Source organism: Macaca fascicularis, chromosome 19 (genome assembly GCF_037993035.2).
Source record: "Macaca fascicularis isolate 582-1 chromosome 19, T2T-MFA8v1.1".
NCBI classification, from domain to species: domain Eukaryota; kingdom Metazoa; phylum Chordata; class Mammalia; order Primates; family Cercopithecidae; genus Macaca; species Macaca fascicularis.
In genome coordinates, this window is record NC_088393.1 from 38,770,066 (window position 1) to 38,841,291 (window position 71,226).

General features: G+C 46.2%; 1 long non-coding RNA gene across 1 annotated transcript; it reads left to right on the forward strand.

Moving 5' to 3' along the window:
* The first annotated feature begins 21,289 nt into the window (after positions 1-21,289).
* LOC135968600 (uncharacterized) lies at positions 21,290-56,795 on the forward strand. The gene is made up of 3 exons (XR_010583516.1): positions 21,290-21,427; positions 50,037-50,099; positions 56,582-56,795. It is a non-coding gene; the product is annotated as an uncharacterized lncRNA (long non-coding RNA).
* The last annotated feature ends 14,431 nt before the right edge of the window (positions 56,796-71,226 follow it).

A 71,226-nucleotide genomic window follows, 5' to 3' on the forward strand; every position in this document is an offset into this window, starting at 1 on the left:
CTGGAGACAAGCCCTGCCTGGATTACCAGCTCCATGTTTGGGTGAGACATTTCTCCCGTCTAGGCCAATCCAGAAAACAGGTTCAGTCGTCATAATGACAGTGACCTCCCAAATGAATCAGGAAAGTTAAAAGAAGTAATATAAACTGCGAAGTATTTTTATCCAAAAAGTCGAAGGAATTAGTTCATCTGGACAAAGACCCTGGGTTGGAGTAGCTATGTCAGGGTTTCAACCTCAGCTCACGTCCTGAAAAGCTGTGTGGCCCTGGGAAAACTCCACCTCTCTGGGCTGCAGCTTGCTCACTGATCCAAGGTAGGACCTGAATCACATCCCTATAGGCCCCTCCAGCCTAGAGATTCAAGCTGCACCTGAGCTAGGGCCAGAGGCGGTTCCCAGGGAAAGAGCAGGGGTGTGTGTGTGTGTGTGTGTGTGTGTGTGTGTGTGTGAGTGTGTGAGAGAGAGAGTAAGTGTGCATGTCTGGCTTGTGCACGTAGAAGTACACCTCTGAGTTCACATGCGCTTTTGAGCCTGTGTAAGCAGGTGCATATATGTGCATATGTGAGGCCATGCTTGTGTTTCTGAGCATGCATGTGTGTGTGTGTGTGTGTGTATATATATATATACACTTGTATGTATCTATGCATGTGTGCATATGTGTTTGGATGTGAAGAGAGTGTTATATCTCGAAAAAATGTTTTTGAGAATTAATAGATGTGCATCTTTCCCTTGAATTTCCTGGATTACACCCCAAGGCCCTTTCTTCCCACACAATAAGAAAGGTGTGGTTTGCTGTTCTCGGTACTGGGTGGTGGTGACAGAAGGTAGATAGTAGGGATGGGTGTCACGGAGGTGTCCAGATGGGTGTGCACTCTTGCTTCCTCGGGTTTTCAAGCCCTCCTCTCTCTGGAGATTCCCAGGTTGGGCTGGTGGAAGACGAAGGAACCAGGAGGACAGGACTAACAGGGCTGAGAACAGAAGTGCCTGAGCAGGGGGAGCCTGGCCTTCATGGCCTCTTCCTACGCTCTGATGAGCACCAGGGCCTAGCAGCAGCCCACGACAGACACTCACAGGTGTGTTGAGACTGTGTGTGCGGGGGGTGGGATCTCTGCTACTGGGGACAGGCTGTGTCCCCAGCCCTGTGTTTTCCTCTGAGATGAAGCAAGCAGTGCCGGGGTTGAGCAGGACTGACTTTGCTGCCTGGGAAAGGGTAGGGATGAGGAGCAGGGGCTGCCCCGGTCCAGCCAGATCCAGGCTCTGATGGACATAGCAGCCCTCACTCCTTCTCCTCCAGCCCCATGGGGCGCTGTGTTGGCCTCTTCCTGCTGCACCACTTCCATAGCCACCTGGGCCTGGCAGTTTGTCACCACTAAAAGCCTCATATCCTGGCTCCCCCTGCACTATTAATCTCAGAAAAACGCATTGTCAAACCTAATGAAAAAGGGGAAGCCACCAAGGAGAAGGTGTCCACACCTCGGGCTGACAGTTGTCAGGCAGGCGGGCAGCAGCATCCTGCTGGGGACAGAGCTGGATGAACAGAAACAGTGGGAAGTGCCTGGAGAGATAGGCACAGGGACTCAGGACCCCGCGCACGGGCTGAGCTTGTGCTTGACAACAGCAGGGGAGGGAGGACCAAGGACAGGAGGCCTGGCGCCTGGAGGGGACACTGTCACGGATATGGGGCAGCACTCCCAAAGAGAAGTGCCACCTGACCAGGACTCCCAAAAAGGGAAGCCCCTGGCAGCTGCCAGCTGTGTCCCCAGCCCTGTCCTTTCCTCTGAGAGCAAGCAAAGGGGGAAGGACTGAGCTCCAATCAGAGGCCATCAACGGAAGGGCCTCAGGCCTCACCTGGCCCATTAAAAGGTTTCACTTGGTCTGTTGAGTGTTGAAATTGTTTTCAATGATATAAAATTTTTAATTGGAATAGCCTATGTAAAGAGCGAGATTTGCAATTTCTCCTGAAAAATGAAAAAAAAAACAAAAAAACAAAAAAAACTGACCATTTTGGGTTTGGGGGTGTAATGAGCTGTAGCTGCAGGGTCTTGACTGGTAGGCATGGGCTTGCCGGCCGCCCTAGCCGCAGCACTCCTGGCAGCTGGCCACATCCCTTGCCACTCACTGGGGCAGCCGTGGAAGTCTTGGTTATTCATAGATGCCAAGAATCTTCAGTGTCCAGCAGCTGCGTATGAATTTCTCTTTCTGCTCTCCCTCAGCCATGTGTTGGTGCTGTGGGGCAAGCCAGGGTTTTGCTAGCATGAAAATCAAAGGCAGTATATTTTAGCTTTCCCATCACAGCCCCTCTCCTGTCCCCTTCTCATTCCGGGACTGGTTCTCTCTCTTCTTCAGCCAGCATCGCAGTCCACAGGCCTCCCTCCAAAGGCTCCTATGAGCCCAGAGATCATAAGTTAATCTCCCCCGGGACCCACCACACCCCTTGTAGATTGCCCAGGCTGAAGACTGAGAATTTGGAGCTCTTTCAGCAGGCAGTGCATTCTGTTGGCAAATGGGTTCTGTGCATCTCCTGCCATTGTGTGCCCAGATAGGGGAACAAGGGGAAAGAGAGCACCTGTCACATCACAGGTCCAAGGCTGCCAGAGAGTGACCAAACCCAGAGAGGTACCATGTATGTGACAAAGGAGTGTGAAGCAGGCCGGAGTCAATCAGGAGGGCTTCCTGCAGGAGGAGGAACTGGGCTGGTGAGTGAGTGGAACAGGGTGAAGAGCTTGCTTGCTGGAGCAGGCTAGGCCTGAGCTCCAGGATTTGATCTTTTGGGTATAGCTCTGTGCGTTGGGTGTGGCATTTAGGATCTGTAGACCTCAGCCTCAGTATCTGAAATGGAAATGGTTCTCGTGTCCACACCCTTTCCAGCCCCACCTACCGCAAGGCTCAGCCTATGTCTTTCTGGAGTGGTTTGGTCTTGTTTGCTGGAATGGCTATGGTGACTGGGGAAAAAGAACTAGAGAGTTCTACCAGTTTTTCTATCAGACAAGAGCCTGTGATAGCCTGAGGGAAGCTGGGCAGAAAATAAGCTAAGTGTCACAGTGGTCCCCAAGCTCAACGAGAATTGGCAAAGCTGCATTATAATTTCAAAAGTATGTGTATGGTATAAAATAACTGTTGGCCTCATTGTTAACCTGGAATCCTTGGCCTCTGGGAAGGATAGTGTCTTCTTATGCCCTCTCTTTCAACTCTCAGGATGAGAAACTACAATTCTGAATGGAAGGAAGGACATCCCTTATTTCATGGGGCCAGTGGGAGGCTTTCTTCTTGTGGGGCCTCTTTGGGTCTTCCAGATGATTGGAAGGGGCCCTTTATCCTTGCCGGAATAAGGGTGAGACCAAGGGAAAAGACACCATTAGTGCCTGGCTAGATTTTAGTATGGCACCCACTGCAGATCACCCTCTGATGATCCGGGGTACATACCACAGATCACCCTCTGGAGGTCCAGGACACCCACCGCAGATCACCCTCTGATGATCCGGGGTACACACCACAGATCACCCTCTGGAGGTCCAGGACACCTACCGCAGATCACCCTCTGATGATCCGGGGTACACACCACAGATCACCCTCTGGAGGTCCAGGACACCTACCGCAGATCACCCTCTGGAGGTCCAGGACACCCACCGCAGATCACCCTCTGGAGGTCCAGGACACCCACCGCAGATCACCCTCTGGAGGTCCAGGACACCCACCGCAGATCACCCTCTGATGATCCGGGGCAACCACCACAGATCACCCTCTGATGATCCGGGGTACACACCACAGATCACCCTCTGGAGGTCTGGGGTGCCCACCGCAGATCACCTCTGGAGGTCCAGGACACGTACCACAGATTACCCTCTGATGATCCGGGGTACACACCACAGATCACCTCTGGAGGTCCAGGACACCTACCACAGATTACCCTCTGGAGGTCCGGGGTGCCCACCACAGATCACCCTCTGCAGATCCGGGACGCCCACTGCAGATCACCCTCTGGAGGTCCAGGGCGCCCACCGCAGATCACCCTCTGGAGGTCCGGGACGCCCACCGCAGATCACCCTCTGGAGGTCCGGGGCGCCCACCGCAGATCACCCTCTGGAGGTCCGGGACGCCCACCGCAGATCACCCTCTGGAGGTCCGGGGCACCCACCGCAGATCACCCTCTGGAGGTCCGGGACGCCCACCGCAGATCACCCTCTGCAGATCCGGGACGCCCACCGCAGATCACCCTCTGGAGGTCCGGGGCACCCACCGCAGATCACCCTCTGGAGGTCCGGGACGCCCACCGCAGATCACCCTCTGGAGGTCCGGGGCGCCCACCGCAGATCACCCTCTGGAGGTCCGGGACGCCCACCGCAGATCACCCTCTGCAGATCCGGGACGCCCACTGCAGATCACCCTCTGGAGGTCCGGGGCACCCACCGCAGATCACCCTCTGGAGGTCTGGGGCGTTCACTGCAGATCACCCTTTGCACATCCGGGGCACCCACCGAAGATCACCTTCTACAGATCTGGGGCATTCACCCTAGATCACCCTCTGCAGGTCTGGGGCGTTCACAGACAATCACCCTCTGGCAGATCACCCTCTGGCCGATCACCCTCTGCAGGTCGGGGCGTTCACAGCAGCTCACCCTCTCCAGGTCCGGGGCACCCGCTGCAGATCACGCCCTGGAGGTCTGGGCAGTTCTTGAGCACAGGCACATGCATTTTCGTATCCTGAGGCGAATTCACTGATGTCATTTTCCCAGCTTCTCCGAGTCTGCCCTTTCCACGGATGCAGAGAAATTTTCCATTTCAGTGACCTTCTCCACCTATATTTCATGACTCACGTGCCACCCTCTTCTCGGAGCTTTGAGCTGAAGCCACATTTCTACCCCCGGCATCCCACTGTGCCTCCACTCCAAGCTCTTTGCACCTGCCAGGTGAGACAGGGCTGATCAGAAGATGCTGTGATGAGATAAATCACTTTCCCCTCATCGCCCTGAGGACTCTCATAGCCTCCTCTTCTGTGAGATGTCTTCTAGAAAGTGAATTTTGCCTGAGGCCCTGGGAGCAGGAGCACCCTGCCCCTTGGGGATCTCATTGGCCCCTCTAGGTGATTCCTACAAGGTGGCTTCCATGGTTGGTGCTGGTCCACACTGGAGGGCCAGGCCCTATCTCATCAGTATTTGTGACCCTCCGAGTTCAGAGCTGGCAGAGGGGCATTCAATGACCGTTTGCAAAGAAAATGGGTGAGTTACAGAGATTCCCTTAGACCTATGCTACAAGCCTGTTGAGAGAATGAGCATTTGCGGGAAATAACAGGTGGGAGAAGTTGAGACTGTGACCTGCAGAGAGCTCATCAGCACTTTGGCAACCTTGGATCTCCACATACGGCTCAGCCAGGCTGTGATTTACCTACTCACGTGTCTCAGTCACTCTACTAGGGCTGGGAGGCAGAGAGAGAAAAGGCAGGAGGGAAGAGAGGGAAGGAGGGGAGGAAGAAAGGGGGCAAGGAGGAAGGGGGAAATAAAAGACTTATTTTGCATAATAGAGATGGAGAGCGCTCGGGGTGGGGGTGCTGGGTATGAAACTCATACTTTTGTAAACACACAAAAAGAGAAAAGTAATAGGTGTACAGGTAGGTTTGCTGTTCCGTTATCACTGCCCCTCTAATGTTGACAGCCAGCCCTAAAGTCCAAATGCCCTATCTGGGGTAGCCTGCAGGAATCCATCCTGTGCTGCAATCCCTACAGGAGCCTGGGGACAGTGCACTGGTGAAAGTCATCAGGTGTGTCTTATTTTTAGCAGCAGGGGAATGTGGACACCTCTGGGTCAACCCTGGGATTCAAATCATGTAATCCAGGTCTCAGATTCGCTCTTGCTCTTCCCTTCACCTATGTGAGCTCTAAAGTTACAAATCCCTCCTGGACAGTGGAGGTGGAGTGTGGCCAGTTGTCATTTTGACAGGTCTTCCTTGCTGCTGTCCTAGACTGTTCAGGTGACCCCCAGACGCATGTGGCTGACTGTGTGTGGCCTTTGTAGACCTGGGCACTTTGGTGGTTTGCTTAGTAATCTGAGCATGATGGAAAGGCATGGTTTTCATGTGGGCCAGGTAGGGGACAGTCACTTCAACTCACCAGGTAAATGGCAGTGGGACAGGGCACTGACCGGGCACACTCAGGGAAACCTCACAGAGCACAGAAGAAGAGTGATGCATACACTGTCTCCAGACAGCCTGAGAGACCGCGTCACCCCGTGTCTGCAGCGACACAGACTGTTGGATCGTCAGTCAATTCAGAACACATCAACCCATCAGTCACTCATTTACCATCATTTCTTCTTTTGTCTTTTTTTTTTTTTTTTTTTTGAGACAGAGTCTCACTCTGTCACCCAGGCTGGAGTGCAGTGGCACCATCTCAGCTCACTGCATCCTCTGCCTTCCAGGTTCAAGCGATTCTCCTGCCTCAGCCTCCCGAGTAGCTGGGATTACAGGTGCACACCACCATGCCTGGCTAATTTTTGTATTTTCAGTAGAGACGGGGTTTCACCATGTTGGCCAGGCTGGTGTTGAACTCCTGACCTCAGGTGATTTGCCCACTCAGCCTCCCAAAGTGCTGGGATTACAGGCATGAGCCACTGTGCCTGGCGCATTTACCATCATTTAAACAACTCAAACTCATGCGCCTCCTTCTAACTCTAGCTCTGTTCAAGAGCAAAGGCCACTGGACATACGTTGGATCCCACTGTCTCTCTAGCACTGTGACTCCTACACCTCGGTATTCCTCGGCAGCAGCTGGAGGGCTGCGCCCCAGCTCCCCAGAGTTCCTGAGTGAGGAGGTCTGGGGTGAGGCCTAAGAATCTGCATGTTTACCAAGGTCCTAGGTGACACCGATGCTGCCGGTCTGGGGACAGCACTCACCGTAGTCAGAGAACCGTGGTCCACTGGAAAAGTGTGAATCCTGGGCCAGGCTGGATTTATCCAGGGTTTTACTTCTCCTCCTGCTCTTCTTCCTTTCCTAGAGTCAGGCTGGGAGTCCCGAAGGCAGATGGGACAGAGGTGTTTGGAGGTAACGCATTGCATATGTTCTCCTTGTTCTCCTGCCCTACTCTCCTCCACTCCCTTCCACGGCTGTAAGCTCGCTCGTCTGCTGTGGGCTTTCCTCTGTTCCTCAGTCACCGTCTGAATGAGGGCACCCTTTCAGATGATGATACAGACACTCCACAGACATCTGCTGGCTGCCCGGTCTCCAGATGCCCTGCAGAGATATGATTGGAAGAGTCTGGGGCAATTCCAAGGGAGTCAGTTGAGAGAATCATCCCAGTTGGTTGGAGGAGGGCAAAGAGGTAAGACTGAGAGGAGAGGCTCTGTAGGATGAGCACGCAGGAGCATGCCAGGGGCAGGGCAGGCACAGGAGTGGGGGACAGGGACGTGTGCTATCCTCCCAGGCAGGTAGAGCCCAAAGCCATGCACAAAGGGAAAATCACCAAGAGGCAAAATGACCACTGAATAGTCTCCCAGGATCTGCCAACTCAATGTTTTTGTTGTTGTTGTTTGACACAGGGTCTTGCTCTGTCACTCAAGCTAGAGTGCAGTAGTGCCATTATAGCTCAATGCAACCATCACCTTCCAGGCTCAAGCGATCCACTCATCTCAGCCTCCTGAGTAGTTGGGACTACAGCCACATGCCACCATGCTTGGCTAATTTTTTTTTTTTTTTTTTTGTAGTAACACAAGGTCTCACTTTGTTGCTCAGGCTGGTCTCAAACCCTTGGGCTCAAGTGATCCGCCCACCAGGTGTGAGCCAGTGTGCCCGGCCCCAAGTTGAGACTGAGGAAGCTTTTCAGTGACGCCTCCACCTCAGTCCCACTCTGAGACATAGATTCTGTCCACCCCAGTGGACCAGGGGGCAGAATCTGTGCTACTTCATTGTAATTGTTAGCTTTTGTTTTTTATTTGTAAACTTATTTTTTTTATATGAGTTATGTGGATGGTTGAATCCTCGTGATTTCTTCTTGCACAGGATACAGCATCCCCAAATTCACCTTTGGAGCAGTAATCATATAGTTTATTGCACAAATCAGGCATTTTTTTTTTCTTTTAACAAAGTGAAGATCACAAAATTTTGTATCTTGCTTTTTACATGTTATAGGATATAAATACTTTCCGTTTGACTGAAGTATCTACTTAATCAAAAAGGCTGATGCTTGTGTAATATTCCATTTTATGAGTGTATCATAGTTTATTTCATCATTTCCACATTGTTGAACATTCAGTCTTTTATTCTTCTACTTGTCATTGCCATTTTTGTATAAGGAGGACATCTTTGTGTGCACATCTTTGTGGTCATTATGGATTGTTTCCTTAAAAGAGATTCCTGGAAAAGCATTATTAGGTGAACAAAATGATTGTCTTTTAATCCCAAATAGGGTCATGGTACTTCCTTCCTCAACTTACTAAAGGAGAAAAAATCAAGAAGTCGTGAAACTGGGTCCTGTCAATGTCTTACTCCAGGAACCTCTAGCAAGGGCACCGCCATGCTCCCCAGGGAGAGGTGGAAGGCCCTGCTTCCTCTCCATCCACACGGTCTTCTCCCTGGGAGTTAGATAGAAAATGCTGATGTAACTGGCGTTCAAGCCTCCAAAACGAAATTAAAAGACTGGCCAGAAAAAAAAGAAAAAAGAAAAAATATTTTGTGCCTTCAGACACCAAGGCAGCCTGCAAAAGCCTTCTGAGCACAGACGTTGAGAGGTCAGAGAACGGGAAACCCAGGGTCCTCCCATGCCAATGCTGGTGGCCAGTCTTGGAAGACGTGGGTCTCCCGCCAGCTTCCCTCCCCACCTGTCCCAGAGTCAGAAGGTGAACATCTTTAAGCCTAATGGGGCGAATGCTTACTATACTAGGAGCTCATTTGTAACATACGGAACCTACTACAATCCCACTCCTCATGCAAAATTGCCAATTTATGGCAATATTCCTTGTTTAGAAAACAAGGCTATCCAAACACTATAATTACAACGTGCACCAGAAGCCGAGAGTTCCCTACATTAATGCACAGGCTCCAGATACATTCGTCAAATGGAGTTTTTTTTTTTTTTTTTTTTTTCTCTTTGCCTTCTTCTCTGGGTACTTTTAAGTTCAGGGACAGAGAACATGTCTTCATTAGAAACATTAACATTCACAGGCTGTAGTAAATTTTGACAGTGAAAAGGTCTCCGTAACCTTTAGTTGTGCAGAAATTTACTTCCCAAGAAAATTACATCTGGCACTGTCTTAATTAATGCTAGCTTTCTTTTCTGAAAATTGTGGGCTTGTCAGTAAAAAAGGCAGAAAAACCTGAATTTAAAAGGCTGGACACAAAAGACGCCGAGAAATAAAGCTCTGTGAGATTTCATAATATTGCTCTGTTTTTGTTCTACAGTAAGAAGATGAAAAGATCTCATTTGATTTTGCCAAATGCAGCAACATACATGTAATGTAGAATTGATTTGCATTTTCTCTCTTTTGTCTCTGAGTTTTATCATGTAAAGTGTGCCTGGGAAGGTATTCTATTTTAAAAGCAATAGGTCAAATAAAATCCATACCTATGAGGGGAAAAAAAAATAATGTATGACTTCATTTTTTTAGCCTTTCTCTAACTGCTAGTATTAATCGCAGCTAACAGGAAGAACCGTGGCTGTTTTCGCATGTGAATTTTGATTATCTGACATTCTCTCTCCTGGTTTAAAATGGGTTCTAAGTATGATGGGAGAGCTTGGTTTCGCGTCCGGATATTTCTATTTTGCATGGCTCGGACTTCTATTTTGAAAATAAGATGCTTTGGCTTTCTTTAGGGTTTAGAGATTCCCCTAGGTTTATTTTTTTTCTTCTCTATTCAGCTTTGCATTTTGATGATCTAGCATTACCTTTCTCCAGTTTGAGAAAGGAGCCTCAAATAACACGGTCCTAAGTCGTTCTTTCCAATGTATGCTTTGTGTCAGGGGGCATGAAACATGTTTTTGTTTGTTTGTTTGTTTTTTTAAGGTTAACTTCCAGGATACATGTGCAGAACGTGCAGGTATGTTACTTAGATATACATGTGCTATGGTGGTTTGCTCTACCTATCAACCCGACATCTAGGTTTTAAGCCCTGCATGCATTAGCTATTTGTCCTAATTCTCTCCCTCTCCTTGCCGCCCAGTCCCCAGACAGGCCCCCGTGTGTGGTGTTCCCCTCCCTGTGTCCATGTGTTCTCATCGTTCAACTCCTATTTATAAGTGAGAACATGCGGTGCTTGGTTTTCTGTTCCTGTATTAGTTTGCTGAGGATGATGGTTTCCAGCTTCATCCATGTCCCTACGAAGGACAGAATCTCATTCCTTTTTATGGCTGCATAGTATTCCATGGTCTATATGTACCACATTTTATTTATCCAGTCTATCATTGATGGGCATGTGGGTTGGTTCCATGCCTTTGTTATTGCGAAAGGTGCTGCAGGAAACATACATGTGCAAGTGTCTTTATAGTAGAGTGACTTATATTCCTTTGAGTGTATACCCAGTAAGATGCTTTTAAAAATGTCTTAGTTTTCATGTGTGTACAGGAGGCTGGAGAACTAGAAGGTGCGTGGTCTTGGAGAAGCTCTGTAGCCATCAGGACCACCCTGGAGCTGGGCAGGGTGGCTCATGCCCATAATCCCAGCACTTTGGGAGGCCGAGGCAGGTGAATTACCTGAGGTCAGGAATTCGAGACAGACAAGCCTGGTCAACATGGCGAAACCCCGTCTCTACTAAAAATAAAAAAACTAGCCAGGCTTGGCGGCAGGTGCATGTAATCCCAGTTACTCGGGAGCCTGAGGCAGGAGAATCTCTTGAACCTGGGAGGCGGAGGTTGCAGGTGAGATTGTGCCATTGCATTCCAGCCTGGGCGACACAGCGAGACTTTGTCTCAAAACAACAACAACAAAAACAAAACAACAACAACAGCAGCAACAAAAACCACCCTGGATTCTGATGATGGGAGACAGAAAGAGTGACTTGTCCAAAGTCATACTACAGAGCTGGACTCAGCTCCCAGCCTCCTGGGTCCTCTCCTCACCACTCCGCAATACCCTCTACAATAGCACACAGGAAGGAGGACTGTTATCTGTTCCACCTGCATTGTGAAGCCTAAGAGAACAGTGATGGGATCATTGATCTGGATTTGGGCCCAAAAATGTGGGGCAGTCCTGCCATGGAAACTCGAGGGGAGTTTAATGGTATCCAGCCAGCGTGGTGTCCAGCTAGGGCCTGCCTGGACACTTTCAGTCCCCCCGAGGTCAGGGAAGAAGACTGTCTTTGGCTCCGGCACAGCTTGAATGTCTCTGTGACACTGGCTGGCCACCCCTTTTAATAGAAAGAGAAGGACTCAGGCTTCATCAAGCCTTCATATTGAGCCGAAATTTAATTACATGGTTTGTTTCCATTATAAGTTCTTTTTAATGGTTATTTCATATTTATGGTAAGTGCTATTAGTTTTCTATACATAGTAATAATATAAAACTTCTTTTAAAAATTAAATCCATTTAAGTAAAAAAGAATGAATATAAATTCAATAAAAATATTAAGTAAAATAGAGTACCAGTGGTTCCCTGGGTGTGGTCAAGAATGATGAGGGTGCTAGAGGAAAGCTTAGGGTTCAAGTCGGGCAGAAGTTGCTTTAGAGGACAGAGAGGAGCAGGTGGAGGGGACGCTCTGTTCTGGACCCCCGGATGGGATATGTCTTCCACAACGTTCCGGGAGCTTTTTACACGAAGGAACCCATTATACATAATTTACGTGTGTTGATCAAATGATGAGTGGGCGCCTCTCGCTCATTTAATAACTCACCGTGGAGCCTGTTGGAGAGACGCCCCTTGTCTCCCCGCTTAACAGACTCTCCTGCTGCTCCATGACAGCTGGATAGGAGGCAATATTTTAAGATAAAGGGATTATTAAAATAGTGCATGTGCTGTGTTCACACTCCCGCGTGCTTTCTCTTTATCTGAGTTGTTGTCGAGTGCCATGTAATTTAATAAATTATAACATATTTATAAATAACACCTCAGGTTAATGCCATCACGCATTTTTCACAACTTAGCATTGTACACAGAACGAGTGGGCAAGTCGGGGGAGAAGGGGTCTAAAATGCAAAGAGAAAGGAGGGTGCTTACAGCGCCAGCTGGGAATGGGCTTCTCCCCTAAAGACAGCAGCTTATTCAGGGTCACCCATGTGCAGTGGGTGGCCTACGGGTCCACTGGAGGCTGAGGGACATGCTTGGGGTCTGTGGAAGAGCTTTGGAGGCTGCGGAAATATGGGCTCTGGAGTGAGTCTATGGGGAGTCCATGGGGACCGCTGGGGGTCCTTGGTGGTCAGTGCGGGTCCATATGGGGAGCGGTAGGAGGGATCAGAGTCCAGATCTAGACTCTGCCTGAACCTCCTACAAGCCTTTCACCCCCTCTCTCCCTTTCCAACCCAGGGTCTCAGTTTTCCCCCCAGACGCTTAGGCAAGAGGCTCCTGTCCTTATTCTAGGATTCTAGTTTCCCATAGAGGACAGAACCATTAGCAGGTGGCTGCGTTATGTTTAGATGTCTCAGACTTGTCGGGGGCAGTGGGAGTGTGTTCAGGGCTACGGGAGCCCATGGCTTTGGGAAGGGGCTCAGGGCAGACAACGTCTAGGCAGGCTGCCTGCAGCTGAACTGACTATCTACCTCTTCATATCCTACCTGCCTGGCTTGTAACTGCTCAGGAAATTAAACACTCCATTTGAAAAATGAGAGCTAAAACCAGAAGAGAGAAAATCAAAAGATCTGAGACGAGCCAACTCCTCCTCATGTGAGACTCGGCTCCAAGTGTCCTGGGAGTGAAGACAAAAGAGAAACTTGAGACCACCACTCCCCACACTCTAGCACACGTGCAGAGCACCCGGCAATCTTGTGGAAATGCGGATTGTGATTCAGGAGGCCTGGACAGGTGTGTGAGGGTGGAACCACACTTTGAGAAGTGACTTTGGACAGTCTGGTGCTCAGAGCCTGCAAAAGGAAGCCAGCAAAGCCACAGGCAGAGATGAGCTTTGCACTGGAGTTTAAGCAGCTCAAATCCATGCCCTGGACCATCAGGCACCCAGACCCAGAGGGCTGATTTTCACACAAGGTTGGGGCTTAGAGGGTGCAAAGCCAAATGGAAAGATGCCACCCAGGAGGGATCAGAGTCCAGGCCTAGAGTCTGTCTGAACCTCCTTTAAGCTTTTCATCCCCGCTCTCTCTCCCACCCAGGGCCTCGATTTTCCCACAAGGAGCTTAGGCAAGAGGCTCCTATCACTATTCTAGGATTCTAGTTTCCTGTAAGGGATAGAACCATTAGCAGGTGACTGTATTATGTTTAGATGTCTCAGACTTGGTGTGAGTTGGGACTCCTGTCCCAAATTACCTTCCTTGCCTCCAGCCAAGTTGCCCGAAATGCTATCATTAGTGCATCATTCCTTTGAGGACAAAGAGGCTTACTTACAAAATGTCACGGCACACAGGGAGGCGGCAAGCCCAGGCTTCTCTGAGTAGACCGTCTTCTCTCACAGTCGGGTAGGGGATGAGGGAGGCTGCCTGGGGAGAGAGGGCTCGCTTCAGAGGCACACAGTGACTTGTCCCCTAGGCTGTCTCCAGGAGCAGAGCACCCAGGAAGCCTTAGGTGAGCTCTGATCTGCAAAGACAAAGGTGTCCAGCTCCTTCATGGCCCAGAGACAGTGTTGCTTCTCTAGGCAAACCCGAATCCGAGAGATGCCGAGCCTTTGGAAGGTGGTCCCAGCTGCAGCATCCAGGAGTCCCAGAGACTGTGGGCATGCATTTTCCAAGCAATGTCCTCTTGTCCCTAGGCAGAGGTTGCTCCTTCTCTGTGGCTGCACCAAGAGTGCTGTCCTGGGGCTTCCTAACCACTTCAGACCCTCTGTCCAACCACCAGGTGCAGAGAGGGTACTGGGGACAGTAGACACCCACCTCGGACTCATGAGGGGCCTTGACTGGGTCCCTGGACTAGGAGAGCTCCCTTCCTTCCTGGGCATCCAGGGGGCTGTTGAGTCGATGTTCAACAAGGAGCAGAGAGCTCCAGAGATGCTCCCAGGAATTAGGGATCTCTGGAAGCCAGAGACTGGAAAGCCCTCTCTAGAACGCAAGGACCAAAGTTGTCTCTTTTTGTCTATTTTATTTTTTTATTTTATTTTTGACTTTTATTTTATTTTTGCCTTTTTTTTAAGTTCAGGGGTACATGTGCAGGTTTGCCACATAGGTGAGCTTGTGTAATGGGGGTTTGTTGTACAGATTATTTTGTCACCCAGATATTAAGCCTAGTATCCATTAGTTGTTTTCTCTGATCCTCTCCCTCCTCCCACATCCCACTCTTCAATAAGCCCAGGTGTGCGTTGTTCTCCTCTATGTGTCCACATGTTCTCATCATTTAGCTCTCACTTATAAGTGGAACATGTGGGGTTTGGTTTTCTCTTCCTGTGTTACTTTGCCATGGATAATGGCCTCCAGTTCCATTCATGTCCCTGCAAAGGACATCATCTCGTTCTTTTTATGACTGCATGGCTTTCCTGGTGTATATGTATCACATTTTCTTTATCCAGTCTACTGAAGATGGGCATTTAGGTTGATTCCATGTTGTGGCTATTGGACCAAAGGTTTCTAAGTGGGAAACCTGGGGCCTCAAAGGGCTGCTGGATGAACTAGAAGGGGGATTGTGAGCCCACAACAGTGACGTGAAATATGTGCACCTATGACAGAACCATTTTTGTTGACATTCTCGGAAAGGCTTTTGATGCTAAAGTATCAAAAAATAAATAAAACTGGACAAAACACCCTTCATTTGCAGACTTGCCTAGGGTTCATAGAGTAAGGCTCTTTGGAATGTTTTTCTCCAAACCAACTTTGCTCCTAAGCCTCTTTTCTGACATGTAATGTCTCAGAAGAGAAAAGGCAAATCAGTTTCTTCCTGGGAAACTCAGGCCTCCTGAGTACGAAATCAAATCCCTACATGCTGAGCTAGCCCTCGCATTCCGGCTGCTGGGCCCTGTGCAAACCCTGGTGAACAGGGGGCCCAGGACTATTTCCCACAGGGAAGGTCTGGTCCACCTTTCTAGGTGGCCACCCTGGCCTCGGAATACCTTCCTTTGCCGCTACTGCATCTATCCCGCGGTTCAACTGTTTCCTTGTGTTACAAGTCCTGGGGCAGCCCTCTGCCCCCCAGGCACCGTGCCGGCATGGTCTGGATGCTGGCACACACCGTGCACATCATTTCTGCCCTGTGCTGAGCTGTGCAGAGGGCCGGAGAGGAACAATATATTACCACGTTCTTTGCCTAACAATTGGTAACACATGACACTTGTATTTGCCCCAAGATAATGTACAAATATGTTTTACAGGGTTTCCTAATGATAATCATGATATTTCATTCTTCTTGCCCTTCTAATAATGATAACAGTCTAGCATTATTATTTTTTTTTAACTGTTCTCAGCGAGTGTGACATTCAGTTCAGAGAATCGAATGTCAGCAAGAAATCCATATGCACTCCCTGAAGCAGGGAGAAGCCCTTCCGTTTATTTTTAGGTTGCAGAAGAATGAAGCGATCTCACCTTATTCTTTTTTTTTCCCCCCCTTAGAAAGGTGTTTGGCATTCAGCGCTGCTCTGATGTTTATGAAGTCTGGTCTGAGGTGTAGGCATTCTAGGTCTTTTTGCAAGCTGTTTTAATGAGAAGGTAGGGGCTTGATCAACATTGGGCGGGGGCCATGGATTGAGGAATTCCTCCCTTAGAAGAAAGGTTTCTTTCAAAACAGGCTTTGTATGTTGAATGAGGAATGGCTTGGGCCCCTTAGCAAAAGACCCAGCTAATTAGTAGGTAAAGCAACCACTTTAAGCTCCTTGTAGACACTAGGTAGAAACACCTAATTTTTTTTCCCAAGTTACTTCACTGTTCTTCAGGGTGCATTTGACATGCCACTGTGTTTTTTTCATCCTTGTCCTCCACCATTAGGGAGGCTTATCTTCAGGGTTAAATACCAAACAAATAGCATATATGTGTGTGTGTGTGTATATATATACTATTATTATAATAATAGTGTGTGTGTGTATATATATGTGTATATATATACTATTATTAACCAGTAGCAGTTCTAGGCATGCTGAAAACTACATTTGAGCTGCTCACCAGAAACTATGCATAAGAAATGAAGATTGATCAAAACCTAGAAAAAGAAAATAGAGACCCAGAAATGAAAACATTAATATGATAGAGACTTAAGTTAGGATAGCATTTATTGCCTTTCTCCTGTAATTTCTTCGTTTTAAACTGATGCTTCATTGTTCAAATTACCTAAGCTATTTTGACTTATTTTTTTCCCTCTATTTCTTTTCTGTTTATTTTTTTTTTTTTGTAGTGGCCATTGACCAAAAGTGTCCTATTTTTGGCCACGAAGTGGTGAGATTCTAGCACACACTAAGCCCTTTATGGCTGGCTGGCTGGCTGACAGTGCAGGAAATGGTGGCAGCTCTAGGTAGGACACTACATTGAAGCCAGGCCTGGGATCAGATTATTTAGGGAGGCAAGTATTTTTGTTGATGAGCGAAATGAAATCCTCTGAGAGCAAAATCAATCTTCTGTAGAGACCCCAGAGCATTGATCCTGGTGCACATTGACAGGCTCAGGCTGTTTAGCTATTTGGAATGACCACAAAAAATGAGAAGTTGTTAAGAGTTTTAGAGTTTTGGTATTTATTGGCAACCGGTGCACTCATATGATTAATCACACATTCGAAATGTGTGTGCCGTGGAAATTGACTGCAACGCAGCAGAAACAAAGTTTTGAGTTATCCTCGTATAATAAATTGAAGCTATATCCCTAAGCAGAATTGTCTTCAAGATTCCAATTTGCCTTGTTAAAAGTGTTGTTTATACAGTAGTTAGCAAAAACACAAGTAATTACGTGCAGAATTCATTCTAAGCAATTCTTTATTTTCCCCCATTCTGTATTGGTTTTCCATCTTCATGACCCGGTATTTCGGTCCGTCTCAGCAGAAACCTGACTGGTGAGACGGGGGCCAGGACGGGTGGCCTTGGTGGCTTTGGCCATGCGCAGAGTGCATCTGGTCACAGGCATCAGTGTGTGGGACTCGAACAGGCGGGGCTCCAGGACTCCAGCTCCAGGGCCGTGTTGACAAGGACAAGACAGGAATGGCTTCGGCGCTATATTTCATTTCATAAAACAATATTTACCTCTGGAGAAGACGCCTCTTTATTTATTTATTTAGTTGGTTTTGAGCAGGAGCACGGTTTGGTATACACGTCGCGGAGAAGCCAGCCACATCTGTTTTGGTTGCGCAACCAGCAGGACTTCATTTCATAAATATCATCTGAGTCGAGAATACAGCTTTTGGAATGCAAATTATGTTTAAGTGAGTAAACATTGCAGAGACTGTGTGCCCCCGCAATCCCCCCTAGCACAGGAGGGGATAGGGCAGCAGGCAGTGGGTGCAGGCTGTTTGCAGAGACCCCCAGTCGGGGTCCCTGTGGACGGTGGGCAGCGTGGAAGGGTTCCCGCTGGGGAGGGGAGAGAATGAGCGCAGTGCCTAGAGGGGAAGCCCACTCCGCAAAGCCCTGCTTCCCAGAGGCTCCTGCTTGCTCTCCCCGGAACACAGACCTCATCCATATCTATCAGGAGAGGCCTAATTATAGAGCTCGGAGATTTTAATGGCACAGGGAAATTTAAATGCGGTGGAAAATATGAATATTCCTAAGCCAGCAGTCAAAATACGAAATGATTGGCTTCCGAATCAATGAATTATAATTTCACAGTGTATCCTCCAAGGTGGAGTCTCTCTCCCTTCCCAGGAAGAGTTTTGTGCAGGCAGACGTGGTTTAATGAACTGTACTTCGGTATTTTGTTCAGCAGAACCTTGCTTCCCTCCAACCCTGGATGCTGCAGCCTTCGTCAATGCTCGGTCCCCCCAAACAGATTGCAGGGGACAACAGAAACAATCACAGCGTCCTGGGGGTCCCCAGGGGCCAGTACCTGACGGGCACACTTGAGTCGCAGCCCTGGCTTCCTGGGTGCCTGCAGGAAGGGTATCGGGGTGTCAAAAGTAGGGGACCAGGCTGTTTGTCAAAAACAACCTGTCTCCCGCTCATGCACCCAAATCCCCCATCTCAAAGCTACCCTGCCTTTGTAACTGAAGCCTTTTCCAGCTGGAGCAGCCAGTGGGCCCCCCACGAGGGACATGCCCTTCTCAGCCTCAGGCTCTGAGGGACCCCTTTCCTCCGGCTCCTACATCTTTACCTGTGGAGGAGATAAGGATGGGCCCCAGCTGCTGTCCATGCAACCCTCAAACTGGAGAGTCATGCCATAAATCCTGTTTTATTTTATGGACAAATAAATGCTGAGGTAAAATATTCCAGGATCGTCGCTTGAATACTTGCCATAGCAGCGGTACTGTAATAACCACCGTGACATTAATTTACTGCATTGTGCCGTGGGAAGAAGGAAGAAGGAGGGAGAGGGGCATTAAAAGAGAAAAATGACTTTCCTTCGAATTTATTGGGATTGCCTCCCTCATTTTCAGCCATCATTAGTTGATTAGGCCCTGATGACAGGGTGGACAATCGTGCCGGAATAGTTGGCGGAGACACGCCCTAAAGGTACTCTGTTAATTGAGATGATGTTCATCTTGTAGTTACTGAACATAACTGCAGACCGTGGAATTGGTGGTTAGTGTGGTGGAACCAAGCGATGGGGGCCGGGCTGTGGCCAGAGGCCGTGCGTTGGGGTGGGAGGACCTGCTGCTCCCCCCTCCCCACCAGACCACGGCATTTGCCCAGAGCTCTGGTCACTCCATCTCTGTTCTGAGCACTGCCGAGGAACCTGTCAAGAGAGGATAAAGCAAGCTTCCCTTTTATCCCAGGAGCGCTCCTGAGCTGCTGCTGCACAGAGGCCACCAGGAAGATCCCTCCATAATCGCCGGCTTTGAGGACTGACTGCAGTCTGAAGGCTGTCATTCCGGGACCCGCAAGCCGGAGCTGAGAGCAGGCTCTCCTTTTTCCCAGGCCTCCGGGGCGTGGCAGCCTCGATGCTGTAGACAGTCCTTCCTAACAGGAATACAGACGGAACTTCCATCCGCATCAATGACTAGGGCTTGTCCACACGGAGATCCCAGCCGGGGCAGAGCGAGGGCCTCTCCACCCTGGGGTGGAGACCCAGTTTCACGTCCACAAACTCCATTGGCAGCGGCCTTGGCCGCGTCTCCCCAGCAAGGAGGGCAGCTCCCCTTCGTGATCTTTGCTGAAACATTTTCAGAGGTCCACACTCGCTGTCTATCCCCAGGGCTAGAGAATTGCTTGTTAAAGGTATTCAGGAAAGAAAATGGAATCTGACATGTTTGAGTGATTTAGTAAGGGCCACATACCTTCAGAGGTGCTTGACATCCATTATCCCACTTAATCTTTTCCTACCCTATTTATCGTCATTTAGAGTCGGGGAACCAAAGCTCAGAGAAACGAGCCGATCCAGTGCCCCATGGCCTGCAGGAGCCTGGAACAGGGAAGTGGGCAGGGGAGGTCTCTGCTTCCTGAGAGACAGCGGTTGCAGAAGCTGTAGGATCAGACTCCCTAAGCTGGAATCTGGCTGTGCTTCTCTCTTGCTCTGTGATCTTGGACATTGCTTCCTGTCTCTCAGCCTCTATTTAATCATTTCTAAAACAAAAATAAGTACACAAGACCATGATGTGGGCTCGGTATTTGTGAGTAGTTTTTATTGCTGTAGTCTTTGTGGTTAAGGGGCCATCAGCAGTTAGCTTTCTTGGAAACCTAGGAGGGGGAGCACAGGACTGCTTCAGCCTCAGTCATGTGAAAAGGGAGTGCCTCCCACTCTCTCCCTACAGCCCACCACGCCTGTCATGTCTAGACAACCAGACAGATGCTCAGGCCTGAAGGGTGACAAATCCACTCACAAGATACAGCTTGCTAAGTGGCAGTGGCCTTTTATTTTCTGACATCTTTCCAGACCCTTGAAGGGATTAGAACTGGATTAGTTTGAGATGAGCCTGGCTCTGCCGTTATCACCTGTTTATAGGATAATGACATTATCTAGTTTGGCCCGTAAGGGCCTCCATACATGTTCTCTTTGATCTCGAGGGTCCCAGACAACATATCTTTAAATCTAAACAAACCCACTGAAGCCTCAAGATAAGTGGTCAAAATACCCAGTGGAAAGAAAGGACACTCTCTTTTCCCTTCTTGACCAATGCAAACAGCAATTTTAAAACTGTGTGCACTCACACAATTTTAAAACCTAAAACCCATCCTGCCACTTTGGACCCTAGCTTCCTTGTGTCTCCTTTCATGCGTGCACAGAATTCTGAAGTTTGTAGAGCTTTTTCAACCTGTCTCAACTTATATGGTGAGCACAGCTGTCTGTGAGCAGAGCAGGGTGAACTCAATACACATGATACAAGCTGGGACACAAAACACAAGGCTCAGGGAAGACAAGGAGTTTGGCAACCCTCATGTCTTTTGTAAGAGAGGAGCTGTGGTTAAACCCAGCTCATCTGGAAAAACCCAGCACTCATTTCACTGCCTGAAGCCATGTATGACCCGACCTCTCTGCCCAGACAGCTTTCCTTAAAGAGGATCCTCATTACCCTTCACAGAAAACATCTGTTTAGACAGATGTTCCAGGAGGTCCTTGGCCCAAGTCCACTTTCTTGTCCCAAGGCTTCCCTAACACCCATCATCCATGTTTAAAACTTATTTTTATTGAAGTATAATTTACATTTACATGAAATATAGGCAATCTGTTTTAAGTGTACCAACCGTTTGTTAAGTTTTGGAAAATGTGTACCGTTGTGGAAATGATGCCGGGCAGGAAAGCCCCAAAACTGGGGCTTAGCCTGGGAAATTTCTTGGTTTTGCCCAGGAAAGAATTCAACGGGGAGCCAGTGGTGTTAGACAGCAGCTTCTATGGAAGTGGCCGTGCACAGCAGCAGAGGGACTGTTCCTTGCAAAGCAGGGCCACCCCACAGACCGTGTGCCTAGAGGTGCAACTCAGAGGCACCTCTGCAGACACATTTATACCCACTTTTAATTACATGCAAATTAAGTGGCAGATTATGCAGAAATTTCTAGGAAAAGAGTGGCAACTTCCAGGTCACTGGGTCATTGCCATGGAAAGGGGCAGGATGTTCCCATGGAGTGTTGCCATGACAATGGCAACCTGACATGGCACAATGGTAGGCACGTCTCAAGGAAAGCTGCTTCCACCCCTCCCCTGTTTCAGCTAGTTCTCAATTTGGTCCAGTGTTCAAGCCCCACCTTCGGAGTTGAGTCCTACCTCCTACCTCAGAACCACCACAATAATCAGGATTTAGAATGCATCACCCCAAAAAGTTTTTTCATGCCCCTGGCCCTTTGCTTTCAGTCTCCTACAGCTTCTAGTGAGTATTGATCACTCAGTTACTATAGTTTTTCTTTTTCTAGAATTTCGCCTAAGTGTAATTATATAATATGTACTAGCTTCTTTCTTATGTCTGGCTTCTTTTACTTGGCATGATGCTTTTAAGAGTTAGGCATTTTGTTGTGTGTTTGATCAGTTTGATTTTGTAGTGTGTTTGATTTGCTGTGTGTTTTTCTTTATATTGCAGAGTAGTATTCCACTGTAGGGATATACCATAAAATGGTTTGTCAATGCTCCAGTTGTAGACATGTGAGTAGTTTCCAACTTAAGGCCATTCTGAATAAAGCTGCTGTGAACATTTAGGTATAAGTTTTTGTGTTATCATGTTCTCACTTATCTTAGACAAATATCTAGGAGTGAGATTTTTGGCCCATATGATAAATAGATATTTACATTATAGGAAACTTTCTATTTTTTAAAGTGGCTGTATTCCTGCCAGTAATGTTTAACATTCCAATTGCTCCACATCCTCACCAACACTTGGTATTGTCAGTCTTTCTAATTTTACCATTCTTGTGTATGTATAGCAGTGTCTCATTGTGGTAGTATTTGCATTTCCTTAGAAACTAATGATGTTGTTCATGTCCCTAATTGACATCCATAATATTTTCTTTGGTGAAAGCCCAGTTCAAATCTTTTGCCCATTTATATCGATTATCTTCTTATATTTGAGTTGTGCCAGTTCCTTATACATTCTGGGTATATCTCCTTTTTCAAATATTTCTAGCAAATATATTCTCATAGTTTGTGGCTTCTCTTTTCATTTTCTTAGCTATGTCTTTCAAAGACTAAAAGTTCTAATTTTGATAAGTCATTTATTAGTTTTAATCTTTTATGGTTTGTGTTTTTTGGTGTCTTATGTAAGCAATTTTTACCTAGGCCAAGATCACAGGATTTTTTTAATCTATTTTCTTCTAGAAATGTTAAGTTTTATGTATAATGTGAGCTAAGAAATGAGGTTTATATTTTCCATGTGCATATATGGTTATTTCAGCATGCTATACGTCTCAATGTATGTAAGTTTTTTCTATTTTATCTCAGTAATAATTTGTAGTTTTCAGAATATGTCTTGCACATTGCTTATTTTATTCCTGTTTAATATTTTTGATACTATTACAAAAGGGATTTTAAAAATTTGCTTTATAAAAATTTGTCACACATTTTAATTTTTAATACTTTTTTAATTTTTAATTTTTGTGGGTACATAGTAGGTGTGGTTATTTATGGAGTACATGAGATATTTTGATACAGGTATGCAGTTCATAATCATCACATCACAGAAAATGGTGTATCCATTCCCTCAAGTATTTATCCTTTGTGTTACAAACAATCCACTTATATTTTTCAGTTATTTTTAAATGTACAATCAAAGTTTTGTTTACTGTAGTCACACTGTTGTGCTATCAAATACTAGGTCTTATTCATTGTTTCTGACTAATTTTTGTACCCATTAATGATCCCCACTCTCCCATGTTGTATATTTTTACGTCTAGACCATATATTCTGCTACATTGCTAAATCAACTTATTAATTCTATCTTATTTTATAGATTTCTTGGATTTCCTCCATAGATTATCACATAATCTGTGTGTCTTTTATTTGTTTTTCTTGACTTATTGTCCTATACAGGACCTCTACTGTAAATTTTAATCAAAGTGGTAAAAGCAGGCTTCCTTGCCTTTTTCCCAATCTTAGGGTAAGATTTAATCTTTCATCATTAAATATGAACTTAGCTGTAGGTTTTTCACAGATACTCTTAATCTAGTTGAAGAAATTCCCTATATTCTTAGTTTGCTAACAGTTTTTATTCACGAATTGCTGCTCAATTTTGTCCAGTGCTTTTTCAGTATCTACTATTGCAATTAGTTCCTGCTATACTATTTAAAATCTTGCAAGAAAAACCTCAGTGCCTATGGAAAAATTGGGGTGACAGGCACCACACTAAAAAACTTTATCAGTGACACACACAAAAAAAGAAAAGATGAGAACCTAATAAAAATGGTACTACTGTTTTCCACATATTACTATATAGCTGATTTCAGCTCAGTGCAGTTTTTTGCATTCATCTAGTTTTTCTTGATAGCAAAATTGTGCATGAGAAAACACAAAATTCAAATTGTTCTTAACATGTGAATTGCATTGAAATAAATTCACATTTCAAAACAAGTGTTACAGCAGAATTTATTGTAAATGTTTGTGGTTTTTAGTTTATTAATAAGGTAAATTGCACTGATTAACTTTTGAATGTTAAACTAGTCTGCCGTTCCTTAGATAAGCCCATTTAGTCATGATATATTATTTTATTTGTATTTTTCTGGATTTAATTTGTTAAAATGTGTTAGGGGTTTTTGGATGAATATTTATAAGAAGCGTTAATGTGTAGTTCTGTTTTATAGTAATGTCTTTGTGTTATTTTCATATCAGATTAAGGCTGGCTATGTAAAATGATTGAGGATATATTTCTTCTCCTGTAATTTCTAGAGTGTTTGTGTAGAACTGATACTGTTTATTTTATAAATAGACATTAGAATTCATCATTCAAGTAAACTAGGCCTGAGATTTTCTTTGTCAAAAGTTTTCAAATAATGAATTCAATTTCTTTAATAGATAAAAGGCTATTCTGGTTATTTACTCCTTAAGTGTGCTTTGATAATTTGTATCTCTCAAGAAATTTGACAATTTCTTACAAGTTATTGAATTTGCTGATGCAAAGTTATTTCTCATGTCTCATTATCTTTTCAGTGTCTGTGGGATATGTAGTGATGTCTGTTCTTTAACTCCTAATATTGGTAATTGCTGTGTTCCTTTTTCCCCTTCTTTTCTATTAATTAGTCTTTGTAAAAATTTCTTCATTTATTGATACTTTGAAGAACCAAATTTTGTTTTCATAGATTTACTCAGTTATCTCTTTTCTATTTTATTAACATCCAATCTTTATTATGTTCTTTCTTTCTGTTCACTTTGGGTTTCAGTGGCTCTTTGTTTTCTAATTTCTTCAAGTAAAAATTCAATCACTGAGTTTAGTTTTTTCTCCTTTCTAATGTAAGCTTTAAATATAGCAAACTTCCTTAATTATCACTTTATCTATAACCCACACGTTTTGATTTTTTAAAATTCAGTTCATACTATTTCCAGGTCATATGTTGTATTATTTTTCCTGTGATTTCTTTTTTCACTAATGCATTTTTAGAAGTATGTTTTTAATTTTCAAATGTTTGTGGTTTTTCCAGATACCTTTCTGTTATTGATTTCTGGGTTATTTCCATTATGGTCAGAGAATATACTTCTTATTTCTTAAAGTTTTAAAACTTTATTTAAACTTGTTTTGTGACCCAGAATATGAGCTACCTTAGTGAATGACCCATATAGACTTGAAAAAATGTGCATTCTACTATTTTAGGGTTTTCTCTAAATGTCCCTAAATGTCACTCAGTTTTGGTTAATGGACAGTGGTGTTCTGGTAAATGCTTAACTGAATATCTGGAAAGAAAAAGTCCTGATATATAATATTTGATACCTTCTGTGGTATATGCATTCTTATCATGGCTGATTTTAAGCTAACAATGTGCTGTCACCAAATGTGGAGTTGGGAAGAGAAGTATACAAATTGCTTTCACTAGCCAGTGCAAGCTAGTTCTAGCACACCACTGTGATTGTGGTATTCAGATCTTCCGTATCTTTGTTGCTTTTTGTCTGTATATTCTTTCAGTTACTGAGAGATGAATGTTGTAATCTCGAAAAATGATCGCTGATTTTTCCATTTCTCTTTTCAGTTCTTTCAGTTTTTGTTTTAATGTAATTTAAAGCTTTATGAAGTGTATATGCATTTAGCATTTAGGTGTGTTATAACTTCTTGATAAATTGATCCCTTTATCCTTATGAAATGTACTTCATTATCACTGGCAATTTTCTTTTCTTTGAAATATATTTCTCTGATACTAATATAGCTACCCCCAGCTTAGTTTTGATTAGTGTTTATATGGTGTAGATTTTTTCATCCTTTTACTTAAAATTTTTGAATAATTTTGGATTTACAGAAGACTGCAAAGATAGTACTGAGATTCCCTGCATAACTGTCACTCATCTCTCCCTAATGTTAACATCTTAAACAACTATGGTACATTTGTCAACATTAAGAAATTAACATTGGTGAATTATCATGAACTAAAGCACATTCTTTACTTGGATTTCCCCAGGTTTGCTACTAATTTCCTTTCATGTTCCAGGATTCTATCCAAGAGTCCACATGTGTATTTAGTTATCATGTCTCCTTAGTCTCCTCTGGTTCATGAAGATTTCTCGGTATTTTTATTGTTTGTCATTGCCTTTATGCATCTAAAAAGTACTAGCCAGGTATTTTGTAGACTGTTTCTCAATTTGGGTTTGTCGGACATATTCTCTTATACTGGGATTATAGAACATGAAGTGTCCTCATCACATCTTTTAGGGGTGGAAATGATAAAAATGACACTACAGATGTTAACTTTGATCGTTTTGTTAAGTCTGCCAGGTCTCTTCACTGTAAAGTTACTATGTTTTTTTCATACTGTATTCATTGAAAGTGAGTCACCAAGTTCCCAGAATTAAGGAATTAAGTTATACTTCCTGGAGGGGAGGGAGTATTTATATGTAAAGTTGTAGAGTTATAGGTGTGTGTATACACATACACCCACATACCTATAATTTTATATTTAAATATGCATATATAAATAGATATACCTGTATATACACATATATACAATGTTTATTGTATAAAATTATTTGAACATTTGTCCCTTTTCCCAACCCCTTGTTTATTTGTAATTTCTTTCTCTAACAGTGAGAAACTTGGCTTCCTTTTTTTTATAAATTACTAATTTTTATATGTACAGTAGTTTCATAATTGCTAAATTATATCCCTGTGAGAAACAAATTTACTGCCTAAGGTACTGTGTTTATATATAGTTTTTTGTTGTTGTTTTTACTCAGGTCAGCACCTTTTTTCTTCATCCCAGTGGTGACATTATGTCATATTTGTAACAGAGTTAGATTCATTTGTCAAGGTCTACATTCCATCCTGGGATCTTTCGATACCCTGGTTGACTTCCTAAAGAAATTTACATACTGTAGAGTTTTCTTTGTAGTGTACAGTTATGTGGATTTTGATATACAAAAACAGTACCATCTACCACCCAAGAATCATACAGAATGGTTTCATCCATTCTAAACATTTTCTTCTGTATCTCATTATAGTCAACCCCTCCCCACTCCCTAACTCCTGGCAATCCCTGATATGTTTTCTGTACCCATAATTTTGTCTTTTCTATAATATTATATAAATAGAATCAGAAAATAAGTAAACTTTGTGTCTGACTTCTTTCATTTAGCAAAATACACTTAAGATTTTTTCATTTTGTGTAAATCAATAGCCCATTTCTTTTTATTGCTGAGTAGGGTTATTCCATTGGATAGCTATACTGCAGTTTGTTTATTCACTTATCTGTTGAAGAACACGTCAGCATTCTTTTTCTTTTGTCTTCTCTGGGCCCTATATTTAAAATGCATTTCTTTTAGATAAGTCTTGTTTTTATATCCAAGCTGACATTTTTTAATCAAAATATTTAAACCATTTACATTTAGTGTAATTTTTAATATGATTAAATTTATCACCTTGCTGTTTGTTTTTCAATTTTCCCATTTGTTCTTTTTTTTCTGTCTTCTTTTGGATTAGTTATTTTTTTTAACTACCTTTTATTTCCACTACCATTTTGTATTTTAGTTTTCTAAAGTTTACATCATACCTTTTTTAACTTATCAATTTACTTTCAAATAATATCATGCCACTTAACATACTTTATAAGAATCTTAGAACAGTATACTTGCATTTCTTTCCTTGCTTTTTGCTATTGTTCTTATATATTTAATTACTTTTATTATTAACTTTTAATGTGAAGTTCCAAACTAAGAAAATGGGCTGGCCTCTAATCATAGAGAACAGGATCAAATCCTGGCTTTTTTACTTACTCACTATGTAATCTTAGGCAAATCACTTTACATATCTGTTCCTCAGTGTCATGGTAAAGTTGTCTGTAAAATAACAAGCTTGATATGAGGAATAAGTAAAATAAAGCATGATATACATGCCCCACCATAGCTGGCACACATGAAGCAAGGGGACACAGTCTCCCTTGTAGGCCGAACACCAGAAAAAGGTTGTCAGGAGTAGAGAGCTAAAAGTGAACAGTTTCCCAGCTCTGAGCAAACTCATTGCTTGCTACTCATAGTCTGGCCCTCTGTGACACCAGGAAACAATAGCAGATGTCAAAATGAACCACAGCAGCAAAACAAGGATGCCCATCTGTGTCAACACCAACAGACATAACTGATTCTTTTCCAAGAAGGAAATTAAACTAAAAATCAGTTGTACTTTATGTGAGCTCCTCAAATCACAAAGACTAGGTTACTAAGGAAATTTGTTTCTGCAAACTTCAAGTGTTGAACTTAAGTGGTGAGTGGTTTTTGTCTGCAGACACCATGTAGGATGCCTGCTGGAGATTGGGGGCTTCAGAGCTACCTTATTTTCTTACTTCCTGACCCAGCTGGCTGCCTCTTCTCCTGAGCTGCTAGCTTTCTTCTGGAGGGATGGATAGGCTACTGCACTTGTGAAGTAAGCTCTGGGTTCAGACACACCTGGGTGTAAATAATGGCCTGTAATACACTAATCATAACCCTGTGGAAGCCACTTAGCCCCACCAACCCTCGGTTTCCTAATCTATAAAATGGGAGTAAAAATGAAACTTAATGAGATAATGCATTATAGCTAAGAAGAGTAGTGGGATAATATTCTAAAATATTATCCAATCTTCCCTTTTCTTCCTCCTTTTCATGTATCCTTCAGTTCATTTTATTTCTATCTCATAGGCCCTGGGCAGAATATAGCAGCAGAAAGCAGGCAAAGAAAGGAGCCTTTTCTGACTGTAACTTTCCAGAAGCCGAGGCCCTACAGCAGGGGCAATTCTCAAAGGACAGATTCAGGAGAGAGAGAGACGACGAAGGGCCCAGGAGTGTGGGCTGCCAGACTGGAAAACAGTCTGAGTTAAAGCTGGGAGGAGTGAAGGAAGGGAAACCAGAAGGGTGAGGGCTCTGTTTCCAGGCCAAGTGCAAAGAGGCAGCACAGCCCCAGTAGGTTTTATGGGATCCACCAATGGCTGTAGAAGGAAAGGGAGAGGAGACAGGGTCTGATTGCCTGGGCCAGCCTCTGAGTTACACTGGCTGGGTGGTGTGTCCATGCACACAGGCTCCAGGTCAGAGGGAAACCCAGGATGAAGCAGGACCCACAGAGTGGCCCCTCCACACCCACAAGTTCAGAATGCCAAACTTGATGGAGCTTGTGGGCAGGACCAAAGCCTCCTTGGAGGTGACCTCCATGGACAAACCTCCAAGGACCGGATGAAGGGTGCACAATTTAGCAAAGAGATGTCATCAGAGAAGGGAGGGTGGGATGTGAAAATTTTTCTCTGCTCTTCTCCCTCTACAACTGCATTTTGCTGAATTCGTGCTGGTTAAATGAGTTTATTTCACAATGTGACTTGACAATAATAATAAGACGATCATGACACACAACCAAGGTCTCAGTTTTTGGCAGTGATTTAAGCTGTCCAGAGCTTTGTCGTCATCATGGGTGCATTTAACATGCTCGACAATCTGCCAGGCACCAGGGCCTGGCTATCAGGGAAGGAACTCCTGCAGCTCGGAGTCCCTCTCCTTCACTCAGCCTCCTCACAAGACATCGTGGAAGGAAGAAATCCTCTTTAAAAGCGGTAATATTCGTGCTTCAGCATTTGCTGAGCCCCTGCTGTATACTGGGACCAGGAAGAGACCCTGCCCTCATGAGGCTGTCAGTCCAGAGCAGTAGATGTACATTAATTAGGTAAAGGCAAAAGTACCCTTACAGTCACTAGTTTCTAATGAGCAAACAGAACTCGTGGAAGGCTGCCTTCCGCCCATGGCCTCTTATAAGTGTTTATAATCAATCAATCAATCAGTCAATTCATAGCTGTTCACTGAGTCCAGCCTGGTTGTCCAGGGCTCCCCTGGCCCAAATGGCCTCTGCAGAAGGTACAGACGCAGAGGTCCCCTTCAGATGCCATAATGGATGTGAGAGCATTTGGCAAACAAGAGACTTCAATCGGACATGATAATTTCTGTTATGATGCTTATTGTTATTACTGTAGTCGTTGTTGCTGTCACCATCATTAATACAAGCAGCCCTTGTTTGGAGGAGACGGCCTGATTGGAAAACAGGACCAGGCTTGCACTCAGGATCAGGGTGTCTGCAGGGAGCAATGAGTGCAGGATGGAGCCACAGCCTTCACTTGCTTTCTCGCTGTTCCTGGGTCTGTTTTTACCACATCCACCATATCTCTGGGCCCTCTACTCCCCACTAATTATATTTTCATTACGTCCACTTACCTCTTTTACAGAACCAAGTGTGGTATTTTTTGTTAGTGTTTTGTTCTGAGACAGGGTCTTAACTCTGTCGCCCAGGCTGGAGTCCAGTGGCGCCATCATAGCTCACTGCAGCCTCGAATTCCTGGGCTCAAGCAATCTTCCAGCCTCAGCCTCCCAAAGCGCTGGGATTACAGGCCTGAGGTACCATGCTGGACCTGTGTTGTTAAAAGAAACATTCTACAATGATCACCAATGGGAAGCCCCCATTATTAGACATAAATAGGAAACAACAGTTCAATAAATACAATGATTAAACATTATTTGTAAATTGTAGCTAAATTCAGTCCCATGCCCCAGCTCTGAGATAGGCATCACTGAACAGAGAGCCTCAGGATGGAATGAAAAATGTCGAGGGGTAATTTTCTCATCATGGAATCTACGTCATTTGCTACTTTGTGCCTCAGCTTTAAGTCTCTGGCCAGCCTTTTTCTCCTGTACTGTGCAAGTTGATCTAAATATCCCCACCCAGGCCCCAACCCACATTCCTGCTTCCTGCCCTCAGGACATCTGGTTGGGCTTCTCTTGAATCAGCCTTCTCTCCTTTCTGCTTTTTTTTTTTAAATTAAAATGGAATTTATTTATTTTTATTGATACATAATAATTGCACATATTTATGAGGTACATGTGATACTCTAATACAGGCATACAATGTGTAATGATCAAATCAGGGTAATTAGCACAGCCATCACCTTGCATCTTTATCATTTCTTTGTGTTAGGAACATTGCTAATCTTTTCTTCTAGCTATTTTGAAACACACAATATATTCTTGTTAATTATAGTCACCTTACTGCGCTATCAAATGCTGGAACTTATTTCTTCTGACTGTATGTTTGTACCCATTTACTGACCTCTCTTCATTGCCCTGCCCACAGCCCCCACACCCTTCCCAGCCTCTGGTGACTATCATTCTACCCTCTACTGCCATGCGATCAACTTTTTAGCTCCCATATATGAGTGAGAACATGTGATATTTGTCTTTCTGTACCTGGCTTATTTCACTTAACAGAATGACCTCCAGTTCCATCCACGTTGCAGCAAAGAACAGGATTTCATTATTGTTACTGGCTGAATACTATTCCTTTACCCATTCATTCATGAGTGGACACTTAGGTTAATTTCATATTTTTGCAATTGTGAATAGTGCCGCAGTGAATATGGGGATCCAGGTATTCCTTTGACATACAAATATTCTTTCCTTTGAATAAATACTGAGTAGAATGATTTTATCTCCTTTAGTGCCTTACCCCTGTTCCATAGAGCCATCTCCCAAGGGGGCCACCTCCACATACCCTGGGCTCCAGCTCTCCTTTCAGGAAAACGTAGGATAAATCATAGTATCTTTCTAGCCCCTAAAACTGCCTTGCGCACCCCAAATACATGAGTCCTGTAACACCAGCTCCATTACCTTTTAACTGTGAAACCTGGAACAAGCCAGTTAGCATTTCTGAGCCTGCTTGCTTGCATGAAATAGTGATAACTGTGTTTACCTTACAAATTAATAGGACGAAATGAGCCGATGGCATACAGCAACAGTTTTAGGAAAAGGTAGTGGTTAGGCTGGGCACGGTGGTTCATGCCTGTAATCCCAGCACTTTGGGAGGCTGAGGCGGGTGGATCACGTGAGGTCAGGAGTTCGAGACCAACCTGACCAACAGCGAAATCCCATCTCTACTAAAAATATGAAAATTAGTCGGTCGTGGTGGTGCATGTCTGAGATCCCAGTGACTCAGGAGACTGAGGCATGAGAATTGCTTGAACTCAGGAGGCAGAGGTTGCAGTGAGCCAAGATCACACCACTGCACTCCAGCCTGAAGGACAGTGCAAGACTCCATCTCAGAAAAAAAAAAAAAAAAAAAAAAGCAGTGGCACACTCAAGGAGCCCACCCAGGTGCCTGGAGACTGGCTTTTGGCCTGGAGGTGGTGGTGAGGTAGTGCAAGTGTGACAGCTGCTGACAATGAGATCCTACCTGCTTTTGCAGAACACACAGATCTATAGGCCAGGGTCAGCCGTGGGCCAGTACTCACCTGGCTTTTGTCGTGGTGCTGGCCCAGCTGTCTGCATTGTTGGGGATGTTAAAGTTTCCTGTTCTGGGTGGAAAGTCGAGGTCCAGGAGGTCTCTAGGTAGCTATCCTCTGTCTGATAAAGGATCCTTGGGGCTCTCTGCCTGGCCACTCTGGAAACCATGGGCCACTGTGGCTACTAGCTCAGTCCTGATGGGGAGCCTCGCAGATCGGGCTTGAGTCCTTCTGCTCACTCTTCTGTTTCTCTGCCTCATCTGTTACCACTCCCTCCTGGCCTTCTCTCCTACCCGCAGCCCCTCCTGTGCATCCATCTGCAGGTCTGGCCACACCAACAGCTGACTTGGTTCCCTAGACTTTCCAGGCCATGTCTTGGACATGCAGTTCCCATCCTCTGCTTCTCTGCAAATTCATCGTCTTCCTTCAAGAGCCTCTTGTCCCCCAGATATCCTGCAGAGACCTCATCTTGCCATCTGACAACTCTGGGATGCACCTCTCCCCTCAGCCTGTGGATTTCTAGAGGGCAGCACCTAGTCTCTGTCAACTGCCCCCTGAAGCCCAGATGCTGTGAACAGGGGTCAGCGTTGGCTGTGTCCCTGGCTGCCTCTCTGCTCCCTGCCCCCGACTACCTCATCCCATTCTGCCCTGAGGGTGACTTCAGATGAGCGAAGCTCAGCTCCGGACACATTGGATGGATTGCTGTTCCCCAATTGTGTCAGACTCATTGCTGCCCTAGGGCCTTTGCACATTCGTTAGCTCTACTAAAAATGCACTTCTTGCAGGGCCTCACACGCTTCTTGCCATTGAGGTCTCAATTCACATGTCACCTCTTTAGAGAACTTCCCTGACCGCCCACTGTAAGGTTCCACTCCCTCCGTCTGAAATGATCTGATGTGTTTTCTTAGTAATACACACTCTGCCTCCATTCTAGAGCATAAGGACAAAAATCCTGCTTATCCTGTTCGCCCTCTACCTCCAGGTTGCTGGCACAGGGCCTGGCCCATAGGAAGTATCTATATGTATTTATTGAATGAATGAATGGATGAATGTATAAACCAATCAATGAAAAACCAAACCAATCCTACCAAAAGCCTCAAGACAGACATGGGTGGGAGGACGGGGTAGGCATTACTGTCTCCAGTAACAGATGAGGCACTAGAGTGGGCTCACCAGTCAGAGTGACAGCCTGGAGCCAGCGACACTGCTGTTTTTCCCCTGGGCTCCTTCTCTGACCCACCTCTACCCACCAGTGAACCCTCCCCGCTGGACATCTGGAAAGGGCATCTTCTCCATCCCTGACATCACTTTGGTCAGGACTGTGCTGCCCTCACTTTCTGATTCATAATTCAGCACCCAGCAGCTGACTGCTCCAGTCAGGGGTGAAGCCTCCCATTCATTCGAGATGTTTCAGATCACCTGCTCCATCACCCCAGAGGCAGCACAGGGCTTGGTACAAAGGTGGATGCATCACAGGCCCTGCAATCCCTGGTGTGGATTTCTGTACGTATATCCCACCTATTAGAGTGCCAGAGTTTATCAGGCAGAGACCAGGTCATTATTTCAGAATTTCTTTCTACTTCCCCCTTTCCCTAAAATCTGAGGGTGAGGTGCTTCTGGAAAAACAATGGGGGATTATAGGTAGACATTTCTACAAAATAAACATGATGGTATGAAAATACCAAATGGGAGGCCGAGATGGGCGGATCACGAGGTCAGGAGATCGAGAGACGATCCCGGCTAACACGGTGAAACCCCGTCTCTACTAAAAAAATACAAAAAAATAGCCGGGCGAGGTGGCGGGCGCCTGTAGTCCCAGCTACTCGGGAGGCTGAGGCAGGAGAATGGCGTAAACCCGGGAGGCGGAGCTTGCAGTGAGCTGAGATCCGGCCACTGCACTCCAGCCTGGGTGACAGAGCGAGACTCCGTCTCAAAAAAAAAAAAAAAAAAAAAAAGAAAATACTAAATGAACCCAGATGACATCTTCAGAATGATTATTTTAAGAAAATAATTCATTCAAGAAGTGATAAATAGCCTTAGTGTGATAGTGTTTGGATTTTTTTGTTTGTTTTTTTTGGGGGGCAGTTATTATAAATTATCTTTTATTTTTAAAAAATAGTATCAACTATATTATAATTAGATAGCAATTTTTACAGTTTTATTGAAATATAATGAATACACAAAAAAAGTGCTTTAAAAAAAGTTTACTTTAAGTTCTGGGATACATGTGCAGAACATGCAGGTTTGTTACATAGGTATACATGTGCCATGGTGGTTTGCGGCACCCATCGACCCATCATCTAGGTTTCAAGCCCCACATGCATTAGGTATTTGTCCTAACGCTCTCCCTCTCTTTTCCCCCAACCTCCCAACAGACCGCAGTGTGTGATGTTCCCCTCCCTGTGCCCATGTTTTATGTGTACAATTTGATGAGTTTGAAATATGCAAACACCTGTGATATCATCCCCAAAATCAAGATAATAGGTGCACTTAACATCTCCTGGAGTTGCCATGATGCCTTTTTCTTTATGGTAAGAACTCTTTGCTTGTTTGTTTGTTCTGAGACAGGGTCTCGGTCTGTTGCCCAGGTTAGAGTGCAGAGCGTGATCTCAACTCACTGCAGACTCTGTCTCCTAGACTCAAGCCATCCTCCCACTCCAGCCTCCTGATTAGCTGGGACTACAGGCATGAGCCCCCATGCCCAGCTAATTTTTTTTTTGTAGTTTTTGTAGGGATGGGGTCTCTCCAAGTGGCCCAGCTGGTCTCAAACTCCTGGGGTCAAATGATTCACCCACCCTGGCCCCCACAGTGCTGGGATTACATCATGAGCTACTGTGCCTGACCTGTGATAAGAATCCTTAACATGAGATCCACCCTCTTAACAAATTTTGAGTGAACAATATTGCTAACCATAGGCGCTATGTTGTACAGCAAATCTCCATAATTTACTCATCTAGCATAACCAAACTTTTATACCCACTGATTTTTTTAAAATATGATGAATAGACAACTATTTTCTCCTTACTCCAAACCCAGAGCTTCTAAGTTGGGATTCCTAACCTCGGGATTGAACCTGACCTGCAATCTGTTCTGGGATCCACAAAAATGCTTTTTGTTTGTTTGTTTATTTGTTTTTATTTTTTTGTTTTGTTTTTGTTTTGAGACAGGGTCTCACTCTATGGCCCAGGCTGGAGTGCAGTGGCACGATCTCAGCTCACTGCAACCTCTGCCTCTCGAGTTCAAGTGATTCTCCTGCCTCAGCCTCCAGAACAGCTGGGATTCCAGGCATGCATCACCACTCCAGGCTAATTTTTGTATTTTTAGTAGAGACAGGGTTTCACCATGTTGGCCAGGCTGATCTCGAATTCCTGACCTCAAGTGATCCGCCTGCCTTGGCCTCCCAAAGTGCTGGGATTACAGGTGAGAGCCACCGTGCCCTGCCCGAGAAAATGCTCTTTCTATTGCTGCTGGGGGTAATAATACTGCTTTCCAAAGATCTTTACAGCTTGCAACAAGTCTGCTCCTGACTGTGGCATGAGAGGTACTTCCTGAGGAAGGGAGAATGCATGCGATGAGCGGATCACACTACAGGGTGCGACTTGCTCACGGATTCCAGCATTCAGTTTGGGCTAAACTGTGTTCTTTCCACTACCTTAGTTTAAAAATATAGGGTTTTTTTTTTTCATTTAAAAAAATCAGGATTTTATACATCACTGGAAAATTAGGAAGCGAGGCCACACTGGGCCTATAGTTCTCCAACCAGAGCTGAGCCATGCTCACCGCAGCAGATGGGCTCCTAGGTGGTGCCTGCTTGGGTCCTCACCTGGCCTGCTTTGCTCTTTAGGCCTCTTTGTTTGTGACCCTGGTTTACAAGAACTATGCTTCCCAACCTTCCCCCCTTAATACCCTAGAGCACAGATCACCCCTCCACAGTCAAGCCAGCTCTGGGAATAGTCAAGGATCCTGAATAAGCGCATTATTTTGAAGGCTTAGGTTTCATCTTGAAAAAATGTGTTTTCCATTTCATTATATAACAGGGCTATGTATATTTTAATTAACATTTATATATTTTTCTTCCCAATGTATGGACTAAAAGTGTCCCTCCAGGAAGATGTGCTGGGCTGTTCTGAGGCTTTGAGTGTTCCAAAGGTGTTAGCTCGGGATGCCTTCTCCCCAGTTTGAAAAATACAGGCTCTCCCAGTATTGTTGCTCATCATGTCTTTAGTTCCTTGTCGAAATCTTCCAACTTCTTAGCTTTTGTCACTTTTTATAATCAGAAAGTAAATGCCCTTAATGTGGGGGAGTTGATCTGACCCTCAGAGCTACAAGCCCCTTTGGGCTGGCCCCAGTGCTTGTGTGGGGAAGGGGCCAGGCCCCATGTCCACATGCGGCCTGGCTGGCTCGTGCCCGGAGCTCCTGGGCATCACACACTCAGCTTGCACAGTGCTGCCCTCGGAAACTTTTGCGGGTTATGGCTTATGAAGGGTTCCGGAGAGTTCAGACGCAAATCGATAGCACGCATTACAAGAGAGCGTGAGCTAACAAAGGTGCTGGTGGGCCATGCATCTTCAAACAGCTTCTTGGGGACTTTAATTGTCGGGATGTTCAGGAGAAGAATATGACCTTACGGGGCATTTTCCAGAATAGAAGAGTCTATATATTAAAAGGCAGCAAATGATTCATAACTGGTTAGCGGCGGGGCCTATGGGTCCATGTTTCCCATGTGAATTTTTTTTTCTGCATTGCAAACTCTTACATTAAATTGTGATAAATGAAGAGTGGGGGCTACTCATACAAATCAATGACTCTAGTGTGTGTGTCATTAGCCTGAGAGATGCAGGCAGCGGTCAGTCCCATAAATCATGTGATGATCTGCTGTCTGCAACACGATGCAAGCAAGCAGGCACATTAGGGAGGTTAAGGAATGAAATTAATCTGTGCATTCTCCTCTCCCCCTGCCTCCTTCACCATCACCTGGTCATACGGAAAGAATTAAAATCACATGATCCGAACTAAACCAGCTCCAGAACAGTAAATTGGTTAAGTTTGACTTCACCTTTCAACTCCAAGTTAATTATGTATTAGGGGATTAATTTATTCACAGGGACTGGGAAGGGAAATGGAGAATGGGAGAAACCTGCCAGGGCCTCTCATCCAGGTGCCAAAGTTATTAATTGCTCTGGCTATGCCACAGGCTACCTGGACAGACCCTGGGGTGGGGGGTGGGCTATGGGATCGGCCATGGATATGGCGGGGTCTGTCCTGCTCTGAGGATCAGCCAGCTTGGGTTGCAGAAGAGGCCCCAGTCTGTGCTCCACAGGGATGCTTGTGATGCTTGGTTGCCGGAGTATCTTGGAAGCCTACGCTAGAAGGAGCCTTTCCCCAGCGTGTGTGGCCAGATTACACTTCAGATGGTAACTGATACCTCTTCCGGGGCCACTCGCCTTGCCTGGAACTCCTCCAGTGAGAGGCAGCTCTCCATTTGCAAAACTGCCCACTTTATACATGCAACTCTGATTTGCGCAACTCAAGCGTCCTACTCCTCCCACTTGGGATCCTATGGAATACCAGAACTACGTCTCCCTCACACACAATGCCCTCTGTTCACCCGAGGACAGGGAGCATGTTCTCCTCAAACATCCTCCAGGGTGCCTCTCCGGTGGCAGCCTTTGCAGGCCTCTCGCCATTGTGGTCTTCTTGGGAGGTGGGAGGTCAGTGTTGATCTCTCTTCTGTGGTGCGGTCCCAGCCAGCTGAGAACAGCTGCAGGTGCAGCAGTACCAAGTGGGGCTCCTGGAGATGAGACTTGGAGCAAGATAAGGGAGCTCCTTTCTCAGTGCCGCTACCTGATGGTGATTGGGCACCAGATCCAGCAGGAAATCCCAGGAAACTCCCGCTTAATTAAGGGTCATGTCTGACCACACCAGAAACAACTTCTTAAAAGAGCCCAAATGCTAGCATCGTCTGCATGGAGCCACGCAAGAGAAATTGTTAGGCACATTTGACCATTTGTTGTTAAGACACAAGGATACTGAATGGATTTGACGCAGATCCTTTGCTTATAAAAACTCACAACACCCAACACGAATGGTGGCATTAATGCTCTGTGTGTGAACAGCACTTCACAATGTTCTGAACATGTTCCCATGTGTATGGGATATTGTTTAATCTTCCCAGCAGTCCATGAGTTAGGTCCAACGATTCCCATTTGACTCCCTAAGGAAACTGAGGCTCTGAGAGTTTGAAAGACTTGGCTGAGTTCACATGCGTGGGAAGTGGCTCAGCCACCATAAGATTTAGTTGCAGGAAGGGTGGGACCACCTAGGGGCTTTCTTCCTATCAAATCTACAGATGGAAAGTTCTCAGAGTCCAAGAACCCATGAGCATCTCTAGAGGCTCTATGCAGCCCCCAGATCTGTGTGCTGTGCTCCAAAAGGGTTACAAAAATAAGTTGAGCTAACATCTAAAAATTAAAAGCTTTCATAGAAGGAAGGGATTTGGGCTTCTCTTGAAAACTTGGAATCTGGCCATTGGGCTGACATTTCACTGTGGTGATACTGGGTGCATGATACTGGCTCCACTCAAAGGGGTCTGAGCTCTCACAGGCTCTAGAGACACGTTTTGGCCAGTACACACATTGAGACACTGACCCTCCAAATCCTCACTCTGCTCAATGACCCGGTGGCCCTCCTCTAACCCTCCCATAACCCAGTCTTACTGCTGCCCCCTCCTCCTGGGGCACCCATGCATCACCGTCCTGCCCATACGCTTTCTCTGTCTCTGTCCAAGCCTTTCTTGGCTTCGAGTCAAGCTCTGATCATTTCAGCAGCTCCTCTGCCTGACTTCTCCTTCCTAAGCTCCAAAAGGATTTTTCAGCTGGTTGATGCAGGTGAGCACACCAGAGCTAGATGCACCCTGGAGACATCTAAATCCAACCTTCTTGTCTGTAGTAATGAAATTAAGGTGAGACAGGGTGCCTAACCTTCTATGTCACTGACCCCATTCCCAGACCCTTTCCTGGCCCCAAGAAGTCACCCTGATCATATTGCTCTCTGAATGTTCACCTTGCTTGCTCTTTTGGGGAAAAAGTACCAAAAACACAGAGAGAAGGGAAATATCTAAATGCCCAACATTCAAAATTAACCAAAAATCAAAATTTCCTGTATTTCTTGCAGATGTTTAAAAAGAAAATCAAGGAATTCTGAGTCCCATCCAGGAAGCTGGCTTCATTATACTCTTAAGGCCTCTACACATCTCTTCCTGATCCCCTTCCGTTCTCTTCTTCCAGAAGGAAGCATTATTGTGATTTTTCCTCCAAATCCTTCTAATCTATGTTTACACACACACACACACACACACACACGTTTGTAAATTACATATGTTGTTTGGTTACATGCATGTGTTTAGATCAACATAAATCACTTCTGCTTTTTTCCATCACCATTGCATTTTTTAGGTTGATGTGGTTTGGCTGTGTCCCCACCTCCAAATCTCATATTGAATTGTAGTTCCCATAATCCCTACATGTCATGGGTGAGACCTGGTGGGAGACAACTGAATCATGGGGGTGGGTTTTTCCTGTGCTATTCTCTTGCTAGTAAGTCTCACGAGATCTGATGGTTTTATAAAGGGGAGTTCCCCTGCACACACTCTCCTGCCTTCCACCATGTAAGATGTGCCTTTGCTCCTCCTTCACCTTCCACCATGATTGTGAGGCCTCCTCAGCCATGTGGAACTGTGAGTTCATTAAACCTCTTTCCTTAACAAATTACCCAGTCTTGGGTATGTCTTTATTAGCAGCATGAAAATGAACTAATACAGAGGTCGACTCCCACCTGCACCTGTAAATCCAGGTGCAGGATTTACCAAATCCCATCCTCTGAGGGATATACAATTTTGTTTACCTGATCTCCTTTATAATTAATTAATTATTTATTTTTAGACAGAGTCTCACTCTGTTGCCCAGACTGGAGTGCAGTGGCATGATCTCGGCTCACTGCAACCTCCGCCTCCTAGGTTCAAGCAATTCTTCTGCCTCAGCCTCCTGAGTATCTGGGACTACAGGCGCGCACCACCATGCCCAGTTGATTTTTGTATTTTTAGTAGAGATGGAGTTTCATCATATTAGCCAGGCTGGTCTTGAACTCCTCACCTTATGATCCACCTGCCTCAGCCTCCCAAAATTCCCAAAGATTACAGACGTGAGCCACCACGCCCGGCCCCTGATCCCTTTTTGATGGGCATGTGCATTGTGGATTTTTTACTACCACCCATAAAGCTAGAACAACACTGTATCTTTTCTGGGGTTTGCTAATGAGATTTGCCTAGAGTTTTATTTGCTCTCTAAATGTGTCATGGTCCCTCTCCCCAGCAGTACTGAGACCTTCTGGGGGCCCCTAGGGACCACATGTGAAGATACCCAATACAGCCCCCAGTTGGTCCCTCAGTATTTTCCCTGGCATATGTGGTCACATCTCTCCCTTAGCTCTCCACTGAGGATGCACGTGCTGGTCACACAGCCCTCCAGCTGGCTGTGTCCCCACATGCAAGCCCCAGGGAGCCCTAGCCCACGGCCTGTGCATCTCAGGCCCATTAAACCTCTCACTTTGTATTTCCTAATTCCTTTAAGAAATCCCAAACCTGTCTCCTTGGATAGAAATAAAATAAATGTAATATCTATTGCTATCGCTTAAACACAAATTATAGTATTTTTTATTAAATACTCTGTTGTCAAATGCTTGACATTCCTCATAATAGATAAAAAAGCAACTAAAACTAGTTATTTTCTGTTACCTTAGAGGCTTGCAACGTAGTTTGTATTGTATTTACTTGTTATGTTCTGCTTGTCGCATTTCATTATAAGCACGTGAATTATTTTCCCTATTAAATTAAAAGGCAATTCTCCCCGCCCCCAGCTACCCTTGAGCTTGTATAAAAGGTGAAGATCTGGAGCTATGGGCTCTGGGAAACCACCTGGTGATCAGGGTTACAGATCCTCTGCCAGCTCACCAGTCCTCCTCTGGCATAGGCTGACCCAGCCCCCATGCTTGGTAATGGGGTCGGGGGAACCACCCCAATAAACTGTGCGGTGGGGAAAGGCTACATGTATCATTGTTCTAGCCTTACCCACTGTTTCTCATCATCATCATAGCATCCCTATGAGGCAGCAGGTTGGGACTACTGTACCTATTTTACAGATGAGGCAACAATCCTGAAAGAAGGGGCTTTTGAGTTATGATCAGGCTTAGGGCTAGAGCCCTGCAGCTTCCACCACTTCCACCAGCACTGTTGCCACAGACATGTGCCAACTGGAGGTTACCGTGCACCAGGCACTGGGGGAATCATTTCACGTGCAATGCCTTCTTTGATCCTAACAGCAGTTTCTTGAGGTAGCAGTACTGTTACCTCTCTTTATAGTTTTTATGAAACTGTGGCTCATGGAGGACAAATAAGTGCCTCTGGTTGTATAGGTTTCACATGCAAGAGCAGAGGTTGGAGCCAGGTCTGTCTGACTTTAGAGCCCAGTTCAGAAGCAGTGAGAAGACACATCTTCAGCTCTTTGGGGTCACCATCTCTTTTAAGAATGGGATGAAATCTATGCCCCGACCCACTTCCCCCAGGAAGTGCCTATTTCTCACATCACCGGCATTTTACCTACCATTTTATGATCTGCTAGGATTAGCTGGGGCTCATGTCTGGATCAACACAAGTCTCTGTGATCCAGGTCAGAAACTCCCTCACGAGAGCTTGGAATCAGATGCTTTTGTTGTGTACACAGCCTAAATCAATTGCAACCTCACCAAATGCTCTGTCTCCTGCCCTGCCTTTCCTTCATAAACTCTTTCTGGCAGTTGAGATTTGCCAGACTCAGAATTTGAAATGGGTTCCAGTGGAACTTGGGGGAGGGGAGTTTCTTACAGTGCTGGGATTTGACCTGTTTTTCTCTGAGCCCATGGGGACTTGGAGAGTAACGAGCCTGTGCACCCCTGTCAGATCCTTCCACTCTCTCAGTGTTACCCTCCCTCCCGCCATGGCACTTCTTTGGAAGAGGACTAGATACCTGAGTAGTAATTCACGGTACAGATCCACGTTTTCCTTATCCACCCATCCACTGAGGAACAGTTAGGTTGGGCCCATATCTTTGCCATCGTGAATTGTGCTGCAATCGACATACACCTGATGGTGTCTTATTTATATAATGATTGCTTTTCCTTTCGGTAGACGCCCAGCATGGGATGGCTGGATCAAATGGTAACTCTACTTTTAGTTCTTTGAGAAATCTCCATACTGTGTTTCCATAGAAGTTGTACTAATTTACATTCCCATCAGCAGTGTCTGAGCGATTCCTTTTCACCACATCCACCCCCACGTCTTTTTTTTTTTTTTTTTTTTTTCTTCTCCTTTTAAAACATGGCCATTCTGACCAGGGTAAAGTGGTATCTCATTATGGTTCTAACTTGCATTTCCCTGATGACTAGCAATGTTGAACATGTTTTCATCTTTGTTGCCATTTGTATGTCATCTTTTGAGAAATGTCTACTCATGTCGTTCACCCACTTCATAATGGGATTATTCGTTTTCCTCTTGCCGATTTGTTTGAGCTCCTTGTGGATTCTAGATGTTAATCCTTTGTTGGGTGTACAGTTCCTTCAGGTCACCTGCAAGTCTGGCAGGTTCTCCAGTCAAGAGCCCAGACAGGCTTGGTACCTGGCAGAAAGTCATGAAAGCTCAGTTTGCACACCTGTAAAATGCAGAATCCTTTCCAGGCACTTCCATGTCAATGAGAGAACTCTGACTCTTTTATTTCTAAGGACCACAGACCTTACTATTTCTCCTCTCCCTACACATTTAGACAGTGGGTCTCTGGTTTGACCTGTTCTTGCTGCTTAATCTTACAGAGAACATTCTCCGGATTCCTGCTATCTTGATGTGTCTCTCTGCACCAGCCACTCCATCACCTGAAAGCTTTGTAGTAACACAGCACCTCTCAGCTGAGGCTCGCTTCCCTAACACAAGTGCTTCCCAGCGTGCACTGATAACACTCAGCCACGCAGGGAGAGAGGAGCTGATAAGGCCACATGCTCATCAGAAAATGATGCCTTTTAAATGCAACAGCCCCCTAACTCTGGTGCTAAATCACAGCACTGAAAAATATCTACAGGTACCTATGGAGGAGGAAGATGAAAGAAAAATACCTTTTGTTGGATGGAAAAGAAGCAGCCAAGAAGAAAAGCGTTTTCATGCATGGACTATGTCAAGGTCCCACAACTGTCACCAAGACCACCGCGATGGAAGCATCTTCTTCATTGGCCAATAGACATCAGTGCAAGGATGGTTGTGCATGGAAAAGAGGAGGCAGAAGGGCAGGAGGGACCTGGTCAACCTTCGGAGTGAGCAGACTCTAAACTTGACTTTTGTCTGGCCCATCGGATCATACTGCTCGTGCAGTCTGTTTGGGTTTTGTTTCCTTTGAGGACCTCTCTCACTCCCACAAATATCCTACAATCCTTGAGTAGTAATTAAAACCCATCAGAGATTAAAATAGTCAGAATGGGTTATGGTAAAAGGGACCTGAAACAGTGAGAAAGGGAGGAGAAGGGAAGAAAGATTAAGGCAGACAGGGGAACCTGTGGAGAGAGCAAGAGCTAGAGACAGAAGGAGAGAAGAGGCAGGGCCATGGAAACAGAGGCAGCGTCTCTCCAAGTCCTTCTCAAAGACACTGGAAGAGTTCGGGAAACCAAACAGGTGTGCAACATGGCAAGCAGTGGAATGGAGGCCTCAGTCCATTTTCTGGATTTTTAGGGCCTCAGATCTCATACCCTGGAATTTCTCATGTTGTTCTCTTTATCTTTATTACCCATCCCAGGCCTAGATTTTCAGCCTGCAAAAACACTCTTGCTTTCATCAAAACCAGAATTCCCTCTGTGTTTTTGTCAAGCATCTTTGCCTTCCTCCTGGGATTCTCATCTGCCTTTTTTGTTTCAATTCCATATCTGTCTACCCTTTCTTCTCCTTCTCCTTCTTTTTTTTTTTTTTTGGTCTCACTCTGTCACATAGGCCAGAGTGCAGTGGCGTGATCTCAGCTCACCGCAACCTCCACTTCCTGGGTTCAAACAATCCTCGTGCCTCAGCTTCCCAAGTAGCTGGGATTGCAGGCATACACCACCACGCCCAGCTAATTTTTTTTATTTTTGGTAGAGATGGGGTTTCGCCGTGTTGGCCAGGCTGGTTTCCAGCTCCTGGCCTCAAGTGATCCACCTTCTTCGGCCTCCCAAATTGCTGGGATTACAGGTGTGAGCCACTGCACCCGACCAAACTTGTCTTCCTCTTTAGGTCAGAATTATCTTGATGCCTTCCCAGACCAAAGCTGGTTGGCTGCTTCTTCCACCACTCTGACGGAACTCAGCTCAGTCCATCATCTCCACCCCATAGAAGGAACCCCAGTTGGCCAGCATGGTTTCCCTGACAGGGGAAGTGTTTCTTCAAGCTCAGAAGGGTTGACAAAGTGGAAACTGCCCACCCTGGAGGTGGCCTCTTCTCCCCAAGGCCAGCACAGAATTCTCCTCAGCCATGGCATTCTCTTGGAGAGCATCTTGATGCAGATGAAGGGTGCTATATAAATCAATGGATCATAAGTCTGTTGGACAGCACTTAGATAGGTAAATGCATGTGTGTTATTCACTCAGTGAACCTTCCTAAAAAAGATAATATGCTCCGTATCTCACCGTGCTGACATATTTCAACTCAATTGATAATGGGTCAGTATTGAGCAAAGCTTACAGAGTGAATTACCTTTTAGCCATCCCTTCCAGTTTAGGGTTGCAGTCACCAACAAAATCAATGTCGAAGGATTCTTGTTGTCTCAGACAATACCAACAGTGACTCCTAATGAAATAAACTATTGAAGCCTTTTAATCAGACCACCTGCCTAAAAGGAGGAAGCCATCCAGAGGAGGCTGGGGCTCTAGGGACCTATTTTCCCCTTACCGGTCAACGCATGAGTGATTCTTTAATTGTAGTAATGATGTGCTTACCCTGGACCCAGACACTCGGGCAGCAAGAGGCAGCAATTCTCTGGGGCAGAGGGTTGGCGTGACCTCAGCTGGGGCTGCACAGGTCCCAGAGCAGGGCTGCATCACCAGGGGCCGTGCAAATGCCTCCAGGTTAGGGGCCTGTTTGACTCCCAGACATGTGATAAATCTCTATTGAAAGAAAGCCCTGCAATAAATGAGCCCTGCTCTGCATCTGAATTCTAGGGTCACTGTTACAAAAATAGGAGCTGGCTGCAAATGTGACTGTCAATGGGCTTCTGCCCCTACCCCTTGCTCTTCCCTCCTCCCCAGCCTATAAATTTCTGAAAAATTAGCTAACATCACCTTAAATATATTTAAATATTAGGAAGCTGAAGGGAATCCAGAAACATAAGAATTGACCTAGAAGCTCTCTGCAAGGCTCTCTTTTGTGTCCACTGATTCACTCTGAGGCACATTTATGGTTTCCTTCTTCTTTATGGATCATCCCCAGATTTTTTTTGGAAATTCATCTTTTCCTCATGCTCCTGTCTGAGTGTGCTCTTCTCTTAGCTCCATGGTGGACCTAGGATTCAAGTCTGTATTAGTCTGTTCTGCATTGCTATAAAGGAATATCTGAGGCTGGGTAGTTTACAAAGAAAAGAGGTTTATTTGGCTCATGGTTCCACAGGCTGTACAAGCATGGCACCATGAATTTCTTCTGGAGAGGCCTCTAGAAGATTTTACTCATTGCAGAAGGGGGAGGGGGGCAGGCAGGTCACATGGCAAGAGGGAGCAAGAGACATGCTAGGCTCTTTTAAACAACCAGCTCCCATGTGAACTAATAGGAGTGAGGACTCACTCATTACCATGGGGAGGGCACCAAGCCATTGATGAGGGATCCATGGGACCGAAACATCTCCCACCAGGCCCTACCTCCAACACTGGGGATCTCATTTCAGCCTGAGATAAGAAGGGTGCAAAACATTCCAATGATATCAAGGTCTAACTTAGTCAGTAGTTGATTCCCTAATGAATCTCATCCTGTCAACCAGAGTGTCAACTCAGGGCTTCTAATGGGGTGACTAACAGAGAAAGACCTTGTTCTCTCTTTCCGAGCAGACATGGACCTGTGGAGTGTGTTTCTGGTTGGTCATTAGCTGGTGGAAAGCCCATCTGAAAATGTGACCCACACCAAGGAGGTTGAGATAAGAGGCTAAGGCAGTGATTTCAAGCCTCAGGATTCCTACCTGAAGTTCTGACCCCCAAGCAAGATCTTCTTGGATTCTTTAGTTCGTGAGCCAAGAAATTCTCTCTTCACTGTGGCCACTTAGCCTTGGTTTTATCTCCCTCCTTGTCCTCCTCCTCCCTCCACCTCCCTCCTCCTCCTTCATCTCTTCTTCCTCCTCCTCCTTCTTCTTCTTCCTCCTCACCTTCTTCTCCTTCCTCCTCTTCTTCTTCTCTTTCTTCTTCTCCTACTTCTCTCTCTCTCTCTGTCTCTCTGTTGTCACAGGCAATCAAAGAATCCTGATGGATTTCCCCCACCTACAAGGAAAAACCCATGAGCATTGGGAAATAAGGCTTCTTTCCATCTGAGGAAGAAGCCCTTCCCAGGAATCCTCTGAGGAAGGGCTCCTGTGCTCCTGTGAACACAGCACCAATCCATGACTACTGCTTTTGAGTAGTAACCAGTAAATTTACAAATAGCCTTTTAAAAAGCCCTAGGAAAGAATTAAGGGCACAGATGGGAAGGGAACTGCCTCTCTTGGAAAACAGATCAAAACAAGAACCACTATCTGTGTAGCTGGTCATACTCAGAGGCACATGATCTCTTGAAGTCCCATTTTTCTGACTGGTGATGATGGCTAGAGAGGAGCTCCTACTATGGATAACTTTGTTGAATCCCCAGTGTGTCTAGAATGGGCAAGAATGATTCTCTCAGCAGCCAGCACCCCTTAACTCTTCCCATGAAAGACCTTTCAGGTCCCTAGAAAAGATCCATTCCTACTCTGGATAGCTGGATCAGTGGACATGACAAATAAGGTAACTGGGATCAGGCATGACAGTATGTTGGAAGAAACCAAAGTCAAACCAACAGCGTATGAGTTCTCCTTTCCTTTGAGTCTATGTGGAGGCTTCCTAGATGTCTGAGCAGCCAGACCCCAATAACTTCCTCTCACCGCCAGCCTTCTTTTGGGGCCAGTGCCACAGGACAAGTTAGTACAATGGAGGTCCAGCATTCAGCAGGATCCTTGAGTAGGAAGCTGGTGGAGGGCCCACCGCCCTTTGTCTACCACGGTGATGAATGGTTGTTGACACGGCTAAACAAAGGTATTATTAGTAGATTACATCTGAGAGGCTGGACTCGTGCAGAAAGAGGGCAACAAGAGCCCTGGGCCCTGCTCAGCTCCCAATTAGTCCACAAAAGCCTAAACCACCAGGTCAGGGATAAAAGTGAATAAATGTTTCTAAATTCTTATCTTAAACACACTTAAGCTTAAAGCTATTTAACTGGGGCTTTAAAAGCATGTGAGCTTCCTGGAGCCCAGCTACCTGCCTCATTCTCTTGCTCTTATTTTTGCTTTTATCCTTTTAGTCTTGAAGAAGCCTAATTAGAAGCTTGAACAGGGCTCTCTCTCCCTGCCCTTAAATCAGTAATTGGCTTCAGTGCAGAGACTGTCAGGAAATTAACACATCACAACATGACAGCTGTTAATTTTTTCTCCTTATTTGTCATATGAATCACCGCTGATTTGCCGGAGTGCATAACAAATTAGTGGGCTGTAATCAGCGGCCTCTCTTCTGTGAGCTGCACCTTCCCTTTTTTTTTCCCTTTTTCCCCCTCTCTCTTTTTTTCTCTCTCCCCCTACAGTCCATTACTTCACTGCCTCAGCAGAGATGACTGTTCCTAGGTGTGTCATTGTCAATAAATCAGAATAAGCAAATGCTAAAAGCGCAAGAAGCTCTTTAAACTTTGATGAAGGCTTTTAGTTACATTTTTAAACTTACACTCATAACTTGAATCGTTTTTTTTTTTAAATTGTCACTCCCTGGTAGTGATAGACTGTCAGGTTTCCAGTCATTTCCTCATCCGACGTGCCAAGGAAGGTGGAACTCCAAGTGTCATTTGCACAAGTTCTGGCTGACGGAGGAGGTGGAGGAGGTGTTAAGGAAGGCAGGGGAAGGGAGAGAGATCAGAGGTTCCAACAGGGTCAGACCAAGGCACTTCCCCTTTTGAGTGAGAGGTTTAGCGGGGGCCAGGTATGGTAGCTCACGCCAGTAATCCCAACAATTTGGAGGCCGAGGTGGGTGGATCACTTGAGGTCAGGAATTCGAGACCAGTCTGACCAACATAGTGAAACCCCATCTCTATAAAAAAAATACAAAAATTAGCCGGGTATGGTGGCATGCACCTGTTGTACTGCCAGCTACCCGGGGAGGCTGAGGTGGGAAAATCACTTGAACCTGGGGGCAAAGGTTGCAGTGAGTCAAGATCATGCCACTGCACTCCAGTCTGGACAACACAGTGAGACCCTGTCTCAAAAAAAAAAAAAAATAATGAGACTTAGGGGAGAGAGAAAAACAGGAGGAAGAATGGGAGGTGAACACACAGGGTGGGAGGAAGAGACATGGATTCTGGAATCTCATCCTCCTCAACCTTTCCAACTTGACTTATTATCCACTGTGTCTGGGTCATCTGAGGAGTGTGGGCTTTTAACCAGGACTACCAAGAAGAGTCATGGGTTCTCAGACTTTATTCCTCATTCAGCCTGCCAGAAGACCTATTGGTGGGCCTTAAATTCAATACTTATCACCTCTGGCAAGGAGGGAGCAATAGGAAGATTGGTACCACTGGAAGGCTTCACCACGTGGGTTTCAGTTCTAGACTCTAAGATTTGCCAAACAAATCTGTGTTCTCTGCATCCATACTGTGGAGGCAGAAGGGGAAGGCACTTCCTCCTTCTCATCCTGGATCTGTTGTACTGACAAGTCCATGTCTTTCTAACCTGGGACCAGTAGGGAATTGGTGGTGGTGGCTTCACATTGGGGTACCGCCTCTCAGGGACCTATCAGCATGTTCTCTTGGTTATTACAGACTGATGTTGAACCTAGGAGTGAGAGTATTTCAGGGGTGAATTTCTTCTTTCCTTTCATTTACTACACATCCATCCTTCCATCCATCCGTGCACCCATCCACCAGTTCATCCTTTCATCCATCCACCAATTTATCCACCAAGCCATCTATCCATTCATCCACCCATCCAACTGTCCATCCATCCATCCACCCATCCACCCATCCATGCACCCATTCATCCATCCCCCCATCCATCCAACTGTCCATCCATCCATCTACCCATCCACCCATCCATCCACTCATTGATCCATCCATTTACTCATTCATCCATCCACCCATCCATCCACCCATCCATCTATCCACCCATCCATCTATCCATTCATCCATCCATCCATCTACCCATCCACCCATCCATCCACTCATTCATCCATCCATTTACTCATCCATCCATCCATCCATCCATCCATCCATCCATCCATCCATCCGTCTGTCCATCAATCCATTCATCCATTATCAGTGTACTTTGCATGCAGCAGCATGGCATGAGCCCAATGCATGAACAAGAGGGTCAGAGGGAGAGAGCAGAGGGAGAGTGTGGAAAATGCTATCTATCTCAAGATAAGCCCCTCTCAAGGTACTCCAGGATGTCCCCATGGTGGATATGGAGGAAAGTGAAAAAGCCTTTCATTCTTAACCATAGCCATAAGCAGATTTTATGTATCCATACTGGTCTTAAGTCACCCTTTTCCCAAGAGTTACTCTAATGACTTTTTTGCACTGAATTCCAATTTGGCTACTTGAGAATTGAGTTTAGTTCAGTTTATCAAGTACATTGGCAGGACTATTATGCACTGGATACTAGTTTAGGAGCAAAAAGATTCAATAAATTAGGGTCTATGCCCTTGAAAATTATGTAAATTTTAGAAAAGCTGTTATAATTTTAAAACTGTGTTTTGTTTGTGTGTTTGTCTGTTTGTTTTTCAATTCTCAACACCCAGGACATGGAATGTGTGTCCTGCAGGCTGGTCTGTTTCCTGAGAGCTGAGATGTCCTGTCCTAAGGTACACAAAACAGTTTTCTAAACATTAGTCGTTTTAATAGACAGAGTCATTAGGTCTTGCTCATGTGAAAGCCACTGAAATCTTTTGGAAACATAATAATTGTCTTTTTTTTTTTTTTTGCTTGTGATAATTTATATATGTTCAATGTATTTAAATACAGTTTAATATGCTACATTTTATAAAAATCACCGCTGAGAAAGTTTCTCTCTAATGTCATTTTTGTAAGCTCCAAGAAAGGATTTTTGAGCAAAATACCAATTTTACAATTACTCCGTTGAATCCTAATTTAAGAAAAGAATCATTTATTCATTATGTGAGGTGGAATGAATTTTCCAGGAGAGACTAAGATTGACACTAATGAAGTAGGAGCTTCACAGAAGAAGCAGTAGTGGGAGTTTTGAAATTCTGAGACCAGCACCAGGCCCACCATAGGTATGGACACCTGGCTGGTCCTGAGGGCCCCCACAGGAGTGGGGCATATCAGGTTAGATGCCTCTGAAGACAATAGGGATGGATTCAATAAGTGTTTCCAACACTTGGTAGAATCCAATGGATCAATGAATCCTGCCGCCTGCTGGCTGGCCCTTGAGGGCAAGGGTGCTCTTCCTCCACTCACCAGTATCTCTCCAATACAGGCTGACTTCACTGTCCTCCCCTTCCTGCTGTCTTTGACCTCTAGTCATCTTCTATTCCTATGTTATACAGAGCTGGCTTTTCTCTGAGCACATACCTTGTGCTCCTCTCCCTTCTAAATTGATCTATGGAAGCCACGTTTCTTGCTAAACAAACCTCCTTAAATACACCTTATATCTTCAATGTCCCTGTTCTGTCACAGTGAATGCTGTGGTCTTGGTGATACACTTTAGGAAGAAACTTTCCCTGCAGCCCTCAAGGGTGGCATGTCAGGATCAGGAGTTTGTATCTTCTTTGTATCCCAAGGCTTTTGAGAAGTATTTCTACTTCTGCCTCCGCACCTTTTAGATTAGCACCATCTGGCTCTGCTACCCTCTACTTCTTGTGATCCCCAGCATTTACCAATTTCCTGGGCACTTTTGTCATTCACCAGGAATCATGAGAACTGGGTCAACATCCTCCTTTATCACCAAATATTGTCATTATGAAGGGTGAACTCAGCTTTAACAAGGACGATCTGTAGCCCATCACTGTTGCGTTACAGATGGCTGATCCACTTGCCCATCTCAGTGACCTCACCCTACTTTAGCCAGCCAACCAGGTGCTGGACCGCCTGCGTCCCTAGGTGCACCATACCTTCTCCCCAAAACTACAACTCTCTCAAGTCTTAATTACTAGAACCATCTCATTCTCAGATCCAATGTCTTATCCTAGCTCCCTTAAAGATTTACTGATTTTTGTACATTTACTTCTATTTTTTTGAGACTTCTGGGTCTCAGATGCTGATATGGTTTGTAGTCTCACCCAAATTTTGACCTGTCATCCCAAGGTGTCAAGGGAGGGACCTGGAGGGAGGTAATTGGATCATGTGGGAGGTTTCTCCCATGCTGTTCTCATGATAGTGAGGGAGCTCTCACCAGATCTGATGGTTTTATAAGGGGCTCTTCCCTCTTCACTCACTTGCTGTCTCTCTTGCTGCCTTGTGAAGAAGGTGCCTTGCTCCCCCCTTTACCTTCTGCCATGATTGTAAGTTTCCTGAGGCCTCCCCAGCCATATGGAACTGTGAGTCGATTAGGCCTCTTGTATTAGTCTGTTCTCATGCTGCCATAAGGACATACCCGAGACTGGAAAATGTATTAAGAAAAAAGGTTTAATTGACTCACAGTTCTGCAGGGCTTGGGAGGCCTCAGGAGACTTACAATAATGGCAGAAGGGGAAGCAAACATGTCGTTCTTCGCATGGTTGCAGCAAGGAGAAGTGCAGAGTGAAGAGAGTAAAGATGGTTATACAACCATCAGATCTCATGAGAACTCACTCACTATCACAAGAACAGCATGGAGGTAACTGCCCCCATGATTCAATTACCTCCCATTGAGTCCCTCCCATGACATGTGGGGATTATGGGAACTACAGTTCAAGACGAGATTTGGGTAGAAACACACCCAAACCCTATCACCTCTTTCCTTTATAAATTACCCAGTCTTGGGTATTTCTTTACAGCAGTGTGAAAACGAACTAATACAGATGCCAATACTATTTTCCTTCTGAGCAGTGCCTTCTCCCTTTGTTTCTCCATCTCTTCTCCATGGTCTTCTGTTTCAACCATTCTCATACACCCGAGTCTCCTCTATGACACTTCTCTTTTGCTTGTTTATGCCTCACCCAGGCAAATTCTTATTCCTGAAGCAGTCTCTTCATCCCCCACCTCTATTTTCACTCTGAATTGGCAAGGACCTCTAGAGAAACATCACACAAACTTTGCAAAGTTTGCAAACTGGAGGCACCACAAACACAAGTTCTTTAGGTGCTGATGAGTCTTCTGCACTGATGACCACTCCTGCGAGATTTCTCCCCAGGACAATCAATCCTCTGAGTGATTATCCCAAAACTCCCCAATGTTTTTCCTACTGCCACCTCCCTCCTTTACCCTTCTCCTTCTCTGCCCTCTTTGCGAGAAGCCTGTCCCCATGTTGGAAGTAGGTCTCCTACCCCTACCTACCTCCCTCATCTTCCTCCTTCTCTCCCCTCTCAGCAGAAATCCTGTACCCTGGTGTTGGAGGTAGGGCCTCTCAATTTCCCTCTGCTCCAGTCTTCCCATTCCTGCCTCCTGAGCACCATGGCTGGGTGGATTTATTCCTTCATATATATGGGGATTATTGCCATTCACCAGGAATCATAAGAACTCTCTTTCTCTCTCTCCATATAGATATAGATATAGATATGCCTACAGAGTATGTAGGGTAAAGAGAAAAAATACAATAAAACTCCAAGGAAATGACATATTGTATGGAGAGAGAGAGAGAGAGAGAGAATCTCACTCTGTTACCCAGGCTGGAGTGCAATGGCGTGATCTCAGCTCACTGCTAAGTCCACTTCCTGGGTTCAAGCGATTCTCCTGCCTCAGCCTCCCAAGTAGCTGGGATTATGGGAATGCACCACCACACCCAGCTGATTTTTGTATTTGTAGTAGAGTCGAAGCTTCATCATGTTGCCCAGGCTAGTCTTGAACTCCCATCCTCAGATGATCCACCTGTCTGGGCCTCCCAAAGTGCTGGGATTACAGGCGTGAGCCACCGTGCCCAGCTTTCTTCTAGATTGTATCATCTCTCACTTTTTCTCTCTCTTTGCTTATTCCTTCCAACAATTAAGCATACTTAAACATCTCCCATCCTTATGAAGAAAGAGATCTCCTACAGTCCTAAAGACCTTTTTGTTCTCACAACCAGCAAGTTTCTAAAGAGTTATCATCTCCTGCTGGACCCATTTCTCATAGCTCCATTCCCTCTTTAACATACTGCTGTTTGACTTTGGAGCCCTCCAACTCTCACCAAGACTGCTTAAATGCTTGCGGACAGATAACACTTTTCTTTTTTTTTTTTTTTTTTTTTTTTTTGAGACGGAGTCTTGCTCTGTAGCCCGGGCTGGAGTGCAGTGGCCGGATCTCAGCTCACTGCAAGCTCCGCCTCCCGGGTTTACGCCATTCTCCTGCCTCAGCCTCCGGAGTAGCTGGGACTACAGGCGCCCGCCACCTCGCCTGGCTAGTTTTTTGTATTTTTAGTAGAGACGGGGTTTCACGGTGTTAGCCAGGATGGTCTCGATCTCCTGACCTCGTGATCCGCCCGTCTCGGCCTCCCAAAGTGCTGGGATTACAGGCTTGAGCCACCGCGCCCGGCCAACACTTTTCAATTTTCAGCTAACCTGTTTTATTTTTCTGTGATCATGAGGGCATAACTGCCTCTTAAAAATTTGATTTATGAGACACCACAGCCTCCCTGGGTTCTTTCTTTGCTACCTTTTTCTGGCCATTTCTTTTTGGGCTTCTTCAGAGACTTACTTCTCATGATCTCCTCTCTCTCTCTCCCTCTCTCTCTTTCCATACAATATGTCATTTCCTTGGGGTTTTATTGTATTTTTTCTCTTTACCCTACATACTCTATAGGCAAGCTTGGCCTCTCTTTTGGGCTTCAAATAACTTTAGGCCTAAACTTTTTGGGCATCTACTCTTGCAGATCTCATGAGTATCTCCAAAGCTAACCTGCCATCTCTCTCCCATCTTCAATGGACTTCGGTTCTTTTCTAGGGATGAATGACAAGAGGTCATCCTGGGTTTCTTCCTCTCCAATACAGCCATTGTCTAATCAATCACCAAATTATACTGATTCCCCCATCTGTCCATTCTTGCCGTTCCCACTGCCATGATCCTGATCCACCACCACCACTCTCTCTCATTTGATTAATACAACAGCTTCCATCTTGCCAGCCTTCACTATACCCAACATATTCCACACTGCAGCCAGCATCCTTTTACTCAATGCAATTTTATTTATTTATTTATTTATTTATTTATTTTGAAATAGAGTATTGCTCTGTTGCCCAGGCTGGAGTGCAGTAGTGCAATCATGGCTCACTGCAGGCTTGACCTCCTAGGCTCAAGCAATTCTCCCACCTCAGCCTTCTGAGTAGCTAGGACTACAGGTATGCCCCACCATGCCTGGATAATTTTTAAATTTTTTTTGTAAAGACAGGGTCTCGCTATGATGCCCAGGCTGGTCTTGAACTCCTGGGCTCAAGCAAAATTTGATCTTGTCACTTGCACGCTGAGACACTGCTGCAGACTGCAACAGTGTCATCCTTGACACAGTTTACAAGAACCTTTATGACGACACATCAGCCTAGGGTGGGTCCTCATTTGCCCACCCACATCACAGGTTCGAATCCAGAAACATTGAATTCATTCAGTTTCCTGAAGTTCTGATTTTTCTCTTATCTCCAGGCCTTTGTCCGTGATATTTCCTCTACCTAGAACACTGCTGTCTACCGTTTTACTCCTCAGGTTTAAGCTTCACTGTTGCTTCCTCTCTGTAGCCCTCCCTAATGTCTGTCCCCAGCTCCCAACCTCCCAACCCAGAGATTGGGGCCTGGGTTTCTGTTACTAGCATGACAGCCGGACGTGGCAGCTCACATCACATGGCCTTGATGACATGTCTGTGCCACATCAGGCCCCACTCCAAGAAGACAGTACTCTGTGTCGGGTTGAAGCTTTGTTGTGTTCATTGCTGGAGCCCTGCCAAGCACCATGCCTTGCCCAAATAGTTTCTCTGGAGGTGCCAGTCGAGTTGGTCAGATGTCTTAGTCATCAGTATCCACAGGGACAGACCTGGAGATACCTTTTCATTTCTTTGCCTGAAAATCAGTCTGTGTCTTAGACTCTAAAGTTTGGAATTAAATTTATTATCTACACATCTTTTGGATTTTATCTAATTTTCTATGACATCTGGGTCAATGAAAATATCTCTATATTCCCAAATTAAAACTTACAAGCACCTAGGGTTATTTCTTCTGCACGACTTTAAGTAACTGGTGATTTCAATCTCCTAGCAGATGCTTGGCCCTGCAACAGGCCCAGCTGGGCTGTGCCCTAGGGCTACCGCCCCTCGCACATGTTGGAACCCACCCCTGGTATTCTGGAGAAGTCCTCTCAGCTAGAATTATTTTCAGTTGAGCAGTTCCTGAAACCCTAGAACCTGTAGAGGGCAAAAAACAGAAATAATTTCCAGTCCAGGGCAAAGTAAGGCTGGATGGAAAAAGAGAGAAAGTCAGTTGTTGGACGGCATCAAAAGTCAGCCTGTTCTATTAGGCAAAAATAAACAGAAGCACGGAGAAACCAAACAAGACAAAAATGTTCATTAGCTGCGCCAGTCCAGACCACCCACTTCGTTGAACTGACCACATCACTTCAAGATTCCCTACACATGGCCCCACCCTTCCCTGACCTCCCCAGGGACAGACAGGGCATCAGAGTGGAAAGAAAGAGACCAGCTCAAAGTGGAAAGGAAGAGACCAGCTCAAAAGTGAAGGGTGGGGGTTATTCCCCCACCCCCCACTTCCAAAGCTGCCCAGAGATGGGCTTTGGCAGCATATCCAACAAGACGTCAGCCATGGGGGAGTTCCCTGCCTGACTGCCTTGGTTTCTCCTTGATAGCACAGAATCGTTGTCCATTTACCAACATGAGTCTAAAACAGGGGTCAGAACAGATCAGTATCTGTGGGGAAGGGCAGCATTCTTTGAAGAGGCGTATTCAGGATTCATTATCTCTTTATAATTAAAAACAAACTATTTTTTCCTATTAAACTTAAGAGAAAGTTAAGTTCAATTAAAGCATCTGGCCTCCTTGGGGAGTGCGGAGATAGCGTCCTCATTAGCTCCTGCAGCGACTCTTGGGGTTGGGGGAGGAAGGGCATGGAGATTTCACTTCATTTGTTTGTTCTCTGAGTTTCTTCCTCACTCTATCGGCATGTGAAGGTGGGGACCTGCACATTTTGCTCACCACTGTATCCTCGACTCCTAGAACAGAGCCTGGCACGTGTCAGACAACTGTGGAGGGAACTGATGAGTGGAAGAGAGAATGGAGAAATGAATGAATCAGCATAAGCCCCACAGGGACGAAGACTGGAACTGGAGCCCCCTTTCATCCCCACTGCTGGACATAGGGTGGGGAACACTAAATGCGCTATGCGTTGTTTACTGAAACAGGCTCTACATCAAAATAAAAAAAACAAAACAAAACAAACAGGAAGCTTTTCTGGATCAAGGCTTACGTTTTACAGTTGAGATGCGGAGGCCCAGGGTAGAAGGGAGATTTGAGATTTGCTTGTAGCCTCTGAGATGGTCGGCTGGGAGGCTCTGGCCAAGGTGGGGTTGTTGAACCCCAGGTAAAAGCCCTGCCCAGCCCCTCTTCTTGCTGTCTGAAACAGGGCACCCACACTCTGTCTTTACCAGGGAGTCTTATCTGGAGTTTGAGTTCCAAGACTGGACCTTCGGGGCCTCCCAATAGAAGGGCAGAGATCTTTCCTCATGAATATGTTGGGCCCTTGTGGCTCCCTCGACTCTTAGCAGCTGCCGCAGATCCATTCTCCTCTCTGGCCCCAAGAGCTCACCTGACGGCAGGTTTCTGGATATGGCTAAAATGAAGCCAGGACAGGTGTCAGGTGAAGGGCTTAGGTCTAGGCATAAGGGGATGCTGCTTTGCCCAGGAAAGACCCAGATCAGCAAGCCTTGATTAGCAGCACTTGAAAGAGCCCCTGGGGCTTTTGGCAACTCAGGACAGTTGGTGAACTCCCAGGAAACTCACTCTCCTTCCAGGCCCAGCCCAAATGCTACCTTCTCCAGAAGGCTTTGCTGCCCCCAGCATTGGTGCGATGTACCCCTACTTGGTGGGAGTCCCCTCCTCTGGGTCTCCAGTCACTTCTCAGTGGCCTCCCTCTCAGCTGGTTCATCTGTCTCTGCATAGGATCGTGTGCGTCAACACCGGGACAATGTTTCCGGTCTTCTTTGAATCTTCTGTGTCCAGCACAGTGCCTGACTCCAAGCGGGTACTCAGGAAACACTTCTGACAAGTAGACAAGGCCTCTCTGCATCTTCAGGACCAGAGAAGCCAAAAGAAACTGAAAAGATGGTCTATAAGAGGTTCAGGGGTTGCAGGGGGAAAAGCTGTGAAGGAAAAGGACGCAGTCCTGGCCAACAGGCTGAGATCTCTGGCTGTCCTGTCACCTTTCTGGGCCTCAGGGCCACAAGGCTGCTGGATGCAGTGGGAATGAACCCTGGTGTCCACCCTGGCACTGTCAGATCACATAATCCATATTAGATAAAAAGAGCAGATACATGCCTTTGTTTAAGATGCCACATGCCTGATCCAAGTAAAGGCTGTTTACTCAACCGCTTGTAAAACTCAGGAAGAGCAGACTTGCTCACCTGAACCCAAGCTTGCAGACAGCACTGGAGAGCAGAACTCATGCCCGAGGGCTTTCCCTGGAGCGAAGTCAGGGCTGGAATGCTGGCCAGGATGGCTGGGGAGGTGGAAGGAAGGAAGCGGCGGCGGTGCCTATCCTGTGTGTGTGTGTGTGATTCTTCTCACCTCTCTTCCCTTGCCCAGTCTCTTCTCTCTTTGCAGGCCACTTGTGGGGCACAGAGGCTGGGTTTCCTGGGAAGTAGACTCTTGGGGAAGGAGATTAGTGTGCAGGAGTTTGCTAATGAGTGCTCCTGAGATCCCATCTATGACAAGGAAGGAAATAGGATTGAGCGGAGGAGGAAGTCAGGCTGCCATGAAGTCTCTACCAAATGCTGCAACCAGCCCGGCAGAGAGTCCTGAAGATGGGATGAGCCTTCAGAGCTGCCCAGCTCAAGGGAGAGAGTGCTGACTGGGCCTCTACACACCCTGTCCCCATCAATCAACACTAGGTGCCATTGCCTGGGACAGCCGTAGAGCTTGGGCGAGGCAGTGGTCTTCAGCCAAGGCAATCCTGAAAGGGGCTGGCAGCTGAGGGCTGTCTGTCAGGGGCTCTCCCAGCAGAGAGGAGAATGAGTTCCGAAAGGAGGTCTATGCAGCCCCTCCCAGCGGCCACCACATAGGGTTGACAGTGAAGGTGATCAGAGTGGCATCAGCCATGGTAGCCAGAGAACTATTTGGCTTGATGGGAAACGGGAGTAAGGAATGAAGACTGCAACCCATGTGAATTCTTCTAGTCATGCCTTCTGTAACCCCCAACACATTGATCTTGCCTGGCTTAGGAGAGAGTCAAGTGTCAAATTTAAGGCTATTCTACTTTTTTTTCTTTTCATTGTATTTCCATAGGTTATTGGGGAACAGGTGGTGTTTGGTTACCTGAGTAAGTTCTTTAATAGTGATCTGTGCACCCATCACCCAAGCAGTATACACTGCACCCAATTTATAGTCTTTTATCCTTCACCTCCATCCCACCCTTTCCCCCTGAGTCCCTGAAGTCCATTGTGTTGTTCTTATTCCTTTGCATCCTCATATCTTAGCTTTCACTTATGAGTGAGAACACACGATGTTTGGTTTTCCATTCCTGAGTTACTTTACTCAGAATACTAGTCTCCAATCACATCCAGGTTGCTGCAAATGTCATTGATTCATTCCTTTTTATGACTGAGTAGTATTCCATCATACATGTGTACCACAGGTTAGTTTCTTTATCCACTTGTTAAAAATTGTTGGGCATTTGTGTTAGTTCTACATTTTGCGATTGAGAATTGTGCTGTTATAAACAAACATGTACGTGCAAGTATCTTTTTCGTATAATGACTTCTTTTCCTCTGGGTAGTTACCCACTAGTGGGATTGCTGGATCAAATGGCATTTCTACTTCTAGTTCTTTAAGGAATCTCCACACTGTTTTCCATAGTGGCTGTACTAGTTTACATTCCCACCAGCAGGGTAGAAGTGTTCCCTGTTCACTGTATCCATGCCAACATCTATTATTTCTTGCTGTTTGATTATGGCCATTCTTGCAGGAGTGAGGTGATATCACATTGTGGTTTTGATTTACATTTCCTTGATCATTAGTGAGTTTAGTGAGGTTAGCATTTTTTCATTTTTCTTTGGCCATGTTTATATATTCTACTTGAGCAACCTGCATTCTACAAACTCAGATGTCCAACCCGGAAGCCCTTCTTCTTCATTGATCAGAAGGGGAGCAGAGGCCTGGAGAGGGGAAAGGAATGGCTCAGGGTCATGCAGCATATGGAGCCAAGAGTAGAGCCACTGTTGCTGTCTCCCAGTCTAGGGTTGATCTGAGAGCACCTTTTTTGCCTATGCCTTGCAGGTGACCATCTTTCTCTCCCATCAACACTGCACTGTAGACCCAACTTTGTGAAAATTTTGCACTTTCACAAAACTCAATTGAAACCAGTGAGGCTTTCGTGAGTTCTTACTGACTGCTCAGTAGTGTCCTCAGGCTACAAAGAAGCAAGAAAGAGAGGAGTCAAAGTGCTGCCTTTGGTCCAGGAGACAAAAACCATGGCCAGAGAGCGACCAAGCACGGTGGCTCACGCCTGTAACCCCAGCACTTTGGGAGGCCTAGGTGGGTGGATCACTTGAGGTCAGGAGTTTGAGACCAGGTTGGCCAACATGATGAAACCCCATCTCTACTAAAAGTACAAAAAATTAGCCAGGTGGGGTGGTGTGTGCCTGTAATCCCAGTTCCTCAGGAGGCTGAGGCAGGAGAATTGCTTGAACCCAAGAGGTAGAGGTTGTAATGAGCTGAGATCACACCACTGCACTCCAGCCTGGGCAACAGAGTGAGAGATGGTCCCAAACAAAATAAAACAAAACAAAAGCCATAGCCAGAGAGCAAAGGGAGAGCACGGCCAGGCAGGCCAGAAACAAACACCCTGCGAGCATATTCCGACCTGAGGGGCAGGTCTATACTGCTCAGGGTGGCCAGGAGAGAGGCTGTGGATGAGACTTGGGAATGGCTTTCTGTCCTGGCAGTAGTGTAAGGATGTCAAGAAAGATGTATGGGAGGACAAAGGGATTGCCTAAGGCAGGTGGTCCAGGCAGGGCACCCCTGCACCTCTTAGCAGAACTTGAGGTGAGCCAGGAAGTCACATTGCAGAGGGACAGAATTGTGTCTGATGGTCACTGTGGAGGGCCCCTGTCCTGCCTGGGAAAATACCACTCTCTTTGGAGTTCAGTCAATGAGTGGTCACACTGGAGGACAATGATCCTTGATGCTCTGGTGGCATCCAGAGTTCTGCAGAGGACCTGCCATGGTCAGGAGGTTGTAATTCATAAGGAGGCCACTCGCTGCAGGCAGGCCAAGGCTGCAGGAGACATCAGGGAAACAGAGGGAAGACCCAGCAGCGGGGACATCCACATGGTAAAGATCACAGTAGCTACAACCTTGCAGGATTTAAAGCCACCAGAGATTAGAGTCAACAACAGCAAAGGAGGGGGCCTTTGGGTCATTGGGCCATCCCAGGCTTTTCCATGAAGGTGGGGACATCTGGTGCTTTTATGGTGAGGGTCACCCAAGCCAGGAAGTGTCTTTCCCAGGTTGCTGCAGAGGTGGGTGGCATTGAGTGCTCACAGGCATGGGGATGGCCAGCAGCAGCTCAGGGGTCATTGTATTTTGCAGTATTGCATTTGTACTCCCAAAAAACTGCATTCCTGGAGCTCCTTCCCGGTTATTTTGAAAAAGGTCAGAGCAACAACTGCAATTTCTAGTACCACATCAGCAATCAAACTCCACGCCTGGATTGGCCTTATTGAGGGGATGATGTTTCTAAGTGGTTCAATGGTGGAACACGGGCCCATGAATGCTGGGGTGACAGGGACTATTGCTGGGTCCCTAGGCTCTCCTTCTACCAACACATGCCCTATGTAATAGCCATTAGTGCCAGCAACAAGTATTCCTGAAGAAAGGCAAGCATGAATGGCTAGGTTTGTCAAGGAAACGGGACAGACATTACCTGTGTTGTTCCCATGGTGGATACCTTTGAAAGAGTGTGACCTGCCCTTCTTCATGTCATGGGGACTAACAACATTCCAGGAGGCAGATTGCCTGTCAATCTGAGATTTCTGATGAAACCATGAGGAACAGATTTCCAACTCCATCCAACCCTGCCCTGCCAAGATGGAGAAATTGTTCTAAGTTCATGAATTCATATAGTTGTTTGTTACTGCAGCACAACTTCTCCTATGCTGACCCACACAGCACATCTCTGCTTAAACTCTTCAGTGGTTTCCCTGGCAACTAAGGTATAATCTCAAATCCCCATGACAGCCTATAAGGCTTCATTTTTTCTGCCTCTCCCTTCCAACTTCATTGTCCACTGGTCCTGCCTTGCTCACTTGGTTTCAGCCACAGTGAACTTTCTGTTTCTCAAATATGCCATGCTTACTCCAGTCCCAGAGTCCTGGCACTTGCTGTTATCTCTGCCTGGGATAATCTTGCTGACCCTCAGCTCTGACTGGATTCAGATCCACTTAGATATCACCGCCTTGAGCAGTCCCTTCCCTCACCACTCTGTCTAAAGTAGCCCTCTTTTAAATATCTGTCTATCATAGTAACCTCTTTTAAATTTTCTTTTGAGCATTCATTACTTTCTCAAGTTACTCAGGCTTTTGTTTATGTCTCTCTTTTCCCCTGGAGTATGAAACAGGAATCTTATCTCTTGACAGCACCTAGAATAAGGCCTGGTACACAGTGAGAGTTCAGCGAACATTTCATGAGTGAATGAATGGATGTGTAATCCGTGGAATTCATTGCCTCATGGACGACACACAAAGGAAAGGCTAGATGAATGGTACCATTTTTGCAAACAGACAACTCAATGCGTCCCAGAAATCCAGCACTGCTGGCCCTACCTAGTTCCTGGCAGGGAACTCAGCTCTGATTTGGAGCACTGACCATTTCCTCCCAGATTCAGGCACGAGATTCACTGTGATAAATGGCCTGAGCTCCTCATTGCATTTAATGGCAAACCCTGATCCAAGTGGAACTGCAGCCAGGTGGCCCGTGGGAGCCCTGGAATATGACTTCCAAGGAGACCACAAAACCTGGACAGGCGGACGCCATTCCAGATACATTAACTCATAATCCCCAGGAAGCACGCACTTCTGATGAAGGAAGAGGAGACTTCCCCTCTCACAAACACTAATAGCCGTGGTTAATCCTCATCCCAGGAAAAGCTTCTTGCCCAAGCGTCGGGAGAAGCTTTATCAACGTCAGCACAAGGGCCCAATGCAGGGACAGACAACGGTTCCCGAAGGCGTCTGCTCAGCAGCCTTCTTGGATTATGGATTGTGTGGAGCCATTGCTGGGGTAGTCCCTGGGCAGCAGGGAGACTGGTGCAGCCCCAAGCAGCTGCCTCGCTGAGCTTACCTGCCTGTTCTAGGTGTCCAGAGGTGGCTGTGATTGTTCCTGGAATTTCGGATGTGTGCTTTTATGCTCAGTAGGGATGCAGGAGCCTGTGTCTGGGCTCCTAAAGTGAAAAGGGTGGGGCTCCAGTGATTTTGAATCAAGTTGGAAGTCCGAGATGCCCATGGAGTCAACCAGGCCACCTCAGCCCTCTGAATGTATCTCACTTGAGCTCGTCATGCTGCCCTGCAACCCTGACACTCACCCCTTCCTCTTTGTCTCCTGCTCTCTTTCTTCTAGCCTTGACTGAGAACACCCTCCAGGTCTTAAAACCTAGCCTCCTGATTTTTGCTTCTCTCTCCCAGGCTGAGTGGTGCTGGGGGGCTCCTGTGTCGTTCTAAATTTCCCATCTTCCCTCTCGTGACTACGGCCAAACTCCACCCAGTTTCTTCTTGTGAGCCAGAGCAGAGGTTCTCAAACAGCAATTCACACACCTGTGTCATTTGTGTTAAACGAAATAAAAAGCAAGCCCAGGGAGCCAGCTTTTTTAAAAAATATTTTTTGAAACAGTTTTTTTTTTTCTTTTCTTTTTTGAGATGGGATTTGGCTCTGTCATCCAGCCTGGGATACAGTGGTGCAATCATAGCTCACTGACACCTCAACTTCCTGGGCTCAAGCAGCCCTACCACCTCAGCCTCCTGAGTAGCTGAGACTATAGGTGCATGCCACCGCGCCTGGCTAATTTTTTTTCTTTTTTTTTTTTTTTTTTTTTAATAGAGATGGGGTTTTGCCGTGTTGCTCAGGCCAGTCTTGAATGCCTGTCCTCAAGCAATCTGCCCACCTCAGTCTCCCAAAGTGTTGGGATTACAGGTGTGAGCCACCATGCCCAGCCTTCCAAGGAATAAGTTTTTCATAAAAAGCTAAATGTATTTTCTTTAAAGGATTATCTGTTATTTGGGGAGCATTTTCATTCCGAGACAACACAGAGATGGTAGCTATTTATGCTCACATTTTTATCATGTGGACTGACCTGGAATCCCAAAGCCTGAGCACGTCCAGGACACGGGACATTTCTACCTGCCCGTCCTGTTGCTACCTGGAGTGCGTTAGGCTGAGACCTCATCATTCACCTTTCTGGATCCTGTATCCCACAGGGAGGTCTCTGGGCTCGTCTGTCCTCTAACCTCTTGACCCAGGAATCTCCTGCAGGAACCATCGTGAGCTCACCCGTCATTCAGTGGATCACATTCATTAGTGCTTTTTCCTCCACTTCTTTGGGCTCCTCCTCCTTTTCTCTATGCCATTGCCACTCTGCAATTCAGAGACATGTCTTCTCCCACTCACCTAGCAGCATAACCTCCAACTATTCCCGAGTCAGTGCATTTTCAGCCCACCCTCATCCGCCAAGCAAGGGCCAGCGTGCCCATCTAGTTTAAACATGGCTTTAGTCTAGAAGTCACACACTGGAGGCCTTGGGGCTATGCCCAATAAGGAGACATAGCAGCGACCCAGGGATAGTTGTTGTTTCTCCCCCTCCTCCTCCTTCTCCTCCTCCTCCTCCTCCTCCTCCGCCTCCGCCTCCTCCTTCTTCTTCTTCTCCTTCTCCTTCTCCTTCTCCTTCTTCTTCTCTTTTTCATTTTGGTCAAAATGTGTATATCTAAATATCAGAAGGCCTGGCAAGGCTGGGTTTGCATTCTTGCATGTCAGTAATTACCTGGGCTAAGCTTCCCCTTTCAGGCCGCCGGCCCTCTCCAGTTTGCCCAGATCCTGCCACTCCATGTTGTCTCACACAGGGTCCACTCCATTCACGAAGGTCACCTACCCATCATCTGAAGGCCCTCGTGGCTGCAACCCCTAAGTGGTTTCCATCACCTTTCTTTCCAAGAAATGTAAACCCACAGATTCTGCACAGAACTAAAAAAAATTCTATTAAGTTAGGAGGCTGCCGTTAAGGTCCCTCCATGGTTTGTGAGCCACCAATAGCTCTCTGCATTGACTTCCCTTTCTGTGAAATGGGGGCGCAATCAATCCTCACGTCTGGAGTACAAAGAAACCCCATGAGGAAGCACATTTATTTGGAATGCTCTGAGCTCGTTGGAGAGCAGGTAACATAAAAACCCAAGGTGTTATGATTAGATAGTAAGAAATTTTGTTCCATGCTAATTAAACTCACACCTTAACCGCTTCCACACGGGGAAGAGGCAGCCTGACAGCCTGACATGTTAGGAGCGGGAAGAGCTCTGCATGCGAGCACAAGACAGGCCGCCTCCTCCTCGCCGCGCCTGGCCGTGATGTGTGTGTAAATCTGCCTCCCCGCTCCTTCCTCTCATCCAACCGGGACTCCGACATTTGCAGAGCGGCTGATGGAACTCTCGGCTCTGCACAGAGCATTGACTGTTCTCCGCGCGTGTGAAGAAGTTGTCAGGCCGGGGTCAGGCAGGTGAAGATTTAGTGAGGCAGCCAACAAAGTTTCCCCGCCACTGGGTTGCCACCACTTATGGAAGCGCCTGCAGAACGCACGCAAGAAAACAGATATTTCTCCTGCGATGGCTTTAGCACTCCTTTGGGGATGGGGACATTAAGTCTTCCTCCACCACCAGGAGGCTGCTGACACAGCTGCCTCCCGAAGACTTGGTAGGAGGCCCCAAGAAGGAGAGTGGGCGCCAGCTCTATCGATCCGAATGCCCTATTGCAAGGGACAATTGCAGGAGAAAACAGCGGGTTTTTTTTCTCCTCCCTATTCCAGGGCCAAAGAAAAGACTATCCATGGAAGGTAATGTAGCTGTCACCAAGGAGAGAGAAGTGGAAATTCACGGTTCTCTTGTGAGGCAAAGACATCTGTGTTATTGCACCCTAAGCCAATAGTTTTTAAAACAAAGTCATAAAACAAGCTACTGTATATAAAAGAGGTGGAAGCTATGCAGGGCTCCCCCCTACTCTGTGCGGGGATTTGAAGAGAAGCAAACCTTAAAAGAAAAAAAGCAGAATGAGGATGACTGACTCCAGGAAGCCCGAGGGATGCGGGTGGAGCTAAGAGGTGGTGGGGCAGCTTCCCTCCAACAAGAAGGACGCCTGCTTGCACTCAGGAGGGAGGGTCTGGGGGCACATGAAGAGTGAGGAGTTGGACAGAGGTGACACCCGGGCCTCCTTCAACTCCAACCCGGGAGAGGGTCAGGGCAGGTGCAGTCCCAGAGTTCTGTCACTGTCGTGCACACACTCAATTGTGCCGAGCACCCATGGGCATACTCAGCTTCCACAAACATCTACACAATCTGATTTCCAAAACCACCTGGGAGACACGCCAGATGGAATCACCATGCCCCCCTTTTTTTTCAGACGAAAGAACAGCAGCTTGGAGAGATCCTCCTAGTTGGCCAATGCCATGGTGCAGGTCTTCTGACCTAAAATCCAGTGCCCTATTTTATTTTTTTAAATAAAACCTTCTTTCTTCTTCTCTTTCAACGTAGGTCCATCAGCCTGAGTCTAAAGCCCACTTCACTATAGAGGACGGTGACATGCACCTGGCTGTTCTTTCCAATCCTATAGAAAACCATGTGTCTGGCCCTCATGGCCATGGTAGATCACCGGGACCTGCTAGAATCCTAGCTACAGCCTGTTGGCAGACTGTTTCTTGGATGGCTGGACTGGAAACACTTCGCCAAATGGGCCAGTTATCTAGATGGTGAGTTGTTGTTCTGTTTATTTCTAAGGGGTACAGTTTGGGCCCTAGAATCACAGAATTCGGAATGGGAGGGAGCCTTCATTCAGCCTCCCATCAGCATAAGAATCTTCTCCCAAAGTTCTTGACCGGTGATGCTCTGGTCTCCCTGTACTACAGAGGGCATGGACCCTGTCCTATGCACAGACCTCCTGAAGGGCACCGGCCACATTTTTGTACCAGATACGCCTGCCCTGTGTCCTGGCCACGCCCTTCATTGCATTGTTCCCACGTGGAACAATCCCTACACTGGCCAGTGACCTCTGGCCCAGCAGCAAAAGATAAGCTGAACCACCGTCCTTCCAGGAATGGGAGCTAAGATCAGTATCAGAGGGCAGGGGACTTCTAGGTGGCAGGCCAGTTTCAAGTAGACAGATCCAGTTAAAACCAGAGCCACATTGGCAAGCCAACAACCAATGAGAGCTGGAGTTTTGAGGAACGGAAGCTGTGAGAAGGAAACAAGGCTAGTGGGATGCAGGGAAGGATGCAGTAGACCCATGCCATGTGGCCGGCCTACGCTAGCATTTATCATCCAGCTCACCACGGGGGTCTGACCCCAGCTCAAGTCAGTATGAACAGGAGGAGGCCTGCGGTATACGACTGCACAAGCTGCACACTGCACAAATTATGACATGGGCAGCTCTCCTGGTGGCAGCGTTATGGGAGCCTTTGCCTGGCTTCCAGAACCATGGCTATAGGTCACACACTGGAGGGTTGGGTTTGAGCTCAGCTCTGCCTCTAACTGGGTGGCTTCAGGTGGAACCCTGCCTCTCTTAGGGCTCAGTGCTGGCTGGTTGTGAAATGGAATAGCAATCCCAGTCCCACCTCCCTCCATGTGCTCAGGAAACAAGATGATTGTGATGAGAAGGGGCTTTTAACACAAAAGCCCCATGCAAACGTAAAAGTTATCTTTCTTGAAAAAAGAATCTGTGGAGTGAAAAGCGGACATAGATTCAGCAGTGGAAACAGGAAATGGGTGGATGAGTCAGCTGGCCCAGGTGGACACAGTTCATAGGGGACATACGTGCTCTCCGGCATTGGGGAAAACAGTATGGTCCCCTCCAGATGGCTCCTGGCAGCCAGTGCCCTCCTCCTCCAAGTGCAGCAAGTACGGCCATAGCTCATAGGTGCCCCTTCTGTGGATAACCGCCTCTGCTATCAGAGATGCCATGCCTGAGAAGTTATGTCCCTGTCACCCGTTCCCAGGGCAGCCACAGTCAGTGACCGGCTGAGATGAAAGGCCAGGGCCTTGCCACCAGTTGCAGGCTGTGCTCCAGAACCCTCTCCCCGTGGATCCAAGGTGAGGCTTTCCCTGAGACAATGTCCTGCTGGGGTGTTTCTCAAGCCCTATCCTGCACCCTCTATCTCTTTTTCTATTTTTATTATTTTAGAGACAAGGTCTTGCTCTGTTGCCCAGGCTGGAGTGCAGTGGCAGGATCATAGCTCACTGTAGCCTTGAACTCCTGGGCTCAAGTGATCCTCCTGCTTCAGTTTTCCAAAGTCCTGGGACTACAGGTGCATACCACCTGTAGTGCCTGGCTGTCCCTCCATCTCTTAATAGGCCTTGCACAAGGATACTCCTTCAGAGGTCATCTCATAAAAATCCCTGGGCCAGGCCCTGCTTTATCAGAGCCCACCATACAGTGGCAGCAGGCAGAGAAGTGAGTGCAGGAGCACTCGATTGAATTTTCATTCAGCCAGGTCCTCTGCATGCCTGGGCCACTGTATTAGGGCATAGGGTAGGGGAGCCTGGAAGCAAACTCTGCACTGTAGATTCACGTGCAGACATCTCCTTAAGAGGGTTCCCTGAACCCAAACGCCCATCAATGATAGACTGGATAAAGAAAATGCGGCACATACACACAATGGAATACTGTGCAGCCGTAAAAAAGAATGAGTTCATGTCCTTTGCAGGGACATGGATGAAGCTGGAAACCATCATCCTCAGCAAACTAACACAGGAACAGAAAACCAAACACCCTATGTTCTCACTCATAAGTGGGAACTGAACAATGAGAACACACGAATGCAGGGATAGGGGGCCTGCCGGGGGGCAAGGGGAGGGAGAGCATTAGGACAAATATCTAATGCACGTGGAACTTAAAACCTAGATGATGGGTTGATGGGTGCAGCAAATCGTGGCACATGTACACCTATGTAACAAATTTGTACTTTCAGCACATGTATCCCAAAACTTAAAGTAAAATTAAAAAAAAAAAGAGGGATTTCGGGAGTCAACATTTTAATGAAAGGAGGAAAGTACTGAGCAGAGGGAGAAGGTGAACTGGGATTCAGGCACACGTGAGACCTCAGCCAGTCCCACAGGCAGCTCTGAACTGAATATCTATGTCCTCTGCAAATTCTGTGTTGAAATCCTATCCCCCAATGTGATGGTACCAGGAACTGAGGCATTTGGGAGGGGAGTAGGTCATGAGGGTGGAGTCCTCATGAGTGGGATTAGGGCCCTTATAAGAGGCCCCATGGCCAGGTACAGTGGCTCATGCCTGTACTCCCAGTACTTCGGGAGGCTGAGGAAGGAAGATCACTTGAGCTGGAGAGTCCGAGACCAGCCTGGGCAACATAGCAAGACCTTGTCTCCACTAAAAATAAAAATATCAGCTGGGCATGGTGGTGAATGCCTGTAGTCCCAAGTACTCAGGAGGCTGAGTGGGGAGAAACTCCTGAGCAGGGGAGATGGAGACTGCAGTGAGCTATGATGGCGCCACTGCACTCCAACCTGGGTGACAGAGCAAGATCCTGTCTCAAAAGAATAAACAAAATACAGTAAGATACATAAATAAAAGAGGCCCGGGAGAGCTCCCTCATCCCTTCTGCCATGGGAGGATTCGGAGAAGATGGTCGTCTATAAACCAGGACAACTGTTCCCACCAGACAGCAAATCTGTAAGAACCTTGGTGTTGGACTTCCCAGTCTTCAGAACCGTAAGAAATAAATTTCTATTGTTTGGCATCCACTCAGTCTGAACAATTTTTTTTTTTTCAACAGCAGCCAAAATGGACTAAGACCTTTGGAAGGGCCCCATCTTTGCATCCTGTCTCAACCAGTAATTGGGTGTGGGCTGCCCCCAGGGAGTGGTATGACCTTGGGGAGCCAGCTTTCTCTAGCAGAGGTCAATTCTTAGAAGGAATTCAGCTGAAAGCTGGCAGGGACCAGCCTTCTCAGGAGCCGGAGAATGCATCTCTTCTTCCTAAAGGATGGTGTAGCTACTACGCCCTTCCATCCTGGGGCAAGCAGAGCTTTCCCTCAGCGTCAATTTATCTCAAACATAAAGGATTCAGTTTTTGCAACAGAATTTCCAGTGCATTGCTGGGTACCTAGTGCTGTACGGGTGAATCCATCAGGTACATGGCATCTGCCTGTAAAGAGACCACTATGTGGGAAGAGACGTGGGCAAGGCACGGCTTATACCTTGGCCGCACTGACTGCATGTCCGCAGGGAGGTCCAGGCCTTTCCTCCCCATTCCCTCCCCAAGCTCTGTGGACCTATCTGCCTTTATAGGTGGTGAACCCAGAAAATCTGAGATAGATCTCAGTTAAGTTAGAAAGCTTATTTGGCCAACATTGAGGACGCACCCATGACACATCGTCAGGAAGTCCTGATGACACGCGCCCAAGGTGGTCGGGGCATAGCTTGGTTTTATACATTTTAGGGAAACATGTGGTTCAGTCTGGAAAGACGAGACAACTTGAAGCAAAGGCGGGAAGACTGGAAGTGGGGAGCGAGCTTCCAGGTCACAGATAGGTGGACACAAACCCTTACATTCTTTTGAGTTTCTGATTAGCCTTTCCAAAGGAAGCAAATCAGATATGCATCTATCCCACAGAGCAGAGGGGTGACTTTGAATAGAATGAGAGGCAGGTTTGCCCCAGGCAGTTTCCAGCTTGAGTTTTCCTTAGTGATTTTGGGGACCCAGGATATTTTCCTTTCTCAAGGTGCTGAAGGGATCCCAAGAAGGGAGTGACAGATTTTTTCTCAGCCCCACTGCAATAGAATTTTTTCACTGTTTTCCTCATGTTCTACCTGCAGGAGTATCCCCTGCACCCTTTTATGCAGGACATTCTGAATAGTGTGAGAAGCAAAAAAAGAATCTTTGCAATGTATATTAGTAACATTTAATTAGCCTTGGATTACTTATTAAGTGACAATTATCCCTATTATGTCTGTCACAGATGAGTGACTACATACTGTCTATGGTTTATGGGCCTAAAGTTCTCCACCGAGTGTCACAAATTCCCATTATGTCCCCAGTGCTGGGCTTTGCATTTAGAATGTGAGCAGAGGTGAATGGTCCCCTTTGCACAGCCAGATGTTTCCCAGTTGACTTGGCAATGAGGCGGGGTTGGGCCAGCCTTCCTTCTGGTAGATGCAGAAAACTCATTAGCAGACACACTGTTGATGGGGTGCCCTGGCTGGCAGAAGGGAATTGAGCCACTGAAACTGGACAGCTCCCCTCCCCAGGCATCATCCTAAATTCTAGTCTCTTGGATATCACACTGGAGAGCCCCTGGAAATCACATCTTCAAACCTTTGATTTTGTTGCTGGGAAATCAGAGTTGCAGAGAGCATGTATGGTGTGTCTCTGGACCACAGCTG